The sequence below is a fragment of the Pinus tabuliformis genome, chromosome 3_2 (genome assembly GCF_031772625.1).
Source record: "Pinus tabuliformis cultivar Carrire ecotype Pingquan chromosome 3_2, CPIR1, whole genome shotgun sequence".
Taxonomy (NCBI): Eukaryota; Viridiplantae; Streptophyta; class Pinopsida; order Pinales; family Pinaceae; genus Pinus; species Pinus tabuliformis.
Window position 1 is genome coordinate 41740768 of NC_142302.1, and position 72089 is coordinate 41812856.

Here is a 72089-nt window from a genome sequence, read left to right on the forward strand (position 1 = left end):
CCATATTTTCAAAAGCATCAAAAGCTCTTATCAGGAGTAGCATATCACAAGTAGTTGGTAGATCCTTTAACTTTTCCTTAGTCTTATTTAGATTAGTCCTATGGACTTGTTCTCCACATTATCTGACCTCAATGACCATTCTATGCAAGTTAAACTGGGTTTTTCTACAACTTTTAGCTAATCTAGAGTTTTAGAGGTTTTAGTAGTGCTTTTTCTATCTTAAGCTATAGTTAAGTTGACTTAATTGCAAAATTTACCGCTAAACTGTCAGTTCCATTGAATTTGGGCTTAAGCCCCCTTTGCTATCTCCTTTTCCTACGTTTTATCCATAGGATCGGTCTCCATGACCATTGTCTTAGGCCCTGGGCGCTAAGCCCTTTTAAATCCTGTCGGGGGCCTTTTATTTTTCTTTGTTAACGACTCCCGACTCCCCGATCCTGACTCTTCTTTTTAATTACAATTCTTTAAAATTTACAGGATTTTGGGATCCGAGATGAGCTTGTCGGTGGGGTCCATTAGGCCCTCTGCTCATTGGTTATCACTCTGTCCACTTCCATCTGTGTTGACAAGTATTCTACAACCTGACATTGCTTCCAATTTTCTGGGCTAGTCCCTCCAGGATGACATCACACTGACATCATCAAGTACACCTAGCGCCTTTGGAGTAACCTGGAAATAACCCACTTGGGTACCCAAAAACACTATATCTGCATGTCCACCTCCTATTGGTTGTGCTGACATCACCTTCCATAGTTGTCCAGCGCAAGCGCATGCTGCCACCTGTCCTGTTGTCAGAGAGGAGAGAGAAGGTCCTCCGAGGCCTATTTTGCGACCATTTTCCTTTGGAATTTGTTCTTTTAAAAAAGCAATAGGTTCAAGCCCTTTCCACCTTGACACTGTCCCTGAGCGGTTTGTGGTTTTGGGAGGGGTGCCATCGGGGTAGATCTCTGCCATGGATCTACGCGATTGATAGAGCGGGAAACCACTCCTAAGGACCACTACCTCTCTCCAAAAGCTTATCTCCAAGTGTTGTTGGAACGCTTCCCCCTTTATAATTCATTTTGTGCCCTTGGTCCTCCAGTTCTGCATGGAACCTGTGTCCAACGCTAAGGCCAGAGCTCCTGACTTTTTTGTTAATTTGAATTCTAAACAGGTTAAGAGATCCGAGATTTCCAGGGTTCTTCATGAGCCAATGAGGTGCCTCACTACTATGGTGTCAGCCACATCTGCCTAGTCCTCTATTTGGTCGCATCTCCAGTCTTGCTGCTGAGGTTGGCACTTATGCCAACTTTGGCTATGCGCCAAAGGGTCCTCCAAAACCTCTACTAACTCTGTTATTTTGGACGTTCAGTCATAGAGATTTGACCAATCTAGGAGGCCATTTTGGGACTTCCTTATACCGTTGGAAATCTCTTTGAGAGTACTTTCCAGTTGAGTGGGTTTGATGTGGCCTTTGAGCTCATATAATGCATAAAAAATGGCTTTAAACTCTCTGTTATTATTTGCACCTGGACCTTTCTTCTTGTTCCTGGAACCTTCTCCATCTTTGGTACGTGTGCCTCCTACTGCCACCTGTTGACACCTGCTAACACTTGTTGACATCAATGAAACAATGTTTCCAACATTACCCCCTTTGGCATTGATGGCACCACCAAAATCAAACAAAACACCTCTTGCTCTTCTAGAAACTCCCTTAGAAAAACATGAGGGTTTCTCCCCCCGAGATAAACTTTTGCTGCTATGCTTGATAGATTTCTTCCACTTTAGATTTCTCCTTCCATATATCTCTCCCTCCATTTTAATTTTGTTTGATTTCACTAGATATATCCCCATTTGAAATCAATAGAAAAGACACCAACATACTCCCCCTATCACTATGCTTCTCCTATCCACAATCCTTTCTTTGTCATGTTGATCATTGTGGACTTGGAAGCTTCACTTTGATATGCTAAAAATATGCCAGTTGCCTTGCTTCTTGTTGGAGGAGGAACTAGTGAAGGGAGGAAAAAGGAATGACTCCCAATCTTTGCCTCAAGTACTCAAACTGTTCTCTAGGAAGTGGCTTAGTGAAGATATCATAAAATTGCTCTTTGGTAGGTACATACTCTAGTTTCACAATCGAAGCTGCAACCTTCTCTCTCAAGAAATAATACTTGATGGGGATATGCTTGGTCTTAAAGTGAAAGACTGGATTCTTTGACATGCAGATTGCACTTGTGTTGTCACAAATAATGGGGATCGACTGATCATAAAACAATTGTACATCTTGCAAAGTTTGTTTCATCCATAGAAGTTGAGTACAATAAGAAGCTGATGCGATATATTCAGCTTCAACATCAGTATAAACAGTAAATGAAAAATCATTACCTCTTGGGTACCACAATGCATAGTCCATTGTTTCTCTAAGATATCTGAGAATTATTTTGGCTGCAAGGAGATGACTTTGTCTAGGAGCTTCTTGAAATCTTCCAACTATTGCAACAACTTGCATGATGTATGGCCTTGAAGCTGTCAAATACAAAAGGCTACCAATGATGAATCTATATAAGGCCTGGTCCACTTCTGGAGATTCATCCATCTTACTAGCTTGCAACCTGTCACCATTGGAGTGCTCACTAAAGAGAATTATTCCATGCCAAATTTCTTTAGCAGTTCCTTGAGATACTTGCATTAAGAAATAAAAATGCCTTTAGGGGTCTACTCTATCTGCAATCCAAGGAAATACAAATTCCGCCTTCATATCAGCCACAAATTCACTGTTCAACAAATCTGAATTACTTGTGAAGATGATATCATCAACATATATTGCCACCACAATGAGTTTGCCATCCTTTTCTTTGATATATAAATTGTTTGCTCCTCTTTTAAATCCACTCTTGATTAGGTCTCTGTCTAGCTTGGAATACCAAGCTCTAGGGGCTTGCTTGAGACCATACAAAAACTTCTTAAGTTTGTAAACATAATTTGGGTTGTATGTCAGCTGAAAGCCTTCTTGTTGCTCTATGTAAACTTCTTCGTGTAGCTCTCCATTAAGAAAAACAAATTTGACATCCATTTGATGGATTTTGAATTTATTGAAACAAGAATATGCCAAAAACATTCGTAATGTTTCTAATCTAGCAACAGGAGAAAAAGTCTTATCAAAATCCAATCCTTCTACTTGACCATAGCCTTTGCACACCAATCTGGCCTTGTTCCTTAACAATTTTCCACAACCATTTAACTTATTTTTGAAAACCCACTTTGTGCCAATGACATTCTTGTTTGCATGTCTTGGAACAAGTTCCCAAGTTTGATTTTTCTTTATCTGGTCCAATTCTTCATTCATGGCCTTAGCCAATGTTTATCTTGACTAGCTTGAAAAATATTCCTTGGTTCCTCAATGGACAACAATGCAACATGTGCTTACATAGGGGCATTGGGCAAATTCCTTCTTATCTGCACTCTAGTATTTAATTCACCAACTATTGATCAACTGGATGATGTTTTTGTACATACCTTGGGGGATATCTGGCTTGAGGAGTAGGGGGTTCTTCCTGGCTTTCTTCTAGAATTGCCTCATCATTCTCATCACCAATGCTTACTAAGTCATCAACATTGTCTTTTTCGAGTTGTTGCAATTACTGATCATCGTGCTCATCTACTTTCACATCTATACAATCAATGATTCTCTTGTTGACTTTATTGTAACATATGTAACCCTTGTTGTTATTTGAATAACCCAGAAAAATGCCTTCTTCTGCTCTCACATCAAATTTTCCAAGTTTCTCATCATTTTTCTTAATGTAACATTTGAGGCAAAATTTTTTGAAGTGTTTGACTATTGTTGGTCTGCCACACCATAGCTCATAAGGAGTTTTGTCATTGTTGGGTTGAAAATGAGCTTTGTTGAGGATGACCACTGTTGTATGAATTGCCTCTGCCCAAAACCTTTTTTGAACATTCTTCTCGGTCATCATTGTTGTGGCTAACTACTGCACTGACTTATTTGTTCTCTCTGCTACACCATTTTGCTAGGGAGTCTCTGTTATGTAAATTGTCTCTTTATGCCATTTGTCTTGCAGAATTCATCAAACTCCTTTGAAGTGAACTCACCTCCATTGTCTGACCTGATGCTTTTTATTTTACAATTGGTTTCATTCTCAACCATAGCTTTGAATTCTTTAAACTTCTCAAAAGCCTCAAATTTCTCTCTAAGAAAGGAAACCCACATCATCTCGCTAAAGTCATCAATTATTAACATAAAATATCACTTACTCGTGGTTGACTACATTCTGGATGGTCCACACAAATCCATGTGCACCAACTGCAATGGATTTTTTGAAGATTTTTCCTTTGCCTTGAAAGGAACTCGAGCTTTCTTTCCTAGTTGACAAGATTTGCAAATAATGTTTTCTGGTTTTGAAAGCCTGGGCAGGTCCTTGACTGCATTTTTCTTGCTAAGCTTGACAATCTGGTCAAAATTCATATGTCCAAGCCTTTTGTGCCATAGCCAACTCTCATTTGTCTTTGATAAGCAACACCTTTTAGTTTTTTCATTCAACACATAATTTTTTTTTGTCTATTCTTACAACCTCTACAATTGGTTCTCATGTACATGTGGACTTGATTTGATAATTTTTAGCTTTGAAAACCACATCATAGCCTTGATCACACATCTGAGACACACTCAACAGATTATGTTTCAACCCATCAACATACAAAATGTTCTTAGCTTTACCTTTTCCATTTGAGAGACTGACCATTCCTTTTGGAATTATTTTTCCTGGAGCATTGTTACCAAAAGTAACATTACCTTTTTCAATTGGCTTCCAAGTGAGAAACTTGCTTTTGTCTCCTGTCATGTGCCTGGAACAACCACTGTCCACATACCAATGGCTCCCACCATTGTGTGCATACAGTGCAATATCACATTGCTCTGATTTTTCTTTTTCTTTCCATACTTTGGGCTTCTGTCCAGTTTGTTCAATAACTGACTCTGTCTTCTTTTCTTTAAGCCTGAAATTAACTGCTATATGCCCAAAATTTTGGCATTTAAAACATTGCACTTGATAATTTAGGGGAGCAAAGGAATTATTATACCTGGGTCTGCTTCTTCTCTGTTGAATTTTTCTCTTTGATATGAGTTGTCTGTATGATAAATTGACTCTGCAGTTTACAACTTTGTGGCCATAATCTGTGCAAGTAAAAAAATATCTAGGGAAGAAATCGTTGTACCTAGATGGATGCCTTCTACGTTGAGCAAAATTTTGAGCAAATCGATTTGCATGGACAGAGTGCTCCTTTTGCTACTGCTGCTAATTTTTCTTTGACTGAGTATTTTCTTTTAGATGTTGTGTGGGCCCTTCTTTTGCTGGGGGAACGAAGGTAATTGTATTTTTACCTTTTAGTTCAACTGCTATGCTAGACTCACCATCAAAACCAAGACTAGTTCGATCTTTGGAGATGCGTTGAGCCTCCAGAATTTCATTTAAATTTTCTGTCCCTTTGCTGAATTTTTTGTTGAAGCTGAATTGTGTTTTAGACTTTTCAAGCTCCTTCTTCAATAACACAATTTATCCTTCCATCTTCTCACTGATTTTAGCCTTTTCAATCAACTGTTGGTTCAAGGAATCTTGTATTTCCTTACTTTCTTCTAATTGCAGAAGCATTGGCTCAAAAACCTCAACCTTATCCTTTAATAAAGACTCCTTCTGGGTCTTGTTTTTCTTCCTCAACCTTTCTATTTCTTCAAGAGCACTTACCAATTCTCCTTCAAGGTCGACTTCTCCTTCTTCATTATCATATTTAATAGCCTCAACTTGTAGATTTTCAATGGCCATTAGCATGAATTCATTAGGGCTCTCATCATATTTGTCATCATTTGAGGATTGGCTAGTTTTAGTTTATGAATAGCTCTCATCTTGAGCATAGAAGCCTCTCTTCTTAGCCTTCTTTCGATCCTTTTGTACTTTCTTAAACTTTTCTTTAGGATCATAATCATTTTTCTTCTTTTTAGGGCACTTTGATGCATAATGACAAACTTTTCCACAATTAAAACAATGAAAGGGAAACTTACCTTTATACTTTCCTGATCCTCCCTTGGGCCTCCTCACAAAATTAACTTCTTTATCATCTAATTCACATCATGTGTCAACATGTTCATCCTTGTAATTATTTTTTTCTTTGAAGGTTGATTCTTTGGCTGCAGACTTTCCTTTAGAACTCCTCATGTCATAGGTAGTTTATATTCCAAGGAGTTGATCTAGAGTGAGAGTGTTCAGATTTTCCATTTCTTAAGTGGCTGACACCTTGGGATTAAACCTCTTAGGAAGAGATCTCATCACTTTTTGAACTACCACGTCTTCTTCTAGCTTCTCATCAAGCTCTCTAATGGTTTTCACAACTTCATCAACTCTTTGAAAATATTTTGCAATCTCTTCATCATCATGCATGCTCAAAGATTCAAATTGCATCCTAAAACCTTGGAGTTTAGCTTTCTTTACCTTGTTGTATCCTTCATAGTAGTTTCTCATCTTCTCACAGATAGCTTTGGCAGATGTGCAATCCATCACCTTGACAAGTTCTGATTCAGGTAGGCCAACAAGCAGGGCATGCATTGCTTTAACATTGCATGTGAACTCCAACTTCTGATCTTTGGTAACCAATGTTGGAGGTCTTTGATATTCTTCTTCCACAACATCCCACACATAAGCTCCAAGTGATTGAATGTAGGTCTTCATCCTTAATTTAAAAAACATATAGTTTGTTCCATTAAATATAGGTGCCTTATTGATAAAACCTCCTTCCTGGTTTGGCATGGTCATTGATCTTTCTTCTAGCTGTTAGACTAATTAGAAGTAACCTTTCTCTGATACCAATTGTTGGAAACCAGGACAATACTAAGAGGGGTGTCAATCAATATTATAGAAATTTTACCAGTTCAAATTTTCTTTTTACTTTGTGTGAGAGAAATAAGATAGAAAATAGAACTTTCAACAATAAATATGATAAACAACTACTTTAGAAATCAATGGAACATTCAAGGAACAAATAACTTCACAAACTGCTTCTTCATTTTATTAATAGGGCAAGCTACAACTTGCAAATACAATGTTCTAGCTACAACCAATAAGAAGCTACAACTTCCTAGCTTATCTGTTACAATGGAATGGAGCTACAACCCCAACTATTTTCCATCACCCACTGGAAGGAGCACCAACCCTTGATCAGATCAGAAAGCTACAACTTGCTTTGACACTCATTGTTTCATTTTTTCATCCATTTTCACACTAGGATCAATTATTGCCTTCTCTGCTTTAAAAACAATTAAATGTCTGTCACCACTTCAGCAAAACACCTACAACAATCTTTGATTATTGTGAAAATACTAGCTGCTTCACCATATCAACACATCACTGCACTAGAAGCTCTGTCTCAAAAACTTGTCTTTTAATTATGCTTACTTAGGCTTGCTTTTATAGATTTTTTCTTTTGCTAACTTTGGCTTTGTTTATTTTTGAATTAATGCATGGAGCCTTTATATTTTCCTTTGTATTGTTTATATTAGTCCTTTGGACTTGTTCTCCACATTATTTGACCTCAACAACCATTCTCTGCAAGTTAAACTAACTTTTTTCTACAGTTTTTAGCTAATCTGGACTTTTAAAGGTTTTAGTAGTGTTTTTAATAACTTTAGCTGCAGTTAAGTTGGCTTAACTACGAAATTTACTACTAAATTATCATTTTCGTTGAATTTGGGCTTAAGCCCCCTTTGCTGGCTATTTTTCTTGCTTTTTAGCCATAAGACCGGTCTCCGTGACCATCGTCTTAGGCCCTGGGCGTTGAGCCCTTTTAAATCCTATCTGGGGCCTTTTTTTTTCTTTGTTAACAACTCTCGACTCTTCTTTTTAATTGAAATTCTTTAAAAGTTACGGGATTTCGGGATCCAGGATGAGTTGGTTGGTGGAGTTTGCCCGGTCCTCTGTTCATTGGTTGTCGCTTTGTTCATTTCCATCTGTGTTGACGTGTACTCTACAACCTGGCACAATCACCAATATTCTAGGCTTGTCCCTCCAGGATGACCCTCTGGGATGAAATCACATTGACATCATCAGGGACACCTGGTGCCTCCTGAGTGGTGACATGTATCACCCAGAAACAACCCACTTGGGTACCCAAAAATGCCATATATGCATGCTACATGTCCACCTCCTATTGGTTGTGTTGACATCACCTTCCGCTATCATCTGGCCCATTCACATGTTGCCACCTGTCTTGTTGTTAGAGAGGAGAGTGAAGATCCTCTGAGGCTTATTTTATGACCATTTTCCTTTGTAATTTGTTCTTTTCAAAACCCATCGTGTTCAAGCCCTTTCCACCTCGACACCACCCCTGAGCGGTTTGTGGTTTTGGGAGGGGTGCCATCGAGGCAGATCTCCGTTGTTGATCTATGTGATTTACAAAGCGGGAAACCAATCCTTGGGACGACTACCTCTTACAAAGGCCTGTCTCCAAGTGCTGTCGGAATGCCGCCACGTGTCCTTCAGCCCCTTTATAATTCGTTTTTCACACTTGGTACTCCATTGTTGCATGGAACCTGTGTTTAGTGCTAAGGCCAAAGCTCCCAACTTTTTTATTAATTTGAATTCTAAATAGGTTACAGGATCCAGGATTTCTGGGGTTCTGAGATTCTGCTCAAGCCAAAGGGTCCTCCAAAACCTCTACTAACTTTGTTATTTTGGACTTAGGGTCATAGATATTTGACTAGGTCTATCTTTAAATCTAGGAGGCCATTTTGGGACTTCCTTATACTGTTGGAAATCTCTTTCAGATTACTTTCCAGTTGTATGGGTTTGATGTGGCCTTTGAGCTCATACTCTACACAAAGAATGGCTTCAAACTCTATGCTATTCTTTGCACCTGGACCTTTCTTCTTATGTTTGGAACCTCTGCCTCCTGTTGCTCCATCTTTGATACCTATGCCTCCTATTGCCACTTGTTGACACCTGTTGAAATAAATGACAACATATTTCCAACAAGTAGTATGTACATCTATGTTACATGTTTCATTAGCACCAGTTAGAATGCAAGGAAGGAGCTCCAACTATGTATCAGAGGTTACATGGGATAACTTCACTTGGTAACATCTATGGTCGACCTCTAGATTTTTTTTTTTCCAAAAATGACATGTGCATAACTGATTCAATCATTGTGTCCCTCAAGCACTGTCATGGTATGTTTCATATAAGGTTCATTCTCCACTTGAATCTGATTATTTCGGCACTTATAAGGAGCCATAAATGTGTCAAGTTTCTAGAAAAGTAACCTTGTATCTTGCTGAATCAATCTCTGCTTAGAAGCAAGCTATAGGCTTAAGGAATGTCCATAATAACAATATTGATGCATTGGTGAAATCTATTGTTTGAAGACAAGTGGATGATAACATTATTGAGTTCACCAATTTCCTGGACCAATGATCTATCCAGTTTTATGATTCGAGCATCAATCTTTTCCCATTTTTCATTAATCTTTTTGGCAACAGATAAAGGGATGACATTTGTAGATGCGCTAGAATCAACGAGGAAATTATGGACATTATAGTTAAATATTTCAAACGCTAAAAGAATTTGGGGGCAAGTAGTATGAGAATTTATATTAGTAACATTAACTACAGATTCGAGAATACCATGAGACTTACTAGACAAGGCCTGAGAAGAAAATTCATTACCTGATGAAGGTTGTGATACAAATGCTTGGATGATCAGTTCATGTTGGCCTGCTATCTTCGCGAGCTCAAAGATTGAGATATTGCCACAAATCCTCTTCACATCTTCAATAACATTATAATCAATCTCTTCATCCTTAGTAGGTTGTGCTAAAGTGTTGGGTGGTGTAGATTTATTCAATGCCTCAAGACTGATGGACTTATTCTTATTTCTTGTGGAAGTGTTCTTAGGAGACAAAGCACTTCTAGACTTATTCTATGAAATATGAGGAGGATTAGTAGGTGGTAGAATTTTCCTCAACAACTTCCTTTTAAGTTCTTACCTAGAAATTGGTCCTTTTCTCCTCGAATTGTACTGTTTAACCGCTTGTTGTGGAGGAGCTTCACTCAAATGGGTTCATCAACACTTTGATTATCAATATTGAATACAACATCGAATGCATTGAATGAGTAACCAACACCTGAATTTTCCTCTGTCACGGTTGATTCACTTGCTTCTTCAGTCTGCTTAGACTATTCCTATGCTAATAAAGTGTATATGAAATTGGCCACCATAGCATTCATGTTGTGATTCCATTATGGACATGTTTTCTCTGAATGCTTCTCTTGATGGAAAGTACAAAAGTTGTCCATGCCCAAGATTTCAACACTAAACACAACATTGGAGCTCTATGAAAATTTGGCCAGTTGATTATTGTTCTTGTTAATGAAAGGCAACTTGAAAGATTTATTGTTAGTAGATGCCTCACTTGACTTTCTCTTTAGTCCAGATACTTCATTGGTGAGCAACTTCAAAGGCTTAGCCATGCTATACATATCAAAATAATCTCTCCCTTTGGTGTTAGTGGAAGAGGCTTGAGATTTTTTACTAGTGTCTTTGGAGTCTTTAAAATTTTCTTGATCATTACTAGTTCCAAAAGAACAAAAGCCTTTCTCAACAGTGATTGCTTCTGCAAAGTTAAGGGCCAATGTTTCTTTTGCAACTCATTTAACAAACATGGAAACGTTAGAATTCAAGGCAACAATGTAATAATATTTGGTAATAGAATTGTGCGATTGAACATCAACAGGGAACTTATTCAATAAACGTGTAAATCTCTGATTAAAATCCTTTATTTTTTCCTTATCCCCCATCTTAATATTTCCGAGTTCCTTGAGTAACATGGTGAGAGTTTTATCATCGAAAAATTTATTTAAAAATAACTTTTTGAATTCCCTCCAATTATGGATTGAATTAGGCAGAAGACTATGGTACCAAACTAATGCTCTACCTTCCAGAGTGTATGGGAAAAGTATACAAGCGACATCGTCGAAACGTACCTCTAGCATCTGCAAATGCATGTAGAAGTCATCAATGTGGTATTCAATGTTCATCTTCTTATCAATATCAATCTTTGAGAGTAGCTTTTCCAGGTGCTTAGGCATACAATGAAGATTGGACGAAAGAGCAAGAGGCCCTTAGGCCATCCATTCCAATTGATCATCAACCATGTCTTCGTCTTCCTCCTCCTTTTCACTCTCTGATTCTGGAGATTCTTCCCATTCACTGTTCAAATATTCATTATTACCAAGATGTTCTCCTTCCCTTGGTTGTCCTTCATCAAAAAACAAAAAAACCTCCCCGTCTTCGTCAAGATCTTCCTCAGTAGGTGGAAGATCCCCTTGTTTATGTATTATTTCAGTAGGATCAACTAAATCTTCAAGAGTTACAATAACCAAATCTTCCATTGAAGAAACCAATACACCACGGTGAGCTGTCACTTTCTTTATTGGCTTATGAGGAAGGATAGTGGTGATAGAAAGCACTAGGAAACTGACAAGTAATAAGCTGAATTGTTCGAAGTTGATCATAAGTGACTTAAAATGCACATTATGGACCTAGATGAGAGGACTCACCTTTCTCAGGAGTGTGAGTTGGAGTTGAATTCAGACCGTTACTACCTTGCATAGAAGGTTCTTTGTTGGAATGTGGTGAATTATTGGCCATAAAAGGGCTTCCCTCCTTCTAGCGCCAGAATGTTGACAGTACTGGAAACCACCAACATAAAGGGGGTCTCCCCGATATGAAGTCCCAATTAGACCTCACACCATTTGTTATAGAAGCCCCATCCAGAATATAGCCCAGTTTCCATTAATCTTAAAGATTTTCCTTGGCTACAATAGTTAGCATAAGAGAGCAATACACATGTAGTTTCGAATGAGCAAGTAAGCAAGCCTTGTGAAATTTTGAATTGCAATATGTATCAAGGTTCTTTCACTGGAAAGGAAGAGAATGTGAGTCTTTAGAAGAAAAGTAGTACTATCCTAACAAAGAAACACACACATATATATGAAAGAATCGTTAACCATCTAGCGAAATAGTTCACATAGACATAACGATCATTAAAGCAAATACACCACACATTCGACAAGATGAGCACCGAAGCCAATGAAGTAGTTCAATTTATTTAGTACATAAGAACATAAACACATACCACAAACATCTAAAGAATAATCTTACAGCATTCACAATATATGCATGAAAGTGTGTTGGCTCGATGAGGTTGTAGTATACCTAGGTGGATATTATGGGTACAAAGGGAGGTACCCAAGGGACTAATGTAATAATGTGATGGGCCATAGTTAATAAATAAAGTGGTTAACCTACATCATTTAAGGGACCATAAGTAGTTAGCAATAATGTGATAAGCCCATTGTATTAGATATATGGTATTGAGAGACCCATGCTAATGGCCCATGGTATTGTATGTATGAAGCCTATATAGAGGCTAGAGACTCTCCATTGAGAGATGTCAATGATTATTGTATTGGCAAGCATTTAGCTTGTGGAGTGTTCTCATTCCTTAAGGAGTGATTGTATGGTGTTGCCCTACCTCAAGGGTTTTATCAATAAAGAAGCATTTTTGTTTTATATTATTGGATCGATCTTGTTATTTATGAGAATATTTCCATTTTCATATATTTGCAGGCCATATCTATTACAAGTGGTATTAGAGCACTTTCTTGGGCAAAGCGAGGAGATTTTTTTTTTAATTGTTGCAGGAATTTTTTGGGTGGCCAGTTTTCAGATCAGATCTAAAACTTCTAGTGCAAAATTTGCAGAAACAAATTGCAGATATGGATTCTTTGCAAAAAAATACCCAAATTCAAAAAACAAAATTGGCCGAATCAGAGTCTGGATGAGGGAGATATCTTTTGGATTTCAGGCGTCTGTGGTTCATTTCTTTTAAGTTGAATCTTGGAGTATCCATAGTAATATTCATACTTGTCAACATTTCAAATCCCAACAGGGATCCATCATCAGGACAATTGTTGAATGATGATAGAAGAAGAGCTCAGTGAGGAGATAAATAGTGTTAAGATATTTTGTTTTCAAGGAGATGAGGTCGGCTTTAAAATTTTTATATTTTTGTTTTTATTTTTAAATTAATTTTTTATTTTATTTATAATAATTATTAACCATGTTTTAAAGTTTTATTATTGTATTTATTATTTTATTATTAATTAGTTTAACTAATTAATAGAATGTAAATATTTTTAAAATTAATTTTATTGTAAATTAATGGATTATGTATAATGTTATTGTAATGATTAAATAGTTTATTATTAATGTATCTTAATTTTTAATTAATTAATTAATAATTATGATAATTAATTTTTTTATTTTTAATAAAAGATAGATTGAATTTATTTTAATGTAATCACTAATTATATTAGATTTAATTAATTAAATGGTTAATAAATATTATAATTATATACTAATTATTATTTTACATGCTAATATTGATACTTAATTTTTTTTTATTATTATCTTAATATAGGATAACCTGAAATTATTTTATTATAAATTAATTCATTAATAAATTAATAAATAGATATTATAATGACTAATTATTATTATTGTTTTTTCATTCTAGATTTATTGGTTAGTAAACTAAATGATTTATAATAATTAATTGTTGCTAAAAATATTAATTGATACTAATTATTATTATAAATGAATTATTCTTATTATTATTGTAACTAACCTATAATTAATTATTATAATGGAATTAAGAATCATAATAATAACTTATTCTTAACTATTTTTATTTGTATTTGTATTTTTTTATTTTTATGAGATCAGAAGGATATAATGTAATATAATAGGAGGGAAGCAGTTACCTGATTACCTGAGATGTACTGGTGGTCCTAATCCCTTTGATTAAAGGAAGCTAGCTTCCACTAATCTCGATACCGTTGTCCCTATTGAGATTCTGTGGATGTTTTATAATTTCGAGAGCCTCCCTAATCTTTCGTCTTTGGTATTGTTCTTCTCTAGCGATAATTGAGGCACTCTCCAAACAAACCTGGTGTTTTGTTTTTGAGGAATGTTCTGCAAGGGCCGACGTACGAGACCTTCCATTCTTAATATCTGCTCCATGTTCTTTTAGTCTTTTCTGCAGAGAACGCCCTATTTCACCTATGTAACTTTTTCCACAAGAACAATCAATTTTATAAACCCCTTTGAGTTGTTGTCTATCAATATCATCTTTGACTAATCTCATTCCTTGTTTTATTGTTCTAGGAGCTGAGAACTGAGTGACTATGTTTTTCTTTTTCAATATTTTGGCAATCCTATCTATCACCCCTTGAATATATGGTAGGAAAACTCTACCACATTGAGGAAGGTCTTGGGCTTTAGGTTCTTGAGATAACACTCTCCTTTCTGCTCTTTCTATAGCTTTTTTGATGTCTTTTCCTTTATAGCCTATACCCTTAAATATGGAAGATAAATGCTTTTTCTCTTCCTCAAGATGCTCAGAGTCAGAAATTCGAAGGGCTCTAATGGCAAGAGTGTTAAGGACACCAAGTTTCTAGGCCGGGTGATGGTAGGATTCAGCGTGGAGGTAGCTTTCTGTGTGAGTTGATTTCCTAAAAACTTTATGTCCTAAAGAGCCATCCTCCTTCCTGATGATAAGAACGTCTAAGAATGGGATACTATTGTTTTCTTCAAGCTCCATAGTAAATTTTATTTCGGGAGAGATAGAGTTAAGGTGCATAAAGAACTTATCAAGTTCTGTCCTACCATGAGTCCATTTTAGGTTGGTATCATCGATAAATCGTTTCCACCATGTTGGCTTCAGAGGGTATGTTTCAAGGGATTTCTTTTCAAAGTATTCCATGTATAAGTTGGCCACAATTGGCGATAGGGGTGATCCCATTTCCACCCCAGATGTCTACTCATAATAATCTCCTTGAAATGTGAAAACTGTTGACCGCAAACAAATCTCAACAAGTTTTGCAGTTTCTGGGTTAGTAACCTCATTTATAACTTGAATAGCTTCATCCAAGGGGATCTTGGTGAATAATGATACCATGTCAAAAATTAGCAGTGTTGCATAATTTTTTTTGACGACAATTCGTGGACAGCGGATCTCTAGTCAATTTTTGTAGTTTTTGTGGGGAATTTTAAGAAAATAATTGCAGATTTGATATCCTCTTGAAAAATTACCCAATTTGAAAAAAAAAATCGATCGAATCGGAGTCTGGATGAGGGAGATATCGCTGATTTAAAATTAACCTTTTTTTTTTCCAGAAATTTTTGACGGCGGGACAGTTGTAGAACGAATATGAATTTCCAGAGTTCCTAGATAGAGATTTCTATCACATGGGAAGATGTTGAATGGTTGTTCCATTTCAAAAAATAGGTTATATTAAGGATTCTGAGCCATATTGATCGAGTTGTGTCCATTTTAAATTTTCGCCAAAGTAAGTGATTTTTTTCAAAACCCTCATTTTACTTCATGGCTTCTACTGAGATGATTTTTACAGGACATGATGATGGTCCCACTGTTGAAGAATTTATACATATAACAAGTCTCGATTCAAATATTGGACAACGACCTTAGGGACAGAGTTGTGCCATGAGACTGCTGAATGGTGGTTGTCACTTGATAAGTTAGTAAGGCGCCTTCCCAGTAAAGAATTTGAAAAAATCGTTTTGGAAAAATGGTCTCATGCTATGAAAAAAGATGATGAGAAACATAAGGGGTTATTTTCGGCTGGTATATCATTATTACAGGTTCATGGATATATTAAAAAACATAAGAGAATTGTGTATATCAATCTTATTAGCAAGCATAATTTTATTAATGTTCATTTGGGTAAAAGATTGTAAGTCCTAGCCAAACAAATGGAGAACACACAGGTTAATAATGAGCAGGTGAAAGTTTATAAAGATTTGAAGATTTCTATGGATTAGTATGTGTTGCATTCTAATTTTTATGCTTCATATATAGCTAATGTGGATGTTGTTTTGGGATACCCTTGGATGGAATCTGTTGGTACTATCAATATTAATGTGCAGAAGAAATTCCTGAAGCTCTAGTATAAAAAGAAAAAAATTACATTACAAGATATTTCCATCAATAAACAAGTAGAGTCCAAGGAGGCTGAAGCAGAAAATGTTGCAGGTACTGAAACATCAAATGAGGAATCCGTGGTTGAAATAATACTGGAATATAAGCAACAACTGCAAGTGCCACAACAAGTACCAGAAACCAATCAGGCTCCATTAGGTGGTGAATTAAAGAAAGATACACCATTGGTTAAAAGTTCATGATATCACCACCCACATCACCCAGTAAGAAAATAACCAACAAGATGGCAACGAATTAGCAATAAGGACAACAACCCCTGCATGACAAATAAACATGTGCGATAATCCACCCACAACACATCAAGACAGAGGAACCGCCAAGATCAACTCCCATCTCAAGCAAGCAAGGAATCGATTAGATCAAGTAATCACTTATCTCTGGGATGCCTAGATGCACGTGCATGGTACCAATGGACTACTCTTTTGAGTAGATCTTATTTTTTGTGTTCTTCTTATGTTTCGGGGACGAAACATGTTTAAGGGGGGTGGGATGTAGTATACCTAAGGGGGATATTATGGGTACAAAGGGAGGTACCCAAGTTAATAATGTAATAATGTGATGGGCCATAGTTAATAAATAAAGTGGTTAACCCACATCATGTAAGAGGCCACAAGTAGTTAGCAATAATGTCATAAGCCCATTGTATTAGATATATGGTATTGAGATACCCATGGTATATTATGGGTACAAAATGAGGTACCCAAGGGAATAATATAATAATGTGATGGGCCATAGTTAATAAATAAAGTGGTTAACCCACATCATGTAAGAGACCACAAGTAATTAGCAATAATGTGATAAGCCCATTGTATTAGATATATGGTATTGAGAGACCCATGGTATTGTATGTATGAAGCCTATATAGAGGCTAGAGACTCCCCATTAAGAGATGTTAAGGATTATTGTATTGGAAAGCATATGGCTTGTGGAGTGTTCTCCTTCCTTAAGAAGTGATTGTATGGTGTTACCCTGTTGAAGTTTCTAAAATTACTTAGTTTAGAAACCCTTCATGCAATTTTTCTGATTTATTCCTACCTACTTGTTATTTTTCTTTAACAATTTATTTACAAAGCAAATACTGAAAATAAACACCAGTGCATGCTCAACATATTATAGATCAGCAACTAAAAGAAACAAGAACAAACACACCACATGACACCATTATTTTTGGACCAATGTCCCTGGAAAAACCCAATGCAGGAAAACCGGTGCAGCTATCTGAGGGTTTTCTTATTAAGAAATATTAGAGTACAATCTGGGTGCAGAAACTGGCCTACCCAATAGAGAATTTCATTAGCATCTATACCTCACAGTTTGAGAGAAATCTCCTAGCTGAAACCCCGGAAAATCCTTCCGGCAGCTCCTGAGGACAAAATTTCTCTGCAACCCCAGCGTCTGCCCAATCTGGACTGTGTCAGCCCCTCTCTATCTCATGCTGGCCCTGCGTCAACCTTTCTTGGCTTGCGTTAGCCCCTCTCTGTCTCATGTTGGCCCTGCGTCAACCCCAGGAGGCCCTGCGTCAGCTCTGGGAGCCTCTGTGTCAGCTATGCTAGCCCCTTTGTTGCTCTGCGCAACACTTGGCTGCCTCTGCGTGGCCCTATGTCAGCCCTTGCTGGCTCTGTGCTTCTCTCGCAGCACATTCTCTACCTTCTCTGTTCCTCTGTACTCAATGCCTCTCAGCTGCTCTCCCGACCACTGATTCTATTTCTCTTAGCAAACCCCGCTCTAGAGAATAGAATGACTGATCATCTGGTGTTCTCTCCAAGTGACCCTCAAGCCTCCTCTTATAATTTTCCTATTGACGATTCAACGGCCGAGATTAAGTCCCTAATCAACGGCTAAGATTAGATCTGGCTTGATCCATGTCTTTTGGACCACTCTAACACAGATTCATATTAATACACATTAATATTTTATTTTCCCTAAGTTTAAACTTAGGGACTCCATTAAAAATATTAATTATTTTAATATCTACTGATCTATTTAGAATTTTACCAAACCCTTTTTGGGTATTGGATATCTCATGTGCCCCAACCTCTCCACCAAATTTCATGGCTAGAGCACATCCGATGCTACCCCAAATCAACATACCCTACCTCAACGGTTTTATCAATAAAGAAGCATTTTCATTTTATATTATTGGACCGATCTTTTTATTTTTAGGCATATTTCTATTTTCACATATTTGCAGGTCAAATCTATTATAGAGCTTCTATTACTAAGAAAAAGTTTCCAAGATACATTGTTACAATGAGACATCACTAGCTCCAATAGTGGAGCATTAAGCCACTACTTGGTCCTCAAAAGAACAATCTTCTCTCTAATGCCAAGTTTGAGAAGCCAAGGTGAAAATTCCTTTTCTTGAGAAATAAGGATTCTTTTATAACAAGAGGGATGACCTTTCATATCCCCATGACTCTTGAGATACCCTTATGAATCTTGGACTTCTAATATGACCTTTGTACTTCCACCAGACTTGTAGACTTTTCCTAGCGACTCTTTGTCCATATGTGATTCTTGGACTTTCCAAATATTTACATTTACAATATTTTCCAAAATACATAATCCTTTTCCACATCATCATATTGTGGCGAAAACAAGACATTGAAGTTGAGGACTTGGAGTCCGGTGACTTATACCACGAGGTTCTTTGAGAAGTGACAACACTGCCACTAAGTCTTCAATACTTTGTATAGATCTTGCATTGTGATTGCTTTCTATCCTCCAAAGGGCCTATACATGTTTTGGATTCTTCATGGGTCACTTTGACCATCACAATCCAACATTCATTCAACTATCGCAACAAGATGCCTTTATGACTTTTTCTTCAAAAATGCCTCCTTGAACAACTTCTATTGACAGACCTCCTCGAAATCTTCTGCTATGCTTACTGAGAACACTTGCAAGTAAGGATCACTCATACCAACAAACATCAGTCCAAAAATATCATACTCTACAATGATTCATCCAATGTACCAAATGTGGATTAACACTGCGTAAGGGAGAACAAATAGGACCTTCTGGGCATAGAGCGCACTTGCAGGAGATAGGGAGGCAGGGACTGGTCATTGAAATTGTGCCATGCACAACTCTGGAAGAGGAGGAGGCAGGGTGAGCATAGAGCGCACTTGAAAGAGACAAGGGTGCAAGGTTTTCTCACTGAAACTATGCCATGCACTAAGGAGGAAGGCCAGGGCCACAAGGAGGGTGTAGAGCATAATCCTAAGGCATAAGGAGGGGTATCCCTTCCCACTAGAAGTGCACCATGTGCAACATTTGGAAACCAAGGGTAGGGTTGGTGCAAGGAGGAAGAGTAAGCAACAAGGAGAGGGGTCTTGCTTACTAGGATTGCATAGTGTGCCAGAGAAAGAGGGAAGGCTTAGGGTGGTGCAAGGCACATCTCCAGATGACAAGGAGGGTCACAACTAGGCTCTAGAAGTGTGCAATGTGATCTTCCTAGTCTAGACGGAAAGTTTCAAGGTCAGAAAAAGACTAATTATGGAAGAGTGAATCATGGAAAAACACAATGAGTTAGGAGTATAAACAAGCTTTACACATGTAAAATCATCAATAAAACTCATACATGACCCAAAACTAAGAAATATACATAAAAACGCCAGTTCACAAACAGTTCCCAAGTACTACAAGTAAAGTTTGAGCAGTTGCGACACACGTGTCATTTTGTAACTAGAAAATGTACTTCGGATCAAAAGTGACCTATAGCTATTATTGGTGATCCAACAACACTTAGGAAGGGACACAAACACTTGAAATATGTGTGAAACCATAAAATGACACTTGACGACCAAAAACTACACTTCACATGATGACAAGTAGGCTCCAAAATTCAAGCATAGCCAAACTTTTGGAGGGTGATGTAACAATGACAAGAAGTGAAAAGACAATGGATAGTTAAGAATGCAAAGGTAGTGAGCGTAATGTGGCAAATAAGAACGAGGCCATGTGCAATGATAGACATGGAAAATGAAAAATAAACCAAATATAAAGTTGGGAGCCCTAGTGGGAATGGTCAGAAATATATGAGAAAGATGAATTAGGTTCATAATGAAATTTTAAACTATAAAGATCCTTGATCCTACTTGTTGACAAGGTTAATCCTCTCTGCGGACAGAGACGATCCCTCTAGCCCAATGAGTGGGTCTAGCAACTGAAGTGACAATCAACTAGACATCTTCCTAGGTTATAATTGAAAAGTAGAATGGAAGAGATGACCTACCTCATTTTGATGCTATTATGATTTCCTTTGTTGAGGGCCTCGAACTGCTTGTGTCGCGGGCTTGTTCCTTCTTATTTCAGTGTTTTTTTACCTACACAAGTGATCAAGAGACAACAAAGCATGCCAAAACCAATAGCAAATCCAATAATAACCTACTTAACTGATCAAGGAATTTCAAGCTAATAAATACATGAACATATATATTTTAGGAAGATGAACCAAAAGTTGTTTATTATTCAAGGTATAAAGGGAAGCTTGCAACCAAAGCCTTGATGTTGAAAGGCTCTCCTTGAGTGGTAATCCAAGTCCAAGACAAGAAACTCTCCAAGCACTCCTTCTCCAAGTCTAATGAATAACCTCTAGGCACAAGCTTAACATAAGGGTGCAAATAGACATAGACCAACCACTTGAGAATGGGAGAGGAGGAATCTATAAGTTGGGAGAGGGAGTTAGGACTTCTCCAAAGATAGGATTAGGCCCACATCTCAAGGAGGTAGCTCATAGGGATAAGGAAAAGAGGTCAAGTTAGGAGGATTTGACCTCATTTATGCGAAACCACCTCCAGCTCGCCGCTCCAGAAGCTTCTAGATCACGAAGCTTCTCGTCTCCTTTGGGAAAATTAATTTTTTGGGATCATCTCGGGTATGCAAGGGAACAAAGCGATGCCATCACGGGTAAAACACAGTGAAACAGGCGACCATGACTGTTTTAAGCCTCGTAAGAACGATGACTCTCATTTTAGGGTTTTAAGAGCTATTTCTTCAGGGAAAGCTTAAGACATTTTCCAAACAAAGTCTTAGGAGGGATCTGAGCTGTATACATGAATGGGTATACTGTATAATGGTCATGTATCAGGCACTTCGAGGTATGTCACAGGGAAGTGTAGGAGGTGTGACAAAATACTATGTAACAAATGCCCCCTAAGGCATGAAGGCACAATGAGGAGTGATGGCTGAGATGCTTTACGAGCTCTTGCAAGGACGAGGAAACACACTGTCAGGAGACCTGCAAGTCAATGATGTATATACATATACATATCTAAGATCAAGACATGAATCCACGGCATGGACGCATCCATCTAGATGATGAAGACTATATGAAAATATCCATGGTATGGGCGCAACCATCCAGATAATGAGGATCGTCATAAATATAAAGTCCGACAGTATGGTCACAACCATCCGTATAGTGGAAACATGTGTAGAATCATGAATGACATATAACTCCATGCAGCATGAGTCATAACAGACAAGACTCAGGGTCTTGCACTCCATCCTGACCCGATCAATGTACGAATCCTAACATGTGAATAAATGTGTTGAAGTCGAACATGCTAGAAAACCACCTGATTACCGGCCAATGATGTAGACCGTTAACAGGTACGAGAGAACCACTAATAATGACAATGGTTCTCAAGGTACAACAATACAATCTGTGAATGTGATAATGAAGTTGAGATCGAACAATCTTGGAATCACCCAATCGAAAGCCAATAATTAAGACTTGTCGTCAGATGCGAAGAAATGGCCATTAGGGCATGCCAACTCTAAGGTACTGAAAGGGAGTTTCTAAGTCATCTTCCTGGATAATGAGCTGATCGATAGGAAGAAACTTTCTGAAGGAGGGAAATGATAAATCCCTCATCATCGACATGAAACAAGGAATAAAGTGGAATAATTGTTAAGACTGTAACAACAACTCAAACAATGTATAGGTAAATAACTGCAGATTGGACTTCTCTTGAACATTGGCGACACGACTCCGGAGTGTGGTAGCATTTGACTCGACATAAGACTAAAGGTCATGATGACAGAATGGAATAGTCAAATGAGAGGCAAAATGGATCACCCAAACCTGGGAGGACAGGTGACTGAGTGAGGATATCCCAAACCCAACAAGAGAGCAGAAGAGTGTCATGTTCAAGAGGGACATGTTGCCTATACAAGGGTTGCCTCATCTTCATTTTCCCCCGCTATTGCTAGCGAGTACCCCAATTATTTTTATCACAAGCTTGAAGGTGATAGCATATTCTTGTCATGTAAGTTCATTCTTTGAATGAATCCATCCTAGTAAGTTTTACGAGCCCTAGGAAGGAGAAGTTCGGTCTCATCATGGTGACAAGTCTTTCGACGTAGAGTTTTAATGAGTTCGACGTAAGAATAACTCGGTATCTTTTTCATTTTTAGAAAGTTTGAAAAAGAAACAAAAAAGAAAACTCCATCATGTTCCTTTTCGTAATTTGTCCCTCGAATCCAAAAAGGTAGAAAACAACATCTGAGGGAACCTCTTGACCATGTCAACCAAGGTGTACCTTTTTCGTAAATAGTCAATCTCAACCCAAAAAAGGGGTAAACATATACTCAGGTGACGTCGATTCATTTACTTTAATGAGTTCAAAACGACAAGTACTCAGAAATATTTTCAGTTTTCGAGAGTCAGAAAAGAGCTCAAAGATGACTCTAGGGGGGTTCCTTTTTCGTTTATTTAATGAGTCCGAAAAATAGATAAAATAAAACTCGCAAGAATCAGTCAATAATGATCACTGTTCACTTTGAAGGTACCTGTAACTACACAAGAAACACACCCATCACTGATATCGAGAGAAAATATTAAAATATTACGAAAATATTGACAAAAATGACTTGCAAAACTTATAAATAGCCAAAAGTAATTTTATTTTTTACCATTTTACCATAGTAAGCTCTGAAAGTGCATTTTGTGCCCTAATTCTCTTGATTTTCTAGTGGTTGTTGTGGGAGATCTAGGGTACCATTTCATGAACCGTCTGCGACAGGTAAGAGGATCATCCCTGCTCTTGCATTTAATCACTTTTTTATGTATTTTAAATGGTGATTTTTATTCTATAAGGGAGGATTTTAAAATTTTTAGGGCGCCGACGACCATCGCAGGTATGGTCATCGGACCTGCAATGATCACGCTTGAGCCCAAAGGCTCGCGTGATGCTAACGCACTTTTTGTAAAAACAGGCGCGATGGCGTTGAGGTGGATGTTTTGGGAGGAAAATCCTCTTTTAAAGCAAAAATTGATGATTTCAATCCATGAAAGAAGCATTAATTGATGTTTAAATGAGAAAATGGTCTCAGAATGGAAAGAAAGAGGCCATGAGGCCGAATACTTCCAAGAAGCTCAGGATCTTGAATGCATAAATGCTCTGAGGAATTGCCGCCTGCTAAAATTCTTCAGAACCACAGGGTTAAGGGATCAAATGGAATTTCTGCCCTATTTGATCAGTCTCTGGGATGTAGATTGAGAGATCTTCATCATAAAAGGCCAGGAACTAGAACTTGAGGAGATGGATATCTACTTAATCACGGGATTACCCCGACGAGGGGAAGCAACCCAACTCTTTGGATCATGCCAAAGAGGTGAAAGTACAAGGACTCTAGTCTAGAGGCATTGTCCCGGTGCAGAAATGACTAATGGAGGGAAGGTGGAGATAGCGACAATCACCAAAAACCTCGTCTTGAGAATGATTTTGTTCACTATGGCACATGTAGCTGGCATGCAAGCCTTGCATGAGGCTTCAAAATCCCAGTTCCAATATGCCATTGCATGTTTGACCCCCACTGTCTTCAACTGGTGTGGAGGCCTTTTGGAAAACATGAAATGATAACTGGCCAAGGGGAAGCATGGACACCTGAAGAAATTTGACTTCGGTTCTATATTGGTGACCTTATTTTTAGAGTGAGTGCCCTTATTTTGGTATCAGTGGGCAGAGGTAGCAGATCTTGCCCCTCGAGATCCGAGACTTGTGCGATGGAGTCAATTGAGGCCTCGAGGAGGAACGGGTCAGCATATACATTACCCACAACAATTTTTCATTTGGGTAGAACGACAACTACTCGTGGTGGATGACTATGCTTATGCTGACACGAATTTAAGGTGGGATCGAGATCTGCCTCTGCCACCAGGAGAATAGTGGACCGACATAGGTAAAAACTTGTTTTTTGGATTTTTTCAAGTTTTATGATTTTTTGTAAAAGTATAAACTGAGACTCAACTTGTGATAAATGTGCAAATGTGGGACCAGAGAGGCCACTAGGCATGTCGCCAATAGCACAACGAGTTGCACATCAGATAGTGGGCACAGACTATGAAGAAGGGGTAGACCCCTTATTTGAGATGAAGCGCAATATGGAGGCGATAACTTGAGGAGTCCCAGAGTATGCCACTATTGATGATGTTCCACTGTGTTGGCAGAGGCACACAGCGGGAGTTTCCGCGAGACTGTGTCGGATGCTAGGCCGAGTGATCAGAGCAGTCTTGTGCTATCATGAGCACCATGCAGGCTGATAATTTATCTAGCTCTCTTACACATTTTGTAGGCTTTGAAAGCCAAGTGTCCCAAAACACTCTATTTTTTTATATTTTGATGTAAACACTCTGACAGATGCGATATCTATCTATCTATATATATATATATATATATATATATATATATATATATATATATATATATCTATATATATATATATATATATATATATATATATATATATATATATATATATATATATATATGCATGTTTTGTTTCCTACTTATGTGTCCATAACATGATCAGTTTTATAAATGACGCAAATGCCTATCAAGGACAAAATTTGCTAATGCATCTGTTAATGTATTTAAATTATGTGGAATATGTTGATATGTAATGAAATCAAAATTTCTTTCCAGCAATCTAAAACGTAGATACATACACAATATTTGTGGATTTCTCACTAAGTAATGTTTGTTTAATTGTAACACAACGAGCTACGAATCCAACTTGACAACTAAATCCCTAATGCCAAGAGCAACTGCTTCTGACAAGAGTTCAATAAATGCACTATATTCAACAGTATTATTGGTTGTTCGACCAAGGCAGATACCTTGTAAGTTAATGAGCTCGCCATTAGGGTCTTAGAGTACCCATGCTGCGGAAGACAGATTCCGTGTGCTACGACAAGGACCATCAACAAAACCAACATAATGGCTTGACAACATCTGCAAATCGAGTGGAACACAGGATAAGTAGAAAAACACATGTTTGCAAAGCAAGAAAACACACCAAAAATAAAAAACACACACCAATGTACAAAATTTATTACACGAATTTCACGCATAATACTTCTTTAGATGGAGTCCATTTCCGGACTCGGGTAATCAATCAATAGAGAATAAAACCGGAGTTTCACTGTTGACATGATGTGTAAGCATCGATTTGGCCAAATAATAGAATAAAAATCATAAAAGGCTATGCCCCCATGCCCCTCGGGCGAGTGAGGGTTACGAGTCATAAGATGAAAATGCCATTGCGATAATGGGCAAACGGTAGAGACTTGATGAAAAAATCTCGTGGGAGGAGGCAACAAAGACTTAATCTCATGATGAGGAAAAGGTGCCTTCAGGTGAAAAATCTTGACAATTTTAGGGTGAATCGAAATGTCAATAATCAGGGTTTCGGTGATGTTCCCCATATTACCCTCCGACAAGAATTCATGTACCATGGGTAGGTGTTTGAAGTGGAGGTGTAGGACAATGAGAAACAAACGCTTCAAGACAAGAAGGCATCTCATCGAGGCTAGGAAGAAATGAAGAACGATGATGTAGAACGTTCCATGGAGTTTCATCCAGAGACATGACCTCAACAATACTCTTGTCGGTGGGGAATGTCTTGTTCAAAGGATCCGGAGAATCCCAAGAACCAAGACAATGAGATGGCACATAAGTGTCCAGGTTGATACTAAAAATAGTATGAATTTCTGAAGCAGCCATCGAAGGAAAGACAATTTCTTGATAATTTTTCTCCAATGGACTTAAAGGCATAGCATCGCCAAATAAATCAATTTGATATGCGGTAGGAATAATCCAAGGATCCGTAGAGACCGAGATCATATTGACTGAATGAACATTCATAGGTGGGAGAGTAAAAGTACCCATTAAAGTAGAGTCTTTGAAGAGACCTGCCCCCACACTCTCGTAAGGAATTTCAGTATTTCCCATGTAAGGAACGTTGCCATTTGATGAACCAAAAGAAAAGAAGGACAGTTGATCAACAGTGACAATTTTTCCTTCATGGGGAAAAAGAAGCATGCAGAACAAAGAAGACACTACACAAAACATAGCGTGGGTCCATCTTCGCCTGAGAATAAGGTTGTAGTTGAGATTTGCATCTACAACTTCTACTTCTAATTCAACAACCTTTCCTTCTAATGTAAAACTCGTGAGAATATCATAAGGACACGAGCCTCTGCAATCAAAGCCTTCCAAGGTGTTCGGAGACTGCTTAAGGGAAGGAGAGCCAATGGCCTTCCAACACGAAACATACATTATGCAAGTAGAGGCACCTTCATCAATAACTGTCTGATGGATCGTCTTTCCTTTGATAAGAACCTATATCAGAAAAGAAATTTGATGAGGAAGATGAGGCACGTGGTTTTCAAGATCGAAGGTAATTAGACTCGAATCAGAAGGATCAGTAAAACCTATGGAATACAACAGTGACTTCCGCTGCGTTGGACAGGATTGGAGAACCTCCAAGGCAGACATCGCCGAAGGTACCTGAGCTAAATCCTCAAAAATATTGTAATGTTGCACAACTCTAGCATTCAGATTAAAAGATGATTTCCGAAGAACACCTTTGGGAGGTGGTCGGATGACATACTCACTTTTAGAGTGCTTGATATGGAGCGGACCAGAATTGGATGGAGTAGAAGTAGAAGGAATATCGGTAACTTCTTTCTCCATTGTCTGCTTAGGCGTGGTTTGATAGTCCTTAGTTCGAGTAGTGATTGAGATAGGTGATGAACCTTGCATCATGAACACTTGGGAACCTGAGGAAGCAGAGGACTGCGGTTGGTCTACCAATTGCGTCTGTTGAGATGGGAAGGGTTCTTTTAAGATAGTCGAGGTCCCTCTCAACAAGTGATTAACTTCAGAACATCGGGGAAAATCCTTGGTGTAATGATCCTCCTCACAGATGAGGCAATGATATTTGGGCTTTCTTTTAGAAGCATCATCAACAGATGATTTAGGAGGGTCTTGTTTCGGGGCATCGACTTTGGCTTTACCTTTGCCCTTATTCTTACCTTTAGAGGCTTTATATGTTGCGATAGACTGAACAACATGTACCTCAGAGGTTTTAAGAGGACTAGATGAATATTTTGAGGGATTATTAGAACCAATGTTCGAGACAGATTTCTGCTTCAAAGAAGCTTTCGCGGAAGTTTGAGACACGGAACCAATCACACCGTCAATAGGTGGTGTATCTAGAGACTTTGATGCTGTCAGATCTGATGATGGTCTCAGAGCATCAGGTAACATCTCGTACAATGTGCCAGATTGCGAATAGACCAAGTCTAAATATTGGGCATGGGCGATAGCTTGATCTTCAGTAACACATCCACCCATAGCTATGTCCTTAGAAATATTGCTAACGAATGATTTTGTGAACCATTATGTCAACAACTCATCAACAATCTCAAATTTGATGAGGTGATGTCGACGTCTCCATTCATGGATATGATCGGAAATGTGGGTCGCAGTATCTTGCTTAAGGGATGTAAGCAAATGAGTGCCAGTTTCATATCGAACTGGCAATTGGAAATGAGTGAGGAAAGCCATAGCGAGAGAGTTGAAGTCACCATAGGTACCTCAAGGAAATTCAATATACCATTTAGCAGCAACACTTATGAGAGTTCTCTGAAAGAGTCGAAGACAAATAGAATCATCGACATACAAATTGGTGGAGCACTAGAGGTGATATGTCATCACATGGGCTTACTTGTCCTATTTTCCCTCAAATTTTGGGCAATCGCTCAGAGTCTTTGTTGGAACTGGAGGCCAGTAAGGCGAATGAAGAATGGGATCATTCGTGAACCTCGAGACATCGGGCAGCTCCAACGTAGCCAAGAAATGCAATTGCGTGTTAAACAACATATAGGGCCTTTGAGGAGACCCAAACTACAGAGTCCATCCTTGCTGGTAAGGATTCTTCCCCCACAATGGAGGATTTTGTCTATAGGGGACCTGATTTTGTCCCCACTGAGGGTTCCCTTGACCATAAGGTGGATTTGGTCCAGGGTAGGCTTGATTTTGTCCTACCATAGTCCGTTGATAAGCATAGTACGCAATATACGAATTATAAGGTTGTTGAACCTGTTGACCCTAGATGTAAGAAGATTGACCTTGCTGCTGCAGGGGTTGACCTTGGGCTTGCAAAGGTTGACCTTGCTGATACACATATAAAGATTGTTGCTGCCAAGGTTGACCTTGTTGGTACAAAGGCTAACTTTTCTCCTGTAGAGGTTGACCTTGCTACTACAAAGGTTGGCCTTGCGAAGACAAAGGTTGAGAAGACTGCTAAACAAACTGAGTTTGCAGCTGCAAAGGCTGCTGCGACTACGGCAAAGGTTTCCCCTGCTACTGTAACTGTTTCCCTTGCTGCTGCAATGTTTTCCCTTGCTGCTGCAAATATTCCCTTGCTGTTGTGAAGGTTTCCCTTGCTATTGTAAAGGTTGTCCTTGTTGCTGTAAGGGTAGCTGGACAGTTCCTTGGGTTATACCTTGAGGGTATTGATAGTTCCAGAATTGAATCTAGCCATATCCACCAGGAATAGCGGATTGACCAGGCTGGGCATAAGCTCCTGCTTGAGGAATGTAAGACAGATTAACTAAGGCTTGCGAACCATATGGGACATAAGCTTGTTGGAGTGGAACATGAGCCATATAAGGCTGCTGGTATTGAACATTACCTGACCTGGATGGACTGACAGGGTTATGAATACTACCATAATAATGTTGATTAACTCCAACCATGTGAGTTTGTAATCCACTCAAATTGGTTTCGCCGGACACAAGAATAATATTTGGAACTTGCCCCGCAGGCGGTGGCAAATTCTGTCCACTTGATGGAGGGTTAGAAGAACTTACCAAAACCTAACCTGAAACAATCGGTTGAACCAGAAGGGTCGGTTGAAACAACGATACAGGCTATGATGGAATGGTAGGTTGAATAGGAACTGAGGTGACAACAGTTTGTACAGAAGTTCGAGAGGTCGTGTTCGGAATGAACGAACCTAATGTAGGCATAACATTTGAAGACCAAATGGGGTTTTGATACAATGACGAGGCACTAGGAGTACCTGAAACTAACTGAGCTAAAGTGGTATAACCATGTGGCAACATGGGTCCACTAGTTTCAGGGAATGTGAGAGACGGGACTCTCCCTGTATAAGGAAAGCCTTCTGGAGGAAATTCATATCCTTGCTCATCATTGACATGAGGAGTATGGGTAACAGAAACTTCCAAATGACCCAGAGAAGAGGTTGGGATTTCACCTTCTGACTCCATATATGGAAATAACTGGCGAAAAGGAACCCGAGATGTACGAGGAGATAACTCCAAAGGAATACCAGGCCGATCGTAGGGACTGTAAGGAAGCTAAGGGCATATCACAACAAAATTGAACAATGGATTCGAGGAATAGCCAACAAGCATCTGCAGACTCTCAGGAGTTTGTGGACTCTCGGGGTTCTAAATAGGATTATTAGAGGTATTCGGATCATATTCTTGAGGGGACTAGGAATCTAATGGAGGTGGATGAGAAGAAAAAGGTTGGATGCTTGGAATAATTCCAAGTTCAAAACCTTGATCCTGAAGTGACTGAGGAAGTTCCAGATGAACTCCTTGGGAGGACCCTTCAGTATCAAATAATGAAGGGGAACTATGAGATGAACTCAATGGTTCAGCCACGATGACTTCCTCTCAAAAGAAAAAAAGGAAAGGAGATTCGTTTAGGGCTTTTAACAATCTTGAAATTAACAGGGAATTACTCAATATTGGTCCAAGAAGAAACTGCTTGGGTTCGACATGTTTATCGTGGGTAGTTTATTTTTAGAAACAAAAACTTTTCCTTTTCATCTTTTAAGAGTCGAGAAAAGGACGAAAAGGTGAATCAAGCTGCTTTCAATGGTTTAGCGAGCTTGAAAGGACAAGTTGCTCGATGATATTTTCAAATTTAAAGAGTCAGAAAAGATCGAAATGACTACTCAGGTGAATCTAGGTAAAAGGAGTACCAAGTAACCGTGAACTGAAATATACACCTCAACAAATAAATTTACCAAGGACTTGATGTACGTACAGGCAATCTCCATGAATGTTGTGTTTGGTGTATCACGTTTACAGGGCAAAAAAATCGGCTTCCTATGGATAAAGGTTTGCAACCTATGGGGGATCCCTTTATATACATGATGGTACGGGGAGCACAAGTGCGTGCTGGTGCTGTCTAAAGCCAAAGCGAACGACAACTACTAAGTTTTAAAGACGTCGGAACACGTCTCTAACCTAGACGACTAAATATGAACGTTAATGTTTCAAATGCTCCTTAGATTAATTGATAGATTTTAAAGTTGATCTTGGAATTATGTTTCAATTTCAAGGTCTTAACGATGTTACCCGTTCCTAAAATGCAAACTAGATGATGAAATGAAATCCTTCAATTCGATGAAAGCTATCTATGTAGGGAAGAAGATCACTCAAATCATGTATCAAACCAAATGCAAAAATGCATCCATGACAATATTGAAACGCTAAATGCAAAATATGAAATCTAATCTTTCATATGATAAGCAAACGCAATGCCAAAACAAACTTTAAATCAAAACTACCTTAAGATATAATGGTGATTTTTCTCTTTTTCAAAATGAAACCAACGTAATCTAGTGCAAAAGTAAAAGAGAATGCAAGCAAGCCAACAAATATGAAAATCTCTTTCACATTAATAATTTGAATGCAACTCAAAATGCTTCGAAAACTATGAAAAGATAAACACTTTCACTTTCACTTTTCGAAACACAAAACTCAAAGCAAACACTCCCTTTTGATTCAAAGGAGACAATCAATTTGTAATATATTGTTTGTCAAATGGAGCTTAAGTGTATTTCACAATATCTACTAATGAAAACAACTTAAGACGTAAGAACCAAAAGTGATATGTAAAGGATGTGTGAACACACAAAGACTCTTTAACACATGTAATTGATCTCTGATGGGAAGACGACCAAGTGGACGAAGATTGACCTAGAAGACCTAGAAACCCTAAAAGGCTATTCAAACTTCAAGCACACTCAAACCAATTTAAAAGTTAATTGCAATAAAAAAATAAGAGATTCAACCAAGATCACATTGGTAAATCACTGGGAGAAGGTAAACAGAACTAAAAATAAGAAGACAAACCCTAAATTTCTTAATCTTCTGCAATCATCACACCTGTTAAGAGGAAAGTAGCGATCATCTCTACTGTAATCAACACACCTGCGATACCATCGCAGCTATCAGGGTAAAAAACGTGATGGTCGAGAAAAACAAAGAAGAAAATCAAAATATTCAAGAATAACTCAAATTAACAACCTTCAAGCATCTACCATAAAGTGACACTGACTACAGACAAGCAATGAAGTCTAAAAATGAATGGTTGATCAAACTCGTCAAAAGACAAGGTGAAGAAATGGAAGGAAAGGGTCATAGGCTCCTAACGGAGTCGCCATTTTGTTGGCAAGGTTAATCCTCTCTACAGACATAGACGATCCCTCTAGCTCAATGAGTGTGTCTAGCAACTGAAGTGACAATCAACTAGATATCTAACTAGTTTATAATTGAAAAGTAGGACATAAGAGATGACCTACCTCATTCTGATGCTATTCTGATTTCCTTTGTTGAGGGCCTTGAACCGCTTGTGTTGCGGACTTGTTCCTACTTCTTTCAGCATCTATGTACCTACACAAGTGATCAAGAGACAACAAAGCATGCCAAAACCAATAGAAAATCCAATAATAACCTACTTAACTGATCAAGGAATGTCAAGCTAATAAATACATGAACATATATATTTTGGGAAGATGAACCAACAGTGGTATATTATTTAAGGAATAAAGGGAAGCTTACAACCAAAGCCTTGATGTTGAAAGGCTCTCCTTGAATGGTAATCCAAGTCCAAGCTAAGAAACTCTCCAAGCACTCCTTCTCCAAGTCCAATGAATAGCCTCTAGGCACAAGCTTAGCATACGTATTTGAATAGACATAGACCAACCATTTGGGAATGGGAGAGGAGGAATTTATAGGCTGGGAGAGGGAGTTAGGACTTCTCCAAAGATAGGAATAGGCCCACATCTCAAGGAGGTAGCTCATAGGGATAAGGAAAAGAGGTCAAGTTAGGAGGATTCGACCTCATCTATGTGAAACCACCTCTGGCTCACTGCTCTAGAAGCTTCTAGATCACGAAGCTTCTCATCTCCTTTGGGAAAATTACCTTTTTGGGATCATCACAGGTATGCAAGGGAGCAGAGTGATGCCATCACGGGTTAAACATAGTGCAACAAGCGACCATCGCTATTTTAAGCCTCATAAGAGCGTTGAGTCTCATTTTATGGTTTTAAGAGCTATTTCTTGAGGGAAAGCTTAAGACATTTTCCAAACAAAGTCTTAGGAGGGATCTGAGCTGTATACATGGATGAGTATACTATATAATGGTCATGTTTTAGGAACTTCGGGGTATGCCACAGGGAAGTGCAGGAGGTGAGACAAAATACTGTGTAACACTACTATATGAATTAATCGGATGGGTGTATACAATAAACATTGTGTTAAACTAGGGTAACCCATCATAGGGAAGCTATTTTTGGAATAAGGCAAGCTACAAATATAATTGGCTTATGTACCAAACATCCAATAGGGTCAATCGTACGACTAATTTGGATGGAAAAAGGTTTATGCATCATAATAGAGGGTCGACCTAAGCTTATATGCAATCTTTGAAATATACCAGACCAAGGTTGAAAAGTGCACAAAGCGTGGTCCCTAAGCAACCAATAATTCAACTCGAGGTCATGTACCCAAGAAACAATAGTGTCTAAAATGTCCAAAAGGAAAGATATAATAAAATTTACTTGGATGTCACCTTCAAGTATCTTCAACCTTGATGTCTTCAACAATATACATCATGGTCGCATGGTCTACTAGCAAAGATTGACAAACATCAAGGCCTAAGGACCTACAAACAATGAGCTTAGAATCAAGGGGAAAATAAAAGATGAAATTGATGATGAAGTCTATAAAAACAAACTTAGCATTGCAAAGGTATAAAAATATACTAAAGAAGTTAGAATCATAAGACAAATCTAGTAATCTATTTCCAAAGCAATCTAACTTAGAGGATAAATTTGAGGTTCTATGTTTAGAGAAAATAGATTTATAAGGACCATTGACTTATAATTCAATGGTAGAGTAAATAATACAAAATTTCAAAGTCTAAGGATCCAAAAACGATGAGATCAGACTCAAAAGATAATTTGGAGTTGGATATGATTGTGAGTGAGTCCAATCAAGGGAGATATGATTATGATCATGGAAAGGATGGAAAAATCATTTGACAAAATGTCAAAACTAAACACAGCCTCCTATAATGCCTCATCTAAAGGAAGAACATTATATTGAAAATAATATATGTTAGGACATTTTCTCAACCCAATAAGGGGAACAAAGCCTCCCATGCCCCCATTGGATAAATTTCTTGATCAATTGTTGAGATCCTGTCCCAAGAAAACAAGAAAGATTGGAATTTTTTCTTCAAAATCAATGACAAAGTCAATCACTAGGACCATGTCTTGGGAAGGAAAACATGAATGAAAATACACCGTGGAAGCAATGATAGAGCCAATTGTTGGGACCATGTCTCGAGAAGGCAAATATTAGTGCAAATGCTATTTCTTAGTAGAAATTGAATACATAGGATCTGATGCCACATAATTCAGTTGTGGTGGGGTAGGGTCCATTCAAATACTAGGAAAATATAATTGGGTAACATAATATAAAGTCAAATAATGACAGTGATTATCAAATGTAATTTGGTTTATAGTGACAATTATTTCATTGTCAGGAAACTACATCACATGAAAAAGCATAGACACCACAACATTCATAACATATACATAATCACACCCATACAATATATTGAACTCCAATGGACCATCCACAAGTATAATAGTGACTAAGGTAGTCTTCCCACCTAATATAATAGGAAAATGAGGAATAATTCCCAAAGGTTCCTAGGTCTTCCATCAGAATCTAATGGTTAACTCGTAGCTAACACAACCTTGGGAGAACTTACAAGCCAGGGAGGATAAAATGATAGTGGAGGCTCATTTATCTATCATATATCACTAAATTTTTAATGAATCATATTTAACCTTTATTTGGATGGATGTAAAATAAGGAAGGCCAAATTCAACTAGATTATTCGAATCTGTTAGCCTCCTGTTGCAACAGGGTTTCATCTTTCATGATTGACATTTTTACATGCCAAATATGTCATACTTTGCAGGCTGCAGTGTTCCATATTTCCACAAGATGCCATGAAGTGTGCTAGCCCAAATGCCACTGCTGTATGCCAATTTTGATGAGTTGTTCCAGTTTTGAAGAGTTTTTAAAGGGAGGTCCAAACAGTCTAATCTTGGTCTCCCTAGGTTTCAATTTCCTGTTTAGAAAATAGAGAATGTATCTGTCCAAACAGTTTAATCTTGGCAGATTTGTAGATAGGTAGACAATCAAAGGGACCCAACTGCTTAATCTGGGCCCTGGCAGAAATAAGTGTAGAATTAGATAGGAGAACAGAAAAAAAGAAAAAATTGTAAATCTGGGTCTGCAAGTCTAAGTGCACCCAAACCAAAAAGAAGAAAAAATGTTAGGAAAGTAGGCTGGGTAGGTAGTTTTTGAGGTGGCAGAATGATTCATGATCAATTTTTGTGTTACAAAGTGTTTTATCTTTTCAGATCATAGTTATCAGGTAGTTTTCATCTGGAGGAGCTCAAGCTGGACATCACTAACTCCCCCTTCTTCTAATTCCCCAAGTCACTTACTAATTTCGCCAAAGAGGTCAAGATCTGCTTGATTCCTCTTAGTTTCATCATTTTCCATGTCATTTGTCTTGGTGAAGATCTACTTCACTCAAGGATTCTTTATTTCTCATCTATGAGCCACTTTTCCCTTGGAAATTAGCCTAAGGTCCCCCACCTTAGCGCCTGCTTATCATCTCCATATTAACTACTAACTCTAGTACATAACCCCCTATCAGTTTTTCCCTTCCCCTACTAAACTATGTATATAAAACTCCCCTATGTAAATATCCCCTCCCTGGTAATATAGCCATATTTCTTCTAAATCAGGGAAAAAATGGTCCATCAGGGGCTGTTTTTAGCCCATCCGTGTCATAGCAGGAGTTAGATGACACCTGGTCATGCTAACAACCTCTCCCCTAGCCCTAAAACCCTTAAAAAACCCACTTTTTGCTCCCTTACCCTAAGTTTTGTGCATAAAAACATTAACCCGCGCTCATTAAACCCATATAACCCTCAAACTCCGCCGTTCCCTAAGTTTTAACCCACCGCCGCGCATTATTAAAATCGAAATATTCCGTGTATATTCCCGCCCCTTATCCCTCCACCACCTCACCTTCGCCGCCAGCCGTCAGATCGCTCGCCCCACAGATCTATGGTGGGCGGGCCTTCCCATCTCCGAGCCGCCCGAAGGTTAGCGTCCGGGAGATGGGCGGTATTGCCGCCGTACTCCTGCCACGCGTCACCTTCCTGGGTGTGGCGGAGCCCCCTCCCCCGAAACCACCTCTGTCCAAAGGCGGTGCGCCCGAAACCATTTACCGCCCTCCCCCCTGTGACGTAAGCCACACGTCACCTGCCGCGTCATCCGCCTGCGTGGCCTCCTGCCACTGTACCGCTGAGTCAGCCTGCCACCGTGTCCCCTGCCGTACTGCCACGTCACCTCCGTACATGATGACATCATCATGCTGACGTCATCCTGCCACGTCATCCGCCGTACAAGGTCCCACCATGCTGACGTCATCAGAAATTTTGGTGCAAAGGGCGAAAATCGCACTCTGGAGCCCCGGAATCAGTTTCTGAGGCAGTTTTTGATGCGCGATTTGCGGCGCATTGCTGGATAAAATGAGCCAAAGTGGGGAGTCTTTTCATTGCGCAGCCCCCAGCAAGCCCAAAAGGCGCCGAATCATCCAGTTTTTTTCGCGAGGCATGCACAAAGGAACAAAGGACAATTCTAAAGAAGACATAGGGCCGAACAGCGGCCATTAATTTGTGATTTGACCCACAGCGAAGGAGAGACGCAGCCCAGTTTATTGCCAAAGAGTATCAGAGGAGAGATGAAGCAGCAAAGTGTACCAGTTAAATCGTTTAATGGAAATCTTCAATTCCCAAAGCAGGTTACATTGAATGGCAGCCAACAAAGTCAAATCAGGCGGTGTAAGCCCATCCCAGCCCTCAAATCACAATTAAGGCATTCAAAGCCACCAGACAACAAAGAAGCAGAAACCCATACACATTTATTTCAGAAAACACTGCACCGAGCCACCGAGGACAAGCACATTCACTTCATTTGATACGGCAGCCCTCAGCGCAACCAAAGATATTTTCATGCATTTATTTTAGATAGGATTAGGTTAAAAGTAATCATTTTTCAGACCTGTTTAGGTCAGGATGTAATAAATGCAATTAGGAGAGTTTTTTTTCCTATATATACCGCCCTCAGCATTGTTTCAAGGGTTGGTCGATTGGTATTTTTCACTAGCACTGTATACCTGAAGTCATTTCTGTAATCAAAGATTGCTGAAAGTTCTGAGAAGAGACTGTTTGATGTGTTGTTAATACTTTCCGGAGACTGAAGATGGAATTCTTGTGCTGCAACCTGATACAATAAGTGCTTCTTACTGTTTACCATTATCTAAATAGCAGAAAGAAAGATTAACTTAGAATTTGTTTAAATACACTCTATGCTCAATTTCTGCTGTTTCTTTATGTTTTCCTCTAAATGAATTGGTAATGAATATGAATTCCTTCTGGCTCATATTTACCCTGATTCACCAGTGTGTGCCAATTATCTAGGGATTCTTTACTGCCCCTAGGTAGAGCTCTGTTGTTTTCCCCTGTTAAGCTGATCGAGGGATTCTTAACTGCCCCTCATTACTTAGCATTCATCCCATCCTTTAAACCTGGAAACATTGTTTCATTTGCAGCTACCTTGCTCCATTTTCTCTCTTGTGACCAAGAGAACGCACCAACAGTCCTCCTTTTCAACTCCATGCCCAATGGTTTGAAACTTTCAGACTATGCTCTGCCTCTCTACCTGAGAACATTAATTTTTCCCACCAAAAACAAAGACCCCTGAACTCAATAGCTAGCCTAAGATCCTTTTCAACAAAGCTAAATCTAAAAGAGAGAGCCCTCTCTGACTGCAGGTGGGCTAGAACCTGCAGTCCAAATTTGGTCTGTGGTTACCTCGGCCGTATCCTTTTCCGGAGCTTAAGGACAACCTGAGTGATAACATAATGGTGACTCCGCTGGGGATTTCCTCAGATAATTTCACAAAGTTTCACAAAGAAGGCAAGAAAGCTCCGCTGAGACCATAAATCAATCTTTCCAATTGCTGTTTATCTCTTAAAACTATAGGTGAAGCTTGAATGTCAGCCAGGAAGCCTTTAAAACTATTCTTTGCTTTGCATTAACAGGAGTAAATAAATGCTGCTTCAGTCAATCTTCATGCTAGTCTTAAGCTACAAATAAGCTGTCCCAAATTTTGAGTAGTTCTTTGCTATTTCTAAAAACATTTCCATAAAATACCCAAAAAACAAATTCGGAAGCTGGCTCCCAAGAAAAATCCACGATATACGAGATCAAACCCAGATCCAGACCCTCCAGCTACTTTTGAAAACCCTAACATAATCCCAAAAATCCGCAGGAAGCAAGAAAGACAGGAAGATTTTGCTGATTTGAGTCCTGAAACAGCTTACCCTAGCTCTGTTCCAACTCCTGTCAAGGTTTTATTCCGGTCTACCCCTGCTTCCCCTTGTTCATCATCCACATCTCATAACACTCCTTCCACCCCCCCATTTGTTGCATATACCGCAACTACTACTACTGCTGTCCCTGTTATTCCTGTTATCCCTGTTACCCCAATTGTTCCATTTATCCCTCTCGTTCCTGTAATCCCTGCGAATATGGCTAATAGATATGCACCCCTACAATTACCTGCTAATGCTGGGGCTTTACCTCAAGAGTACCAATCTAAAATCACATATTTTGATAGTACTGGTCCTTTCACAGCCATTCAGCATACCAAAAAGATGCAAGAATATTTTGAAAACTACGAGATAGATGATGATAGTGTGAGAATGAGAATTTTTGTTCAAAGTCTAACAGGTGATGTAAGAACTTGGTTCAGATCACTTGCTGCAAATTCCATAACCACCCCAGATGAGCTTTACCAATCCTTTACCAATAGATGGGAGAAAAAGAAAGACCCCTTGCACATACTAGCTGAATACGACACAATTAAAAGAGGCCCTCAAGAAACGGTTTTGGAGTACTGTGCAAGATTCAATAATGTTTATAATGCAATTCCACAGAATTTAAGACCTCCTCCTGACCTTGCCTTGTATAAATTCCCTGATGGATTCGACCCTGATATGGCATACCAGTTAAAAGAAAGAGCTCCTCAAACCCTTGCAGACGCCCAAAATGTTGCTGTGACCATAGAGGCCAACTTAATTGCCAAAAGAAAGAGAGCTAGGATGGAGAGAAGAACCACCTTTAAGGAAGAACCCTCAGCCTTTGACCAAAAGCTTGATGCTATTATCAATGGCCTACAAAGGCTGGGAGAAAGAGTAGAAAATGTTGAGAGAAAAGCATCATGGGAAGGACAACAGTCCAATACCATAAGGAATCCAAATTTTAGGAAAACGCAGAACACAAATGCTGGTAGGTTCAACCAAGACCATGACATAAGACCCCCTTTTCAAGATAACTATGTTGAAGGATCTACTTCTAGTGAACCCATATAAGACACTCACATGAACTTGATGGATCTAAAGGGTAAGCACCAAACTTTCCTGTCCCAAGAAGACCAAAATCAACATGATTGTAATGAGTTTCAAACTAAATCTGGTGAGTCTTTTGATTTTAAACAAGGATATGATACTGCTGTGTATGAAGTACACAAACAATATAAGCTGAGAACTAGGACCATTGACATTTCTGAACCTAGTAAAACAAAGGAAGGCAAACAGCCCAAGAAGACTAAAGGCAAGGCTGTCATAACAGAACCAGCTGATACAAATGTTCCAAACCCGCATCAAGTGACTGTAGAAGACATAACAAAAATACAGCCTTCCAAAGATCAGCCTTTGCCACCTTCTTCCTCGAAAGAAAGCTCGAACAGTATTCCAAAAAGCCCTCCTGAAATTGAAAAACCGCAAGCAATCAATTCCCATAACGCTGATAAAAAAGAGCAAATCGCAGATAGTTCAGATGAAAAAGAAAAAACTGCCCTCGTCAACACCAAAACTCCAGTGGAAAACCCATTTAATTTAGAGGCATAAATAGCTAAGTTGAAGATATCCATTCCTCTCTCAGAACTTGCCAAACACGATGTATATAGGCAAACAATTCAAAGGTCACTTCATATCCCAGAAAACAAAGATGACGTAAATGTTTTGGATGATTCCCCTGAACTGCTGTTTGGTCCAGAAGTTAATGGAAAATCAACATATGGACCTGTCCCACCCTTTTATGTCAGTTTGCATATACATGACAAAGTTTTGCACAATGCTATGTTTGACTCAGAGGCATCGCACAATCTTATGCCCAAAGCTGTTATGGAAAAACTGAACCTCGATATTACGAGACCTTACAAAGATTCATACTCATTTGACTCAAGTCAAGTGAAATGTTTAGGCCTCATCAAAGACTTGTGTGTCTCTTTAGTCCAATATCCCAACAAGACTATCCTCATGGATGTAGTAGTGGCTGACATCCCACCAAAGTATGGTATGCTCCTATCAAGATCATGGGGAGCAAAGCTCCAAGGATCCCTTCAACTAGACCTCTCCTATGCCACTATTTCAGTCTTTGGGCAACCAAAGAGACTGTACAGAGAAACGCTCATGAAATATGTGGTAAGTAGTGAGAGAAAGCCTGAAAATTTTCCCATTTACTCAATCCACTCTGATATGGATTCCTTTATTTTGTTTAATGATGATTAAAATTCTCCAATTGATAATGAGCCCTTCACTCTAGAGCAACAAGCACAAATCAATGAAGAATCAGTTGCACATACCCATGAGACTGTCACAACAACTAATGCAACCAGCATACCAAAAGAACTTCCCCAAACAGAAATTTCAAATCTGCCCGCTGCAAGAATGACTGACACTTTAGGCATCAACCACAAGCAGGAAATCACATGGTATTTAGAATTTGATGGCTCGGTCAATAAGTTAGGAGCAGGGGCAGGTGTCTGGATTCACAACGCATATAACAATCATGCACAAGGCCATGCCTACAGATTGAATTTCAAATGCACAAATAACATGGCAGAGTATGAGGCTCTGCTGTTAGGCCTTAAACTGCTCAAAGCTATAAGAGCTGCGAAAGTGTCTATCCTAGGAGACTCAGATTTAATCATACAACAGATGAAAGGTAATTTTGTTACCAACGACAATAGAATGAGAGCCTATAGGACTGCTGCCACTAATATACTCAATACATTCACTGAATTCAAGCTGGCCAAAATTTCACGAGAAAATAATATTCATGCACACAGCCTAGCCACCTTTGCTAGTACATGCAAGCTTCCTTTTGACCCAAACCATCACTTCACAGCTGAAATAAAACTAGGCCTGCTGTCCCAAATAACATTAAAGATTGGCAAGTATTTGAAAATGATGCCCAGATTAATAATTTCCTTACCCTTGAGCATGAATTTTCAAATATCAACATTGACTTGGATGCTATGAACAATTCCCAACAGCAAACAACTGAAAATCATCAAGATGTAACAGCTGCAACAGAAAAGCAAATCCTGAAACCAACTATTTTTGACAAAACAAACATAGAACAGCTGAAACAAATGCACTTGGAAGAAATTGACAAAACAGAGGCAGAAATCATTGACTTAAAGGATAATTTTCTGCCTACCAGTCTAACCCCATTAGAAGACATGTTTGACGCTAATGATGTGCCTAGAAAGCCAAAATTACAGCCCATTAACATTGATATAGAAGAACACAACATTGGGACAAAAGAGAATCCCAAAATGATCAAACCATCCAAAAATTTGCCTCTTGATCAAAAGCCCAAGTACATTGATTTATTCAAAGAATTCCAAGATGTATTTGCTTGGAGCTATGAGGATTTGAAATCCTATGACACCTCGGTGATCCAACACACAATTCCCTTAAAACCAAACCAGAAACCCTTCAAACAGAAACTTAGAAGAATTAACCCTATGCTTCTTCCCCTGATTGAGAAGGAAGTAAAGAGGATGTTTGAAGCAAGCATCATAGCACCTATCAAATTTTCTGAATAGGTGTCCAATCTTGTTTCGACGAGAAAAAAGACAGGTGAGATCAGACTTTGTGTAGATCTGAGAAATTTAAACCAAGTCTCCCTAAAAGACCACTATCCGTTGCCCAAAATGGACCACATCCTACAGAGGGTAGTGGGGTCATCTAGAATCTCTTTACTAGATGGCTTTTCAGGTTTCAACCAAATACTTGTTCACCCGGACGACCAAGACAAAACAACCTTTACCACACCGTGGGGAACATTTAAGTATGTAAAAATGCCATTCGGACTTAAAAACGCTGGTGCAACCTTTCAAAGAGCAATGGACATTGCTTTTGCCAAAGAAATACATGACTTCCTAGTTGTCTACCTTGATGACTTGACCCCATTTTCCAAATCTGATGAAGAGCACCTCAAGCATCTTAGGCAAATTTTCATGACATGTAGGAAATATGGCATTTCCTTGAATCCCAAGAAGTCCCTATTTGGCCTAGAAGAAGGCAAGTTACTTGGCCACATCATATCAAAAGATGGGATCAGAATTGATCCTGAAAGAATCCATGCTATCCTCCAAATCCCATATCCAAGAAACATTAAAGAGCTACAAGCATTCCTTGGGAAAATCAACTTCTTAAGAAGATTTATTCCAAATCTGGCTGAGTTAATAAGACTGTTAAGCAACATGTTGAAGAAGGATGCCAAGGTAAAATGGTCTCTTGAAACCAAGCAAGCATTTGAGAGTATCAAATCGGCCTTAACACAAACCCCTGTCCTCACCAGTCCACAGTTTGACAAAGATTTTATCATATTTTCGTTTGCGTCTGATCACACGATAGCCGCTGTCCTTTTGCAAAAGGATGAAGAGGGAGCTGAAAATCCAATCGCTTTTTTCAGCCGAGCCTTAAGAGACACCCCTTTGAAGTACCCAATCATGGAAAAGCAGGCCTACGCACTTGTTAAGGCCATCAAGGATTTCAGAGTCTATATATTATATTCACATGTGATTGCCTATGTCCCACACGCTGCTGTAAAAGACATATTGACCCAAGGAGGATTAGAAAGCAAAAGAGGCAAGTGGATTGCAAACATCCTTGAGTATGACATAGAAATAAAACCAACCAAGCTGATAAAGGGATAAGGTTTAGCTAAACTGATGTCCGAAACAAACTTTCAAGCCCTAGAGATTAACCAGCTGGACAATGAACAGGAGCTGGCGACTCCACAGATCAGTGAAATCTTTTTGCAATACCCATGGTACGCTGATATATGTTTTGTATTGTTAAACCTGTTTTCTCCCCCAGGATTGTCCAGGACCAAGAAAAGATTTTTGAAAATGAAGGCTTTAAAGTTTTGTGTTATAGATGGTGCATTATTTTGGAGAAATCATGAAGGTATATTGCTTAATTGTTTAACAATGAATGAAACTAACAATGTCATGAAAGAATTCCATGCAAGTGATTGTGGAGGACATCTCTACTGAAAGTCCATCGTTGATAAAATTTTAAGGGCTGGTTTCTATTAGCCCTCTCTTTTTGCAGATGTAAAGAAGTTTGCCATGTCATGTCACAAGTGCCAAATATTTGAGGGCAAGAGAATGCTGTTACCCCTGCCCTTGAAACCCATCTCAACCGAAAAACCTTTTCAACAATGGGGTCTTAACTTCATTGGAGAAATCCATCCCTCTTCCTCAGGCCAGCACAAATGTATCCTAACATTCACCAATTATTTCACTAAGTGGGTTGAAGCCATTCCCTGTAGGCAAGCCAATGACACCATCATTATCCAATTCCTTGAGTGCAATATCCTTTCTAGATTTGGCTGCCCTGAGAAAATCATCACTGACAATGCCGCTGCCTTTAAGTCCAAAAAGATGATTAGTTTTTGCCACAGATTTCATATTACCTTGGGCCACTCTACAGCTTATTGCCCTCAAGGTAATGGCTTGGCCGAATCATCTAACAAGAGCCTCATCAACATCATAAAGAAGGTGCTAGAAGAAAACAAGAAGAACTGGCACAAAAAACTGATAAATGCCCTATGGGCAGACAAACTTTCAAGCAAAAGATCAATTGGGATGAGCCCTTATGAGCTGGTATACGGCATGGAGGCTAGATTTCCTTCATCCCTAGGCATTCCTACTATCAAGCTGTTACAGGAGATTCAGGCTGAACCAAATGACATTCAAAGAAGAATCAATCAGACCATTCATCTTCAGCAAACCAGAGAACAAGTTTATGACAGAGCTCAAATTTTGCAAGAGAAGCTCAAAAAGATGTTTGATAAGAGAGCTAAAGCTGAGGATTTCAGTATTGGTGACAAAGTTCTAAGGTGGGATTCAAGAAGAGAAGACAAGGGCAAACATGCCAAGTTTGATTTTTTATGGAAAGGGTCGTTCGTTATTTCTGCTGTTCAGGGAAATAACACATATTTTCTCAAATCTGTAGAGGATAGTTCTGCTGGAGAAGGCCCTGTCAATGGCCGTATGCTGAAACATTACCATGATCCCTTTTAAAGGAAACAATGCAGCCCTGTATATATCTTTTGTACAAACTTATTTGTATATATCAGCAATCTGTTTTTATTTTTGTATAAGCAGGCCGATTATTTAAAGAAGCAGCAGTAAATTTGTGTAGACCCAGCCGATGCAAGTATTCCAATTTTAAAGGCTCTGTCTCTACACCAATTTCAGCAAAACAGCAAGAGAAGTGTCACATTACAAGCAATTCATGATAGAAAAGAACTATTTGCAGTCAAAGGCATGTTCCGGCAGCATTGTACATAATTATCAAGCACGCAGAAGAAAGCAGGTGATGCTATATAGTTCACAGTAACTCAGTTGAGGAGAGAATGTTTCAGATTTCAAAGTTTCACATTTTTTAGTAGCCAGAGCAAAGAAGTATTTCCAGTCTGCAGCAACAAATAGAAAAATCAAGGCAGTCTGACCTGCTGTTCTTCGCTTTTCACAAGGAAAAGCCATCCCCAAGTGGAGCCACTGTTAGCCTCCTGTTGCAACAGGGTTTCATCTTTCATGATTGACATTTTTACATGCCAAATATTTCATACTTTTCAGGCTACAGTGTTCCATGTTTCCACAAGATGCCATGAAGTGTGCTAGCCCAAATGCCACTGTTGTATTCCAATTTTGATGAGTTGTTCAAGTTTTGAAGAGTTTTTAAAGGGAGGTCCAAACAGTCTAATCTTGGTCTCCCTAGGTTTCAATTTCCTGTTTAGAAAATAGAGAATGTATCTGTCCAAACAGTTTAATCTTGGCAGATTTGTAGATAGGTAGAGAATCAAAGGGACCCAACTGCTTAATCTGGGCCCCGGCAGAAATAAGTGTAGACTTAGATAGGAGAACAGAAAAAAAGAAAAAATTGTAAATCTGGGTCTGCAAGTCTAAGTGCACCCAAACCAAAAAGAAGAAAAAATGTTAGGAAAGTAGGCTGGGTAGGTAGTTTTTGAGGTGGCAGAATGATTCATGATCAATTTTTGTGTTACAAAGTGTTTTATCTTTTCAGATCACAGTTATCAGGAAGTTTTCATCTGGAGGAGCTCAAGCTGGACATCACTAACTCCCCCTTCTTCTAATTCCCCAAGTCACTTAATAATTTCCCCAAAAAGGTCAAGATCTGCTTGATTCCTCTTAGTTTCATCATTTTCCATGTCATTTGTCTTGGTGAAGATTTGCTTCACTCAAGGATTCTTTATTTCTCATCTATGAGCCACTTTTCCCTTGGAAATTAGCCTAAGGTCCCCCACCTTAGCGCCTGCTTATCATCTCCATATTAACTACTAACTCTAGTATATAACCCCCTATCAGTTTTTCCCTTCCCCTACTAAACTATGTATATAAAACTCCCTTATGTAAATATCCCCTCCCTGGCAATATAGCCATATTTCTTCTAAGTCAGGGAAAAAATGGTCCATCAGGGGCTGTTTTTAGCCCATCTATGTCATAGCAGGAGTTAGATGACACCTGGTCATGCTAACAACCTCTCCCCTAGCCAAGGAAAATTTTAAGGATGGAAAATTTTCTTGAAGTTTCAAACATTGGCGAATCTCACTAATCCCTAATATGAAAATTATAAATGTTTATTGATATATTTGTAAAATTAATCAAATTTATAATTATTTTATATATAGTCTCTCTATAATGTTGGCGATTTTTAAGGTAAAATAATTTTATATTCTAAAATTTGGGCGAATCGTCTTTTATAAAATTGGAAATTGGCGAATCTTTTTTTTGGAAAAATCATGGAAAATTAGCCCACTGGGCGAACATTAGCCCCTAAAATTTTCCATGCGGGCCCTAGCCCTAAAACCCTTAAAAAACCCACTTTTTCATGGAAAATTTTAGGGGCTAATGTTCGCCCAGTGGGCTAATTTTCCATGATTTTTCCACAAAAAAGATTCGCCAATTTCCAATTTTATAAAAGACGATTCGCCCAAATTTTAGAATATAAAATTATTTTACCTTAAAAATCGCCAACATTATATAGAGACTATATATAAAATAATTATAAATTTGAATAATTTTACAAATATATCAATAAACATTTATAATTTGCATATTAGGGATTAGTGAGATTCGCCAATGTTTTAAACTTAAAGAAAATTTTCCTTGCACTTTTTGCTCCCTTACCCTAAGTTTTGTGCATAAAAACATTAACCCGTGCTCACTAAACCCATATAACCCTCAAACTCCGCCGTTCCCTAAGTTTTAACCCACCGTCGCGCATTATTAAAATCAGAATATTCCATGTATATTCCCGCCCCTTATCCCTCCACCGCCTCACCTTTGCCGAAAGCCGTCAGATCGCTTGCCCCACAGATCTACGGTGGGCGGGCCTTCCCATCTCCGAGCCGCCCGAAGGTTAGCGTCCGGGAGATGGGCGGTATTGCCGCCGTACTCCCGCCACGCGTCACCTTCCCGGGTGTGGCGGAGCCCCCTCCCCCGAAACCACCTCTGTCCAAAGGCGGTGCGCCCGAAACCATTTACCGCCCTCCCCCCTGTGACATAAGCCACACGTCACCTGCCGCATCATCCGCCTACGTGGCCTCCTGCCACTATACCACCGAGTCACCCTGCCACATGCTCTGCCACCGTGTCCCCTGCCGTACTGCCACGTCACCTCTGTACGTGATGACGTCATCATGCTGACGTCATCCTGCCACGTCAACCGCTGTACAAGGTCCCACCATGCTGACGTCATCAGCAATTTTGGCGCGAAGGGCGAAAATCGCACTCTGGAGCCCCGGAATCAGTTTCTGAGGCAGTTTTTGATGCGCGATTTGCGGCGCATCGCTGGATAAGATGAGCCAAAGTGGGGAATCTTTTCATTGCGCAGCCCCCGGCAAGCCCAAAAGGCGCCGAATCATCCAGTTTTTTCCGCGAGGCATGCACAAAGGAACAAAGGACAATCCTAAAGAAGACAGAGGGCCGAACAGTGGCCATTAATTTGTGATTTGACCCACAGTGAAGGAGAGACGCAGCCCAGTTTATTGCCAAAGAGTATCAGAGGAGAGATGAAGCAGCAAAGTGTACCAGTTAAATCGTTTAATGGAAATCTTCAGTTCCCAAAGCAGGTTACATTGAATGGCAGCCAACAAAGTCAAATCAGGCGGTGTAAGCCCATCCCAGCCCTCAAATCACAATTAAGGCATTCAAAGCCACCAGACAGCAAAGAAGTAGAAACCCATACACATTTATTTCAGAAAACACTGCACCAAGCCACCGAGGACAAGCACATTCACTTCATTTGATACGGCAGCCCTCAGCGCAGCCAAAGATATTTTCATGCATTTATTTCAGATAGGATTAGGTTAAAAGTAATAATTTTTCAGACCTGTTTAGGTCAGGATGTAATAAATGCAATTAGGAGAGTTTTTTTTCCTATATATACCGCCCTCAGCATTGTTTCAAGGGTTGGTCGATTGGTATTTTTCACTAGAGACTCGCACTGTATACCTGAAGTCGTTTCTGTAATCAAAGATTGCTGAAAGTTCTGAGAAGAGACTGTTTGATGTGTTGTTAATACTTTTCGGAGACTGAAGATGGAATTCTTGTGCTGCAACCTGATACAATAAGTGCTTCTTACTGTTTACCATTATCTAAATAGCAGAAAGAAAGATTAACTTAGAATTTGTTTAAATACACTCTATGCTCAATTTCTGCTGTTTCTTTATGTTTTCCTCTAAATGAATTGGTAATGAATATGAATTCCTTCTGGCTCATATTTACCCTGATTCACCAGTGTGTGCCAATTATCTAGGGATTCTTTACTGCCCCTAGGTAGAGCTCTGTTGTTTTCCCCTGTTAAGCTGATCGAGGGATTCTTAACTGCCCCTCATTACTTAGCATTCATCCCATCCTTTAAACCTGGAAACATTGTTTCATTTGCAGCTACCTTGCTCCATTTTCTCTCTTGTGACCAAGAGAACGCACCAGCAGTCCTCCTTTTCGACTCCATGCCCAATGGTTTGAAACTTTTAGACTATGCTCTGCCTCTCTACCTGAGAACATCAATTTTTCCCACCAAAAACAAAAACCCCTGAACTCAATAGCTAGCCTAAGATCCTTTTCAACAAAGCTAAATCTAAAAGAGAGAGCCCTCTCTGACTGCAGGTGGGCTAGAACCTGCAGTCCAAAGTTGGTCTGTGGTTACCTCGGCCGTATCCTTTTTCGGAGCTTAAGGACAACCTGAGTGATAACAGAATCAAAGGTAATGATCTTAGGGCTTGTAGTGAGAATGCATGAAGTGAATGGAATGCCCCCTTTTCTAGAAGATTTTTAACTGATAGTAAATAAATGTGAAACAATACTTAGTTCATTCTACAAAGGAAGAGTGGGATCGACCAATTATTTCATCGATTTGACCACTTCAAACATATCACTCTTTTAGGGAAAAGTGGGATTGGTTAAACATTGCATCGACTTGACCAGTTAATCAACCAATTGTTGAATGGGATATTGGGAAACCAAAGGTGGTTAGAGATAGGGACCACACTCTTTGTATCTGGAATACTAGGGTACAAATGAGTAAGGTGATCCTCACAAAATTTACATGGAAACTTAAGCTTCCATCCTATTCATCTAGATTTCTCAAAAATATCAATACCCCTAGGATGACTTGCATTTTCTAGTTATTTTCCCCTTGCATGATGTGCATTGGTTGGTTGTTTTCCCCTAGCATGATGCGCATTGGCTAGTTGCTTGCCTCCAGTATGATTTGTAGTGATTGATGAGATGTATCCACCATGACTTGCAGTGGATAATGACTTGCTACCTTGTGTTCACTTACACTTCTTATTTTTATTCCTTCTTATTCCTTTTAGGCTTTTGGTAACTAGGAACTAGGATTTCACTAGATTAGGTAGAAGGAGGAATATATTTCACTATTGAAGAAGGCAAAGGGTCCACACATTAATTCAATATTTTTGACATAAGGTGCTTATTTGAGAAGCATTAGGAGTATTCATGACATTTTGAGTGGAAAACAACCAAACTATTAGCCCCATAGTGAAACCAAGAAGATTCAAGGTGGTCATTAGTGGAGCACAAATGTTTCCACATAAAGTAAAATCACAAGGATTCCCTTGGGAAGGGTTCCCTTGGTTTTATTCTTAGGAACTTTAGCCATAACCTATGATTCAAAAAGAATAAAATCTCTAAGGCCTCCTATGGGTTTGAAAAGTTACAATGGACACACCTATAAAACACTCTCTAAGATATGGTTAAACAAACTCACTCTCCCAACAATCATACCACAATGGTTAAATTATGAGTACAATTAGTGAACAGGTGAACATGGGCCTTTCCGAGGTCAACTTGGGATGGTGAAGGCCCAATTCAACTAGTGAAGGTGCGAGTGACAAGCATGGAAACTCTCACACAATAATCACTAAAGTTGCAAGTACCCTTAAGAAAATGAGTACCCTCCATGAGAATTAAGGCAAATGTTATGTGTCTATCTTATGTATTGCAAGCATTTCCTAGTTATAGTCACTTGGGTGAAAATCTAGGAGAGACAAATACGGTTAGCACTTCACAATTGATAGGCATGTGGAACAATCATTGGTCAGGTTTCTGCATATGGGCAAGGAATATAGGACTTAGTTATAAATCCGAAACTTTGGAGAAAATTTGTCTTATTGAGAACTTGTTAAATCTACCATAGCTCCCACACGCACATATCCCATTAAATGAACACAATTGAAGATAATATTTTGCATGATCAATTTGACCTAGTGCTTGATGTGCATGTTAGGAGTGCATTCTTCACAATTGTCTTTAGCTACTAATGGATTTGAATTTTCAACTAGTCAACTCCTAGTTTTATTTTACATGGTCTTGGAGAATTTACTCTCTAATCCTAAAACCAAGGCCTTAGAACCTAAAGTATTGTTGGTTTTCTATTATTGAAAAAAACATTTAGTTTGTTTTAGATACATTGATTTTGATGGTTTTTTTATTTAGAGGGATGTAAAAGTGAGAAAAAAGATGTTGTTAATCCAAAATGGATTTTGGATAGACTTCTAAGTCTAAGTGTTCCTCACAAAGGAAAATGAAAGTCCAAGGATGCTCTTGGAAATAGTCCCATTTTGTAGACCTTTTCATTCTGAATCTACTGCAACTTGAATGGGATAAAATGGACTTCGGATGCAGAAGTTATCACAAAAAGAAGTTTGCCTTTGTCCTTTGAAAAGGAGGCACAATATTCAAAAAATGGCCTAGAAGGATTTATAAAGGAAAATCGCATCGGAGTGGTACAAGAGGCGGACTTAAAGCGGAGGCGGAAGAGACCCCGATTACTGATCCCTGAAATATCGGGTCGAAGGCACACATATGCAAATAATATAAGGAAAGGACCTCGGGCCGATGTGACATTGCGATCGCCGATATCGGCGTCGGCGATGCTATGAGATAAGGGAAGGAACCTTGGGACTATGCGACATGCGATTGTGATATATCACATCGCAACATTGTATCACAGCGATATAAAAGGGGCCGATACCATATGTGACATGTGATTGCCGATCCGCGACATGCGATCTCAGCCGTCGGATCGGGAATGAGATCAATGGCCAGGGTTAAATCAGTGGTTGGGAGATTGGCGATCCCTGACATAAAGGGCTAATGCGATAGCGATATGCAATGCGATTTGGATCGTACGATCAAGGATCAGATCAACAGTCCAGATTAAATTGGTGATCAACAATCCCCAATAACAGGGCTAATGTGATTGCGATTGCGATAAGCGACAAGGGTCGGACCCGACGAGGATTATAAACTCGATTACATAATTTTTGAAGTCCGGGAATTCAGATTTTCTGTGTTATCCCGTGTATTTGGGATTTTGGCCATGCGATGATGTGATAGTGATATTGTGACTAATGGCGGACCCGATAGGGTTATAGGGGCGATTTAATGAAATTTCAAGTCCGGAATTCACGCTTGATAGTGTATTTTCGGAAAAATCTCTGTGTATTGGATTTTTCTCCATTTTCGGGCTTTCGCCTCAGGGAAGGCCCTGAATCCTCTGTAACGGCCCCTGATCACTGTGCCACACTGCAAGCGGGCATTTTTGCAGACAATGATGCATTTGAAAGCCACATAGCTGTAGGGCCAGATGGCCAGTCGAACAGACAACACGCAGGGAAGTCGCAGGGCCGCAGAGGGATGATAACACCCATAGAAACGGCTGGAGAAGCCAGAGAGCCGGAAAAATGCCTCAAAGGATCCAGAGAGCCTAATTGATGAGGGAGTGATAAGCGCAGAATAGCTAAGGGATTCTTTTGGGAGTCACTTGGAGGTCGAGCGAAAAACCAGAAAGAGCTGAAGGTTGCTGAAGGTCGCTGGAAGGTTGTAAAAGTTTGCTTGGAGTTCGAGCGAACCATTGATGCATGCAGAGGTCGAGAGAGAGAGCTCAAAGAAGCCAGAGCTGAAGAGCCAGAGCCAGAGTGAGAGTGAGAGCCAGAGCCACGAGGTAGAGCCACGAGCCAGAGCTAGAGCTAGAGCCGAGAGCCAGAGCCAGAGCTAGAGCCAGAAAGCCTGAGAGCTTTAGAGCCGGGGATAAGATGGTGTTCTAAGCCCATTGTGTTCTATGTAAACCAATGGAGTTGAGCATGGAGCTTGTAAAAGGACTTTGCCATAATCCCAAAGAGCTTAGTTGAGTTGACTAGAGCTCAAGGAGACGTAGCCCAAGAGTTTTGGGTGAACTCCATATTAAACTTGCTGTCTTATGTGTTTGTTATTTGCTGCAATATTTTACTATTATATGCATGTTATATCAGCATAAACAATAGAATTTTAAAGCACATATATAGTGAAAAATAAACATAAGCATACAACTTTTTTCAAGCACATTATTAATTTCGCAATTGGTTAATCACTAGATCTTGGGAATATTTAAGCTTTGGAAGTGGGAGAGGTTCTTGTAAGCTCACAAGAAGCCTTTAGTGCTCCATTTTCAGATCAGGTGGTATCAGAGCGTGAGATTGATTAACCCCACGTTTAGGAAGGTGATATCAAATCTGATTATACCAGAGCAAGCGGTATCAGATCAGAATGCTTGATTGACAGAGCAAAGATTGCTTGTTTGAAAGGTGTTTAAACAGTCAGAGGTTGATTTATGCTTGTTTGCAGATTGACTATTGTTTGAGTTTGCAGAGGTGAAGGGAAAGCTATTGATAGCTCAGTCCAGGAAGGACAAGAAGGAAGAAGGGCTGAAGGCATTCTTCTTATCCCAAAGGACCTCGAGGCAATCCTTGAAGCACAAGAGGTTTGTTACAAAAGGTTGCTGAATAAGCTCTTTATTAATCTTGTTTGAAGTTCTTTTGTTCATTGGCATAATGACTACTTCTACAAGTGAGTCCTCAAATGCTGCTTTCTTCACAAGATTCTTTGATGAAGACATGAAGAAAGACTTTTTCATGATGATGGATATGGCGAGGGAAATGCATGAGGATGGAAGGAAGAGCAACATACTTAGAGAGTAGTTGAATTCCGTGGAGGAAGAGAAGCAGTTTCTTTCTGACAAATTGCAGGAGATGGAGAGGCAACTTCATATTGCAAATATGAACCTGAAAAGGATGCATGAGTTGGAGTCACAACTCTTTGTTGCCAAAGAAGCCTTGGTCAAGTATCAACTTGAAGAAGAGGTAAACCATTCTAGTTTGTCTTCAAATTCTTCTAAGAATGCTTATATTGGTTCTTTTGAAAAACATACCAGAGGCATAGGTTCCAAGCTAATGTCCGAGACGGGCTATGAAGGAAAAGGCTTGGGTAAGCATGCATAAGGTATTGTTGAGCCAATAATAGTTGAGGAAAGGCATAAGTATTTGGGTCTTGGCTATGGATAGTATTATGGAGAGAATTCCAAAGCTGCCATGAAGGCCATTGAAATAGTTCCAAGAAGGAGTTTCATTTCAGGTCCTCTAGCTCAAGAGTGTGAAGATTGTATTCAGGAGGAATACAATAGCTTGAAACATCATTTGCAGGATGCAGGTGTTCAGAAGTACACACTGGAACCAGAGAGTTGTGGAAACTCTGAAAGCCTTGAAGAGAGTGACGATGTTCCAAAGAGAGCCACGTCTTCATTTGCTTCACCTCCTCATGAAGGCAATAAAGGTGAAAGAGAAAGGTATAAATTTGGTTCTAACCATATTCCTTTTTATTATGTTTAGCATGATAAATTTCCACATAGATATGGGAAAAGAATTGCATGTTCCTTTTGTGGTTTGGATAACCATAATATTTCTAGATGTTGGAAGAGAATGGCCACATATAGGAAGCTTTTGAAGGAAAGGAAGCAAGAAGCCAAAGGTCCATTGGGCAAGGCAAGTCATGCTGTCAAAAGGATGCACATGCAGTGAACTTACTGCCATAAGCAAGGGCATCTTGCTGAAAGATGTTGGACTCTGAATCCATCAATGCTTCCACGAAACTTGAAGAAGGTGGAAAGAGAAAATGGTAGAAATGGAAAGGAAGTTTCCATGAATGATGTGTTTCAGGATTATTCACATGTTGATGCTGATGTGCAGACAAAGGTAGCACCTTTGAAGTGGGTTGGTAAGAAATGGTTAGAGTTCTTATCCAATTAAGATTGCATGTCTATTGTTAAATTTATTTGCATTTCTTTGTTAATGAGAATGCAAGTTACGGGATTTTACCAAGATGGTGAATGGAAAAAGGTTGAGTAGGAGACTCACTTTGTTGCTGCAACATTATATTTCATTTCAGCTTCGAAAATACAGTGTGCTTAAACGAAAGTTTAAGGATGAAATGCATGCATGAGAATGTTGTGCATGAACACATGGATGTTGATGATTTACTTGTATTTGAACATGTATGTGTAATTAACTTGAAGGGTTGATTGCTTTGGCATGCATGTAATGCAATGTTGACTTGAGAGAAGTTAACTTGGTCTCCAAGATGGAGATAATGATGAAGTGTTTCATCTTTTGAAAAAGAGTCCTAATTGTCTTTTTCTACATGCTTGACTTGAAGGGTAATTTGTTTTAAAGGCATGTTTTGTGGGCTTGTTATCTAGTAAATCATTTGTATGCAGATGTAAGACATGGAGGTGTTCAAAAGATGTGAAATTTGTTTCTTTTGTTGAAGCAGGAGTTTATACCATCCATTTGTTGTCTGTATTTCTGTTGTTGTTAATAGTTATTATTGACAGCTTGTCAAACAAGTACAAATGAAAGTTTTTTGAAGCAGATGTAACTTCACATTTGTTTGAGCCACCTTGGATCAATGATCAAGGCAGAGAAGTTCAAACTACCTTCTGTGACCATCTCAACAGGAGTTCTGTAGGAAGGCAAGGAGGAAGACAGTTCTTCCCAGGAGGACCAGCACATCCAGGAAGGAGAGTGGTCAAAGGCTTTGGTTCAGAGGCACTATGCAAGGAAAGTGTATGGAGGCTGAAATAAGAGGGTGTTGTTACTCTCATTTACTGTTCAGATCAGTATATCAGTCTTTTGGAGATGAAAATTTCTTTAGTGGGAAGGCGTGATCCAAAATGGATTTTGGATAGACTTCTAAGTCTAAGTGTTCCTCACAGAGGAAAATGAAAGTCCAAGGATGCTCCTGGAAATAGCCCACTTTCATAGATATTTTTATTCTGAATCTACTACAACCTGAATGGGCTAAAATGGACTTCGGATGTAGAAGTTATCGCAAAAAGAAGTTTGCCTTTGTCCTTTGAAAAGGAGGCAAAATCTTCAAAAAATGGCCTAAAAGGCTTTATAAAGGAAAATCGCATCGGAGTGGTCCAAGAGGTAAACTTAAAGCGGAGGTGGAAGAGACACCAATTATCGATCCTCGACATATCGGGTCGGAGGTAGGCATATGCAAATAATATAAGGAAAGGACCCCGTGTCGATGCGACATTGTGATCTCCGATATCGACGTCGGCGATGCTATGAGATAAGGGAAGGAACCCCGGGACTATGCAACATGCGATTGTGATATATTGCATTGCAACATCGTATCGCAGTGATATAAAAGGGGCCAATACCATATGCGACATGTGATTGCCGATCTGCGGTGTGCAATCTCAGCCGTCAAATCGGAAATGAGATCAATGGCCAGGATTAAATCGGTGGTCGGGAGATCGGCAATCCCCGACACAAAGGGTCTATGTGATAGCGATATGCAATGCGATCTGGACCATCTGATCGGGGATCAGATCAATGGTCCAGATTAAATCGACGATCCCCGATAGCAGGGCTAATGCGATTGTGATTGAGATAAGCGACAAGGGCTGGACTCGACGGGGATTATAAGCCCGATTACATAATTTTTGAAGTCCAGGAATTCAGATTTTCTGTGTTATCCTGTGTATTTGGGATTTTGGCCATGCGATGATGCGATAGCGATATTGTGACTAATGACGGACCCGATAGGGTTGTGGGGCGATTTAATGAAATTTCAAGTCCGAAATTCATGCCCGATAGTGTATTTTCGGAAAAATCTCTGTGTATTGGATTTTTCTCTATTTTTGGGCTTTCGCCTCAGGGAAGGCCTTGAATCCTCTGTAACGGCCCTTGATTGCTATGCCACACTGCAAGCGGGTGTTTTTGCAAACAATGATGTGTTTGAAAGCCACAAAGCCGTAGATCCAGATGGCCAGTCGAACAGACAACGCGCAGGGAAGTCACAGGGTTGCAGAAGGATGATAACACACAGAGAAATGACTGGGGAAGACGGAGAGCCGGAAAAATGCCTCAAAGGAGCCAGAGAGCCCAATTAGCGAGGTTGAGATAAGCGCAAAGCAGCTAAGGGAGTCTTTTGGAAGTTGCTTTGAGGTCGAGCGAAAAACCAAAAAGAGCTGAAGGTTGCTGAAGGTCGTTGGAAGGTTGCAAAAGTTCGCTTGGAGGTCGAGCGAACCATTGATGCACGCAGAGGCCGAGAGAGAGAGCTCAAAGAAGCCAGAGCTGAAGAGCCAAAGCCAGTGCCAGAGCCAGAGCCAGAGCCAGAGCCAGAGCCAGAAAGCTTGAGAGCTTGAGAGCCGGGGATAAGATGTTCTAAGCCCATTGTGTTCTGTGTAAACCAGTGGAGTTGAGCGTGGAGCTTGTAAAAGGACTTTGCTATAATCCCAGAGAGCCTAGCCGAGTTGACTAGAGCTCAAGGAGACATAGCCCAAGAGTTTTGGGTGAACCCCATATTAAACTTGTTGTCTTATGTGTTTGTTATTTGCTGCAATATTTTACTATTATACGCATGTTATATCAGCATAAATAGCATAATTTTAAAGCACATAAATAGTAAAAAATAAACATAAGCATACACCTATTTTCAAGCACATTATTAATTCCGCAATTGGTTAATCACTATATCTTGGGAATATTTAAGCTTTGGAAGTGGGAGAGGTTCTTGTAAGCTCACAAGAAGCCTTTGGTGCCCCATTTTCAGATCAGTTGTTCACAAATGAAAAAATGAAAAAGAGAACGCAAATACTGCTTTCGAATTTTGAAAAAAATGCATGGATTCAAAAATTTATGAAAAGTACAAATCCAAATAGAGTCTTTTCAAACCCTTAATGCAATGCAAGTTTTCAAGAAGAGTACTTCAAACCAAAGTAAGCACTTCATTTTGTTTTTCATAAGAACATGCTTATGCAAGCAATCTAATATTTTATTTTAAATGTAATCACTTCCAAGTGCATCTAACTACTTAAGAGATTCCTAAATAAACCAAAGTAAACTATTTGTTAAGTTTTTAATGCAATATTCTTTTCTCTTTTTAACGTTTTATTAAATGTGTTAGCACCAGGTTTACACCTTCATGTCAAGTCAAGGATGTTAGTCTATCTTTTTTGCAAGCCATAATCATGTAAAGGGAGGTATTGTATTCATTATAAGGTTTTCTAAGGCTAGGAAAATGTGTCATTTAAACTCTTTTACCTAGCCCTAAGTCTATGAAAAATTTCTCTTGGTGATTTGACCTATATCAAAAAATTGGGTGGTGCTATGAAATGTTTTTGTAGCACTTTTCGAAAAAATTTAATACTCGATTTCCGACCCGTTAACCCATATTTTTTTATCGCTCAAGTGGTGATTTGTAAAATATTGGTCCTCCTCCTACATGATATGACATTTGTGAACCCTTTTGAGCCCATTTGAGCCTTGTAAGATCAAACCCTAGTTTATCCTGTTTTTCTTAAAACTGGTTTTTTTAAGCAAACCTAGATTTGTAGTTTTCCAGTGTAGAAAGGTTGGTAGTCATCTTGAAGTCCTCTGTTAGGGTATTTCAAGGTCAGTAAAGGTGTTTGCAGGTCTTGGAGCATTGAAAATGGGTCAGTTTGGCCATGTAAAGAGAAGCCAAAACATAGTTCCTTCTCAAAGTTGTAACTCAGGAAACTAAGGAAGAATCTAGTCACCTTCATGTTGAAAAACATGATGAAGCTCCTGCGAAAGTACCAGAGATTAAATTTTATGAAAAGATGAGGAAGCTGAAACAAAAATTACGGTTCAGGGAAAAAGACCTCACACTCGCCCTGCTAATAAACCGAGGTTATATTTCAAAGCTAGGATGAACCATAAGATCAAAGAAGCAGTGATCATCATTGATGCAAAAGAAAAATCAGGGCAGATTTCAAAGAGCAGAAGACATAGAAAAGTGATCAGTTGACTTCAGGGGAAAAGTATGACATAAACCTTAATTTTGTTACAACAAACCCTAATTTTGTTGCACCAAACTCTAATGGATATTCAACATTTTGGCTTACTCATTGTTAATCATCAAGAAGTAATTACTTTTTAGTATACTATTGTCAAATATCATATATTTTGTAGCTAAAGGAGTACGAGCCAACATAAGGAAAAACAACCTTGAAATAACAAGTTTACCAACACTCTGCTTTTCCTGTTTTAGTTGCTATGTTCAAACTGAGATTCCAAGAAGCTGGTAATGAATCTTAAAAATCAAAATGAGATTTTGTTTTAAACGGATTGATTTCAAAAAGCCTCTTTCATATTTTACCTAGACCTCATGGTTTAGAAATTACAGGGCAATGTTTGAGGCCTATTTTTACAGATTTTGTAATTCTGTTTTTTCATGTTTTAGTCATTGTTTGCAAAATCGGTTTCTGAACATATGGAGATGAATTTTCGAAAACCACAAGAGGTTTTGGAGATAATGGATCAGTTAACAAAAATCTCCATCAATTTTCTAATAAGTGGCATGGTTTGGAAGATCAGAATGCACCTTTGGACCCTATTTTTAGGAATTTTCCAGATTTTTCAAAATTTTGTTTCCTATAGAAATGCCAAGTTAACAATTGCACAAATTCGACTTGGAGAGCATACTAAAGATGGGTTTTCAGATAAATTTATTTTGGATCTTGATAGTTATTGTAATTAATACTTTCCACAAATTGTGGATCTGAATCTCTATTGTATTTTCTATATATTACATGGAAAATAGGGAAAAATGGTTGGTTTTTCAAAAAAACAAAATGAACCATAAAAACCATTGAATGGTAATCTTCAAGGTTTTTTATCCAATATTTTGAAAATAAAGAGACTAAATTCCCTATTCAACCTCAAAATCTCAATTCTAATTTTTAGAATTTTTTTGCACCTACCAAGACATATGCACAAATTTCAAGAGGGAAATGTGGGTATGTACATGCCTTTCAAGAGGAAAAATATGTATGCACGCACTTTTCAATAGGGAAAGGTACATATGTATGTAATTTTGACCAAAGCAACAAGCACATCCCCACACTTAAGATAACACACATATATACACAATTACACTAAAGTAAAGGCACATATTTACACATCTACGCTTGAAAGTAGGCACGTATGTATGCCTTTGTCTTGGAAAGCGTGTGTATAAGGCTTGCAAAATGATAAAATATAAAGGAAGCACTTGAAAAACTCAAGTATTCTTCTACAACCAAAAATCAAGAATCAAAGAATAATTAACTAACCAATTCCAATTTTAAAGATGAAAATAAAAGAGAAAGCGAGAATCAAAGCATAATTAACTAACCAATTCCAATTTTAAAGATAAAAATAAAAGAGAAAAAACCTTGAAAAGGAGAAACTAATTGAGTTCTTCATAACATTTGCATCGATTATATGATAGGGAATACCCCCATTGACTAGGGTCAAATCAATGGAAAAGTGGACAAAAACATAAACTATTAAACTTTTTAGATTCTATTATTTCTAAAATAAGGAGTAGAAATAAGAATGAAAATATAACTAACAACCAATTCCAACCATGAGCATGGAAGTAAAAGAGAAGAAACCTTGAAAAGGAGAAGCTAATGGAGTTCTCCCCAGTATGATCACTGGTTTTATGAGAGGGAACAATGTCCCATTGACTAGGGTCAAATAAAAGACACATAAAATAGAAGATAAACTACTCAAACTTTTAGATTCAATTACTGTCGAAGATACACAAAATAGATGAGGAAGAATACTTGTGGCTAGTTGGATAGACTTTTTTTTTGTATTTTGCGATTGGTCTTGAATGAGTTATTAATGTCTCATTGTTCCCAAACTTCTCCAAAGATTTGCACACAAGAAATGCATAATCTTCATCAAACTATTTAAAGCATATAGTATAAATGATAATAAAACAAGAAAACTTGTACTTAACTAATATTAATTAATATTAGATGATTAATTTCTCCTCCAAATCATGTGATAAATATTTAAATAGATAATAACATAGTTTTTTTCAGGGTAAAGAAGAAATATCATCATATTTTTGTTTTTATTTTCCATGTAACAAAGCATCCAACCCTCCAACTTGTAGGTAAAGGTAAGATATTCTTTAGGGAATAAGGCCATACAATAACTAGATTTGAAATCTTTTTTTTTTCCCCAGGGAAAAATTGAAATCTTCCATTAAGTTGAAAAATTACATATAGTAGATGCCCGTGGCATATGCACAACTGTTTGGCCCAAGGCCAGTCAAAATAGCTGTCAAAAAATATAAGTTATGGCCGAAACCATTCCAAAAAAAAACTATACATATTCACCTCGCAGGGTGTTCATCATGTCTGGTATGCAGGTAAAAATAATATATATATATATATATATATATATATATATATATATATATATATATATATATATATATATATACATATATTGATACTGTGTATCAGCTGTGAAGATTAACCAAAAAATTTAGGGTCTGTCCACCCTAGGATATGCTCTGTCTATGTAGGGTCGATGGTAGTACTAGTACTGTTCTGCTCCATGCTGCTCCTGGATCATCCACAGACCTCTGGGTTGTGTCGTGGCCTCCTTGGATAACTTGTCAGCACCCTCGTTATGTTCCCTGTAGATGTGTAGGTAGGAGATAGAGTTAAATTGCGCTTTGAAGATCATAATTTCATCCAGAATATTTCTAAGAGAATGTGCATGACAGATATTGATGTTATTGAACCAATTTATGATGATTTTGGAATCCCCGAAGATCTGTAGATTTGTGCATGAGTGTGCTAATGCAAAATGCAGGAGGTGCCTGAGAGTAATCAGTTCAACAAAGTTATTAGTTCCTTCTCCCAATCCCAATTGTAATTTGTAATAATGTTGGTCTGATAGGAAAAGTATGATCCCCCCCCACATCCCTGTGCTTGGGTAGCCCCATCGAAATATGCCCACGGTATAGAGCGATCAATCGTCTCAGGGGAGTGTGAGTGAGTAGAAGTAGGATGGGGTTCCTCCGAGATTTCGTGGTACACTGCTATAAAATTTTTTGTGATAAGAGACCATCGTGCCTCTAATCCTTTGAAAATGATGCCATTCCGTGTCAGCCAGATTGACCAACATATGAGGAGAGGAAGACATAGGGATTTTGTGTCTTGAAACACAACAGACCAATTGTTCCATGCATCAGGAATCGAAGGTCCATGCAATCTGTCGTATTTGGAAAGGAGCTGTAATACATGATGCCACAATTGTGCAGACTTTGGGCAGTGAAGAAACAGGTGCTCATTTGTCTCCTTTGCTTGTTTGCAAAGAACACACCAGTGCAGCCCATAATGTGATCTGCGCATGAAGTTTTCTCCAGTGGGTGTCTTGTTGTTAAGCACATTCCACATAAATAGTCGAGTTCGCGAAGGCGCTTTGAGCTTCTAGATATTTCGCCACCAGTCCCAGAGAGCAGGTGGTCTGCAATTAGTGAGAAGTGTAGGGTAGCCAACTTTTGGGGTATACTTACCCTGATCAGCTGGGGTCCATATGAGTTCATCGGGGCCCTCCTTTATGTGAACATGTGCTTCGATCAGGGCATTTATGTACCCATCCTAGGACTGCTGCCAGTGATCAGGGATACCCAAGTTTCGAGCGGTTAACCATGCCTGTTCAAAAATAGAGTTGTTTTCCATGTCTGCGATCTGGGCAATCACCATGATGTGCCTTTGATGCAGGAAGTGGATGAGATCTGGAGGTAGCTGATGCATGTTCCCCCCACCAATCCATGAATCCATGCCTATACGGGCCAGGTTGCCATAATTTATTCTCCAAGTGAGGCCTACTCCGATGAAGGGCATAGTATGTAGGAAACTTTCTAAACCATTGAGATCCTTGAGCGTGGCCAGGTTGGCATACGAATCCAATCCATGAGCTGGTGAGGCCATATATGTAGGTTTTAACCCCGTACAGAAATTACCTACATACGAATTCTAAAACACAGAAAATAAACAGTGCGAGAGAATAACACATAAAACACATATAGACAGAGATTTTCCCCTGCATCCCAAAACCGGGACTACCAACTTGAATTTTCATTATGTTCCTTTCAATGTTACAATACATATTTATACATGTTGAAGCATCCAATACCATGGACCGAAAACCATCACGTCCAATACCATGGACGGAAAACCATCGCGTCCAAAAAACATGTGCGAAAATCATGCATAAAACCATAGGTGGGTCCGCCCAGCCTAACATAGGTTCCAAAACCAAAATTTTCCGGGGCGCTGCCCCATACCCCATAAAGTGGGGTTACGGGTACGCCTCAAACCCCATGTGACCCCCCCTGTAACCCCTCGGTTAACTACGTGGGCTAGTCGTGGAAAGAATATAACATAACCCAACATTCTCCCACTTGTTATTTTCTTTCCACAGGGGGCCACAAGAAAGCTTAGTCATTTTTCCAGCCCTGAAACGTCCATCGTCTCTCTCCCCCAAGAGAACTTCTCAGAGCTCACAGATTTTGTCAATGCATCTGCAGTATTCTTCAAAGTGTCCACCTTTACCAGCAACACCTTTTTGTCTTCTATCATATCCCTCACAAAGTGATACTGAACATCAATGTGCTTTGTCTTTGAATGATATGTGGGGTTCTTTGCCAAGAAAATTGCACTTTGGCTGTCACAGTCTATCCTTATAGCTTCCTGTACTAACCCCATACTTGAACACAATCTATGCAACCAAACTGCTTCCTTGCTTGCATGAGTGGCTGCCATTTATTTTGCCTCTATAGTTGATAGTGCCACTACAGATTGTTTCTTACTCATCCAACTGACTGCACCTCCAAATAGGTTAAACACATACCCACTTGTAGATCTTCTCTAATCTAGATCTCCAGCCCAGTCTGCATCAACAAAGCCATGAATATCCAACACTCTATCCAATCCCGGTCTTCCTTGGTAGCACAAACCATAATCACTAGTGCCACGCAAATACCTGAAAACCCCCTTCACTGCTGTCAAATGCTCCTTCCCTAGTTTTGACATAAACCTGCTCAATACTCCCACTGCATGTGCAATGTCTGGTCTAGTACAGACCATTGCATACATCAGGCTACTCACTGCACTTGCATATGGAACACGGGACATGTCCTCTTCCTCTTCTTGTGTCTCGGGACACTATTCAGCAGATAACCTCACACCTACAGGAATAGGAACCTTCACCGGTTCACTATCCTGCATATTAAACCTCTGTAGTATTGTCTCGACATACTTCCTCTGATTTAACCAGAGCTTCCTCTTTTCTCGATCTCTTTTAATTTCCATGCCCAAAATATAGTTTGTAGCACCAAGATCTTTCATGTCGAATTTGGGGGACAATTGGGTCTTCAAATCCTGGATAATTTCTTTGTCATTTCCAACCAGCAACATATCATCCACATACAAGACCAGATAAATAACATGGTCACCAATTAATTTAAAATACACACAGTGATCTGCTTTGCTTCTGGTGAAGCCAAGTCCCCGTATAAATGTATCAAATTTCTGATACCACATCCTTGGTGACTATTTTAACCCATACAGAGACTTCTTTAACTTGCATACCAGTTCTTTCTTACCCTTCACCGCAAAGCCTTCAGGTTGCTTCATGTAGATCTCCTCTTCCAGATCCCTGTGAAGAAATGCTGCCTTCACATCCATCTGTTCTACCTCAAAATCAAAAGCAGCAGCAATAGATAAAAGTAATCTAATAGAAGTTACCATGGCAACAGGAGAAAAAATATCACCAAAATCAATTCCCGACACCTGGGAATAACTTTTTGCTTCCAACCGAGCTTTGTATTTCTCCACCTTTCCTTTTGCATTTGTCTTCTTCTTGAACACCCATTTGCTGCCAATGGGTTTCCTTCCAGCCGGCAACTCCACTAGATCCCAAGCCTCATTTTTGTGCAAAGATGCCATTTCATCAACCATGGCCTCTTTCCAGAGTTTTCCATCCTCTGAATCCACTGCTTCCTTCACAGTTCTGGGATCATCATTAGTAACAGACAAAGAAAAATTTGAACAGAACGCAGATGGACTATACCTTTCTAGCTGCCTTCTTTCTCGAACTGATCTTCTCACAGCCAGATTTTGTGGCTCTTCATATTCTGATTCCTCCTCTGCTGTAGAGTCTGATTCTTCCTCCTTTAGCTCAAACTCTATCTTCTCAGGTTCCTGTGGTTAGACTTCATGTTTAATAACATCTTTCACCTCTCTGAACACCACATCTCGGCTGTACACAACCTTCCTTGTTACTGGGTTCTAAAGCTTATAACCCTTTAAACCATCCTTATACCCAATAAAGATGCACTTTTCAGATTTACTATACAACTTGGTTCTTTTCTCCTTTGGAACATGTACATATGCATCACATCCAAATACCCTCAGATGTGAAAGAGAGGGTTTCTTACTAGTCCATACCTCTTGTGGAGTCTTATCCTCCAATGCTGATGAAGGTGATCTGTTTACCAGGTAACATGTTGTCTCTGCCGCCTCTGCCTAGAATTCCTGTCCTAACCCGGCACCACTGAGCATGCTTCTTGCCCTTTCCATCAACGTCTTGTTCATTCTTTCTGCAACTCCATTTTGATGAGGTGTATATGGAGTAGTCTTCTGCCGTGCTATGCCACACTTCTTACAGTATTCTTCAAATTCCTTACTACAAAACTCTCCACCATTATCTGTCCTCAACACCTTTATCTTCTTCTTTGTCTAGTTTTCCACCAGAGCCTTAAATTCTTTAAACCTGTCAAAGACTTCAGATTTCTTCTTAAGGAAATATATCCATGTATTCCTTGAGAAGTCATCTATAAATGATACATAGTACACAGACTTACCTAGTGATGGAACCTTCACAGGTCCAAACACATCACTATGCACAAGCTCTAATATTTGTTTCGCCCTCTTACAACCAGAGGGGAAACTCACCCGATTCTGCTTCCCATATACACAATTTTCACAAAAATCAAAATCCAGAGAGATATTACTCATACCTTCTACCATACCTTTACCATGAAGTATTCGAAGGCCCTTCTCTCCAATATGTCCAAGCCTTTGATGCCACATCATGGTCTTCTCTCCAGAGACCACAAGATTTTCAGCTCCACTTTTAGGAACCACAGAGCTGTTGCACCCATCAACAACAGTGCTACCTTGCAGCTTGTACAAAGTTCCAATCCAAACTCCCCGCATCAATACCAGTGCTCCCCGAACCATCTTGCAGGTATCCTTCTCGAACACTATTTTTACACCTGCATCATCCAGCTTGCTAACAGAAATCATATTTCTGGCTAATGCAGGAATATGCAGAACACCCAGAAGTGTTCTAACCCTTCCACCTTGCAGCTTCAACTTTACTTTTCCACGACCAATGATTCTAGCCTTCCTGTCATCCCCCAAGAAGACATCACCACCATCATATTTCTCATACTCGCAGAATCACTCTTTATGGGGAGTGAAGTGAAAGGATGCCCCTGAGTCAATCAACCATGCCTCGTGATCTACATGTGTACTTGAAGAAGCCAAGTACACATCCCCACCTTCATCTGAGGTGGTTTTCGCCTCTACAGAAGGAGCATCATCAGATCCCTTTCCTTTATCAGGAACTTTAGATTTACAGTCCCTTTTGTAGTGCCCTTCCTTTTCGCATTTCCAGCACACCACCTTTACAGGTTTTCCTGGAGATTTAGATCTCCCTCTAGATTTAGATCTCCCACTCGATGACTTATTTTTGTTTCTGTTCTGGGACCGTCCTCATACAGACAAGGCATCACCATTCTGGCTCTCTTTGTTTTTTTGTCTCATCTCCTCTGTCAGTAAGGATGAGACTATTTCATCAAACTTCAAGGCAGTTGCATTACTACCTATTGCAATAACCAGACTATCCCACGAATCTGGTAGAGAACACAAAAAACTGATGCACTTATCTTCATCTGAAGTTTTAATATCAACAGATAATAACTGACTTACCACAGTATTAAATGCGTTTAGATGTTCTGTCACCAAGTCTCCATCTTTCATCCTCAGGTTATACAGCTTTTTCCGCAGGAACAATTTATTCACCAGAGACTTAGATTGGTACAAAGTCCCTAACTTGTCCCACAAAGCCTTTACCGTAGCTTCCCCTGATACATTCAGTAATACTGAATCTGAGACACACAATTGTATTGTGCTCTTTGCCTTTCGATCCAACTTCTTCCATTCTTCATCAGACACTCCCGTTGGTTTAGTACCCGGATCTACTGCGATCCACTAATCTTTATCCACCAACAGATCCTCCATCTTGAGTTTCCACAACTCAAAACTTTGACCATTAGATTTCTCGATCTCTATCTTTCCACTGCTCACCATCTTCTTTCACCAACAGAATTGATCTCGCAGATCTCCCACTGAACAGGGTCTACCACAGGCCCGAGCGAAACCCCTCAGCAACAAAGGCATCCCCTTGAAGCCAAATCTGCTCTGATACCAAATGTAGGTTTTAACCTCGTATAGAAATTCCCTGCATACGAATTCTAAAACATAGAAAATAAATAGTGTGAGAGAATAACACATAAAACACATATACACAGAGATTTCCCCTGGATCTCAAAACCGGGACTACCAGCTTGATTAATCATTATGTTCCTTTTAATGTTACAATACATATTTATACATGCCGAAGCATCCAATACCATGGACCGAAAACCATCGCGTCCAAAAAAGATGTGCGAAAATCATGCACAAAACCATAGGTGGGTCCGCCCAACCTAACATAAGTTCCAAAGCCAAAATTTTCCAGGGCGCTGCCCCGGACCCCATAAAGTGGGGTTACGGGTATGCCTCAAACCCCATGTGACCCCCCCTCTAACCCCTCGATTAACTACGTGGGCTAGTCGTGGAAAGAATATAACACAACCCAACAATATATACTTGTGGTATGTAACAGTGGTCCAGAGGTTCTGTGAAGTGAGTATGATCTATCCCATCTTGGCTGCTAGTGTCAGAGCAAAGACAAAGAGATATTTTAGTCCCCATCCACCCCATTTCTTTGGGAGAGCTATATACTTCCAGCCTACCCAAGCAAAAGGTTTCCCCTCTTTTTGACCATTCCAAAGGAATCTGCAGCATATTTTCTAAATGCGGGCAAGAATTCCTTTAGGGATCCAGGCCAACGACATCCAGTAGATAGGGGTAACCTCCAAAACAAATTTAATGAGGACAAGATGACCAGCTCTAGATAGGAATTTGTGGTTCCAATTTTTCAAGTGCTTCTCAATTTTGATCACTAGCCAAATCCAGTCCGAAATCCTGTAGCAGTGTGGCTTGATCCAGAACCCCAGGTATTTGAGACCATCCTCTAGATGATGATGATGGAAGGGAAAAATTGATGAGTAGTTCTGGCTTCCTGGGGGGATGTATGGGAGAGGGTGATGGTAGATTTGGAATGATTTGCTTCCATGCCAATAACTAGATTTGAAATCAACATGTCACTTAGGGGAATGAAACTTGGGTTGGGAGGATACAATTTTTCTTGCAACCACTTGAGATAGACCCAATTGACTTGATGTTCATATATTTATCAAATGTAAAACAACAATTACAAAATAATATTTGATTTGTTGTTGGCACCTCCATCATTAGAGTTCAGGTTCTTCCAACTTGGATCACTTAAACACTGCGACATTGCCTTAGACTTTGTGCTATACAACAATGGGAAAATCTCAAAGATTTAGGTCCCAACTCAAACAAAGAACTAGAGTTTAGAACTAGGAGGATCTTGAATAATGGAAAAGATCATGAAAATCTAGGGAAGATATCTCATAAATGCTTTGGCATAAGGGTGCTTGGATGCCTAGTTCCCCTTCTCTAGTATATGAACCTTGTTTATACTCTTAGAAGTTGGTTAAGTTCATTGGCAATGGACAATAGGGCTACACATGTGTACAAAGCCTGTACATTTTGCTCAAAAGTGTAATTTATGTGCATTTATATGTCTTTTTGCAACTTTATAAATGCAAACATGCCTTGCATCAAGAGAAAACATGTATCATATGTATGATTCTTTAAGGATAAACACATATACACAGAGAAAGTAATTTAAAAAGTAATTTGAATGGAGCATGGATATTGGACTAGATATATCTGGGCTAAAGAAGTCATTATTGGTCAATGGTATAACAAACAAAGATATAAATATAATATCCAAAATAAAAAGTTTGTTACCAACTATACAATGGTATGTTACATCAGTGAATGGTTGTCGACTAACCCAACATATGACATACAAAATCATCTAACATGTTAGGACATACAATAATTTGACATTTTTTTTATTTAATTATTTTTTACCCTGATACATTTCTCCCAATATTACAAGTTTAATTCAAAGTAAAAATATATACAATTCGAGAAATTTTAAAATGTTCACAAAACTTATTGAAAATTTCAATTATACATAATTTCAATGATAACTTTTGGAATCAAATTGTCATTTAGCGAAGGAAAATAAATGATAGTAACTGGATCATTTAGCAAAGGAAAATAAATGATAGTAACATAAGTTTGCATGTAGTGGTTAACAATTGTGCCAGTTAGTTATATTTATTGTAACACTGATATTGAGTAAAAGACAAGCTACAACTGATTATGAACTAAAGAATGATAAATTACGTGTTTTTTTTCTCCCCATAAGTATTTTTCTTTTGCTCTTTGCTTTGTTTGTTGGATTCCATAGTACATATAATCGTAATCGTATTGGTGTAATGAATAACTTTGATACTTAATGATGTATATTTTTGATGATATGTTCCACTTTTGACAATATTTTCTTGGTTTTGAAATATTTCTTAAGTTTTTTCATGTGAAATTTTATCCTTTCTTGATGCTTGTGTTCTTCGAGCTCTTTTGGTTGTAGCTTTAGAGTTGTTTCAGAGTAGTTTGTTGTGCTTCAGTTTGTTTTGAAAAGATATCTTCCAAATGTATTCTACATATAAATACTTTTAATGAATTTTTTTTGAGTTCATCTTTGTAAAGTTAGGTTGGTCGTGTAGTGCATAAAGTTTAAGATCTACACTAATTTTTTTTACTAAAAATATTACAATGAAGTCTTTTATATCATGAAGTTCTTTTTCTACTTTTTTTTCTTTTTCAATGAAATTTGAGAAATGGGTTTAATAAATTCATCTAGGAAGGGGAAATACTCTAATCTCTAAACTGAAACCTTTATTGTTATTATGCAATGTGTTGGTCACCTTCCCACGCTGCATTGCACCAACAAAGATCAACACCTACTATCATACTGCCTTCTCTATATAAAATTACATCTTTCTTTTGTCCAATATAAATGGTAGAAAATATAAAATGTGGGTAATACTTGGGATGAATATGGATTAAGAACACTACTAACACAAGAAAATGTTTGAGGAGTTCTAATGTAATATTCTAATTTAGCAAGGATGAGCTAGAAGTGCACCTCTCCTTGTTTGGCTCCGCGATTATTGTCATTGCTACTCAAACAAGGTTAGTTTATCACTATCTAATGAGATTTGACAACCTATATGTTGTAGATTTGAGGCTTCTGCGATCTTCATTTTGTGTAGTGTTATTTTCCGGAGTCATCACATTCATGATTTTATTGTATCGACGTTTCGAACCAATCTCCGTGGTTCATCATCAGGATCAGATGTGTGAAAAAATCAGTGAATAATGGACCAATAAATAGAGGATAGGGTAGGGAAGATAGTGAATGGAGCCGACAGTTTTGCTAATGCTCAAAAATAAATTTATTTTACTTTATTATTATTATTATTATTATTGTTTTTAAAATCAAAATTATTTGAATGTAATTTTAATAAATTTTTTTTTTTTTTTTTTTTTTTAAGGGAAACTAAAGTTTATATAAATTAAAATATTTTAAATAAACATCTTTCAAAACTCTTAATATGACGTGAAGAGATTTAACTCGATTGAACCATTTGCTGAAAGATTACTTCATGGCGATATTATACATTGTCTAACAGTTTATAGCAAAAAGCAAGGTAGACTACCATCACATGGAGTTTTAAATAGGGCACATGAGTGCAAATCCACAAGGTTACTCTTTTACTAACGAGGTAGAAATGATAGATCTCCCCTTGGTGTATCATTCTAAAGCATCCTAAGCTATGATGCCATCTAAATGCTCACACCAATTATACTAAACACCATCATCAACAATATCTTGGATGGCATATAGATCTCCCATATAAGGTTGGATACTTTACCAATGGAAATTAAACAAATATAAGTAAGCATAACTATCCACATAATCATCTTATTCTTAATAGAACTAATATGGAGGTCCCAAGGATGCTTTCTTGTTTCATCTCTTGTCAAAATATGTATCGATGTTGTCATGTTCCTATTGTTGAATGAGAATTGTTCTCCTTCATTAGATAGGTCGATCAAATGATGAATGATGACATTTTCAATCTAGACACACTCATGCAACTAGAGTTTTCCACCATGCCTTCCATTGATAAGGAACTTCGTCACACACCCAGACTTTTCCACCATGCTTGCCATTAATAAGGAACTTGGTCACTTTCTTATTTTTTCCTTAAAACAACGTGACTTAGGGACCCCTAGGATTTTTCCTAGATCAACTTTCATTATATTCACAAATTCATCTCTTTTACACTCGTTTTATTCCTTATATATTTTTCCCCAATTTGAAAATTTATCTTAGTGTGAATGCCATTCTTGGTCACCTAAGTATTGCCTTTGAAATGTTTTGATCATGTTTTTTGAAATTTTCCATGTGACTTTGTTGTATCAATTGCAAAGAGGTATTTGTGCTTTTGGTGACTGGAACATTCCCCATTTTAAAAAAAATGCTACTTTCTTTGATTAATTAACTACAAATTCTTATTTATAAACTTTGTGTTGTTCTTCTTTATTAATTACTTCTGTAAATTGTTGTGCATTTAATTTGTTACTTATTACATATTCCAAAACATTGCGCAAGATTAATACTTGTTGAGTTTTGATGTGCTAGTTTCTCTTTTCCATGGGAGGATCATGATGAGATCCTCATAAATATATCCATGTCAATTGTATTGATTTTGTTATGAACTATACTTCCTATTGAACACAATGTATGTCTATGGGATCATGTAGTGTTGAATGGGGGTGATGGTGATCTAATGTTGGAAATTATTTAACTTGGATAAAGTGCATGAGAACTTATAATTCTAAAATTGACTCCTATATTGGGACAAATCTAGCCTCCTTTTATTAATTTTAAGCTCTTATTTGATTGATTTGCTATCATCTTTGAGGAAAAAAACAAATGAATGAAAAAATTCCAAACTCTACTTCTGTAGGTTCCACAAGTTATAGATAGATGTCTTCACCCAACATTACATTTGTCATTCCCATAACTAAAGGACATTTTGTTTCTTTTACCAAGTAATGCATAATATTTCTTATCTACACCCACTAACAACATGCTTTTACATTCACTAGGTAATGCATATTTCCAATCGACACCCATTAACAATGTGATTAAGTACAAATCACTGTAATGATTTTGATTACATCGCTCCATCTAACCTTATAGTTGTGAAAATATAAGGAACTAATCAACCAATTAAATTTTAATTCCCACAACTTAGTTTTCTACTTTACTCTCATACATCAAAACAGGGTTTGATATTAAACCTAGCAATAAATCATATTACTTCTTTTAGACTAAAGTTTTCAAACTACGGAATTGGAAACATATGGCATGACATAAGATCCAAAACTTTGAATGAGATTAAGAAAAACTCAATAAGTGCAATATGTAAAGAAATACACATACACAATTATAAAGAACTATGCAAGTTCAAAAATTTAGATAGATAAAAAATCAACAAGCATAGTTTGACTTTTGATTAATTGTCTTAGTCAAACTTGATTAACCTTGAATTTGACTCGGGCTAGGTCAAAAATTTCTTTCTCAATATGGTCTGAGTTTAACTCACATATCCTATGACATTAATGTAGATGCATTGGTTATGCCATGCCTGGTTGACTTATTAATGAAATATCACAAAATGTCATGTTTCTTCCATTACCAATATAACTACT